The sequence below is a fragment of the Emys orbicularis genome, chromosome 1, assembly GCF_028017835.1.
Source record: "Emys orbicularis isolate rEmyOrb1 chromosome 1, rEmyOrb1.hap1, whole genome shotgun sequence".
NCBI lineage: Eukaryota > Metazoa > Chordata > Testudines > Emydidae > Emys > Emys orbicularis.
In genome coordinates this window covers 242,820,119-242,892,207 of record NC_088683.1, presented here as the reverse complement: position 1 = coordinate 242,892,207, position 72,089 = coordinate 242,820,119, and the positions used below count along the sequence as shown (strand labels likewise).

At 42.7% G+C, this 72,089-nt stretch overlaps 1 protein-coding gene across 1 annotated transcript; it reads right to left on the bottom strand.

Annotated features, from left to right (window-relative positions):
- Nucleotides 1-36,935: 36,935 nt before the first annotated feature.
- On the bottom strand, nucleotides 36,936-63,959 carry LOC135874211 (interleukin-5 receptor subunit alpha-like). Its single transcript, XM_065398973.1, has 11 exons — nucleotides 63,887-63,959; nucleotides 54,119-54,267; nucleotides 53,813-53,960; nucleotides 52,816-52,924; nucleotides 52,541-52,734; nucleotides 51,069-51,205; nucleotides 45,742-45,886; nucleotides 39,776-39,875; nucleotides 38,912-39,002; nucleotides 37,645-37,714; nucleotides 36,936-37,024 (listed from the first exon to the last, which is right to left on the bottom strand). The coding sequence occupies exons 1-11, from the start codon at nucleotides 63,957-63,959 to the stop codon at nucleotides 36,936-36,938; spliced, it is 1,305 nt and encodes a 434-aa protein (XP_065255045.1).
- Between the last annotated feature and the right edge of the window lie 8,130 nt (nucleotides 63,960-72,089).

The window sequence follows — 72,089 nt, the reverse complement described above, 5'->3', positions numbered from 1 at the left end:
CTCTCTTCAGTGAACAGGAGTTGCACAGATTTAGTGGAACTCTCACGGTGCCCCTCTATATTTGGAGATAAAATATTTCTAAATGCTTCTGTCATTTCTAATATGGCTCATTATTGTTAGTGCTGACTGAAAAATGAAAATATGATTTGATTTAAAAATTCAAAAAAAGTAAGATGTTTTCACTTTGAAACTGCTTTTTTGTTGTTGTGTTGTTCTATCAAACATTTTCGTAATTGTTATCGTGATTTTTTAGAATTTTTTTTACCAAAAACATCAAAAATGTTACCAAAATGGGTATTGAAAGATTTCATTTACCAGCTACTCAGTTTTTGTCAAATGAAAAATTTTCATTTCCCTGAAACCCATTTTTCAGTGAATGAAAAATTCAATAGCCATTTCAGTAACATTTCTAGTAAGGTTTTTAATAAAATTTTAATTAAAACTGTCAATTTTTAAAAGGAAAACTTCAGTAAGATTGACAGTGTTAGTGAAAAAAAACAAAGGCATTTTTGTGATCAAAACATTTTGGTCATCTCTCGTTATTTTGGGGCCTGTTCCCACACCCATAAAAGTAAATGGAAAGATTCTAGCTGGCTTCAGTAAACATTGAATCAGGCCTTTAGAGAGAACCATTTGGGCCATGGCCACCTGCAGCCTAAAGTCCTGATTATGGTACAGTGGTTAGACATCTCCCCAAGGGTCCCCCCCCCCCAAAAAAATTAAGTACATCAAAATGATACACTTGTATCTTAAAATGAAGATAAGAAAAATAAGCAAAAGAAGTAATGGATAAAATATTATTCACAAGCATATATGATAAAATGTTGCATCTGTTTTTCAAAATTATTTTAAAAATGTGCCATGCTTGTACGCATAATTTGCAGCATGCAGTTACAGTGTTTGTGCATGCAAATCAGGTAATCCGTAGCTGAATAAACAATTACCTGATTTGTATAATCATGTTAACTTCTGAATGCACATTAGGCACATAAATACTTTCATTTAATTCAGAAAACCAGGCTCCATAGAACTTGGCACATATCTTGGTTTTACCATACATTTTTATCAACTTTCACCCCAAAGTCATTTAGAAAATGATTTAAGCCTTGATAAAGTTAAACGCCTTCTTAACTGTAAGCAGATGAGAAGTCCCCTTGACTTCAGTGGGACTACTCCCACACTTAAAGTTAGGCATGTGCTTAAGTATCTAGTGGAATTAGGCCCATGGAGACTACCCTTGGGGATCATTTAAATCCTCACTGAAATGCAGTTATTACTAAGGTAAGTTAACCAGCACCACTTTCTGTACAATTTAGGACAGGAAGTGAAGAACCATAGAATCAGAGGAACATAGGGCTACAAGGAACCTCGCACGGTCATAAAGTTTAGCCTCCTGCATTGAGGTAGGACCAAATAAACCTTGACCATTTCCCACAGGTGTTTGTCCAACCTGTTCTTAAAAACCTCCAGTGATGGGGATTCCACAATCTCCCTTGGAAGCCTATTCCAGAGCTTAACTACCCTTATAATTAGAAAGTTTTTCCTAATATCTAACCTAAATCTCCCTTGCTGCAGATTAAGTCCATTACTTCTTATCCTGTCTTTAGTCGAAGTGGAAAACAATTGATCACTGTCCTCTTTGTAACAGCCATCAACATATATGAAGATTGTTATGAGGTTCCCGCTCAGTGTCCTTTTCTCGAGACTAAACATGCAGTTTTTTTAACCTTTTCTTGTAGCGCAAGCTTTCTAAATCTTTTCTCATTTTTATTGCTCTCCTCTGGACTCTTTCCAATTCATCCACATCTTTCCAAAACTATAACACTCAGAATTGCACACAGTACTCCAATTGAGGCTTTACCAGTGCCGAGTAGAGTGGGACAATTACCTCCCATGTCTTACATATGACACTCATTTTAATACACCCAGAATGATACCAGATTTGTTCACAACTGCATCAGACCTAGCCAGGTATTCCCCATTTTGTAGTTGTGTATTTGCTTTTTCCTTCCTAAGTGAAGTACTTTGCATGTGTATGTATGTATATATATATATATTAAATCCATATAAATAAAAGATCCAAAATAACTTCTAATTTTCTAGGTGTTTAAAACTTGTATAAAGGAGAATTTAGTGTCATTTAAGGATTTATCAGCTGAAGGTCACAGAGCCAACAAAAGGAGTACAAGAAATTACTTGCAAAATGACATATTAATTTTTCCATGATGCTCTTATTTTTAAAGAGCCTGATCCTACAAATCCTTACTCGCACAAGCAAAAAATGTCATTGGTGTCATTGGGTGAGGATTACTAATGTCAGTAAGTATTAGCAGGATCAGGCACATAGGAAAATGTCTGGAGGGGTTAATCAGAACCGAAGCATTGAGCCTTTTGAAAAAGTTATATTTTTCATATTTGTGAAACCAAGACTATAAAGTGGTAAGAAATAATTCTATGGAATTTCTTAACTGTAAGGAATGAAACCTGAGGATGAAAGGATGGAGGGATTTTTGAATAGTTTTTGGCTTGATTCTTCAGCTCCCATGCAATGCTGAGTTTAGGAGAGCTAAAGTATGTTATTTAAGCTGTCTTCAATTTTTCCCCAGGTGTTGGTAGCATATGTTCTGAACTGTTTCAATATTTAACTGATGAAAGCTGAAGCATTGTTTTCAAACTGTATAATTGTATTTGGAACACTGGTGGAGTCCCAAAGATGTGGAAGCAATCTAATTCTCTCTCTTTTAAAAAAAAAATCCCACCTTGGTTCTAATTATCCTAAAGCCTAACTTCAGCTGTAAGTAAAGCTGAAGGAAACAATGAGTCATCCTTGTTACCGTCTTTTCAGACAAAGACAACACAGCTCACTCTGAGTGCTTTTAGTGGCCAACTTATTTTATAAGTCGAACTAAGAAATTCACACTGTCATTACATATTACAGTGTAGAGCTGGTTGAAATTTTTCAACAGAAAAATATTCCTGATGAAAAAAAGTTTTTTTTTGAAAATGTAATTTTCCACAGGAAAATGTCATTTTCAATTAAATTTTTCTAGAGAGGATTATTAAATGAAATTAAACTAATATCCATTTCATTTAAATGTTAAATATTTGGTTTGGTTTACAAAAACATTACGATTTTGGAAATTTAAAATATCTGATTTGTCCCTGTTTCTCCCATCTTTTCCCACTGAATTCAATAGGGTGAATAATTTCTACAGTCTCAATCCTGCAAAAACATACACAGGTTCTTACCTTTACTACTGCGATTTTTAGTTTTATTGGTTTCAATGGGACTATTTGTAGTAATAAAATTACTCCTGTATGTATTGTCAAGATCAGAGCCCAATTTTTGAAGAAGCTATGAAGCAATGAAAGGAAAAATGAAACATTAATGTTGCCATTCTGTACATTTTCAGAAGCTGAGGAAGTTTTGAAAAGTTACAGAATAGCAGAGTTACAGATTCCTTTTTTCTTTTTGCTACTCTGTAAATTTTCCAAAGTTGGGGAAGGTTTGGAAAGTTAGATTGGAAAAAGAAAAAACAAAACCAAAAAAACCCTACATTGGACATTAGTCATTTTTTTTTCCATTCAGTGGCAAAAATAATAATAATAAAAAAGGAGGAGGCAGGGAAAGAGTAAAAAAGGGAAATTTCAAAATTCATTTTTCTAAAATTATTGGGGGGAGATTAAATAAATTAAATACTATTCCATTTTGAACCCTACAAAATGGAAACAAATTCAAAAATTTGAAATTTTATGTGGAAATTGTTTTCTCATTTTTCAACAAGCTCTATTACATTGTCTTTTCATGATTTTTAGGATGATTCAGCGGTTGTCTGTTAATTTTGTATTGTCTTGCTACTGGAGTGATAAAGTATCAAACAGCATAAAGGGGAAATAAATTCTGACTTAAAAAAAATGTCTGCATGAAAGCTAAACATATAAGTAGGTTTGACAGAATTTGATTTTTGTGTATTTATAATTTCAATAGATAATATCAATTTTTATTTTTAAGCTTTTTTATTTTTATTGATTTAAATTCTAACAGTTGTGGGAAATTATAAGGGGGCTAGCCTAATTATTTAATGACAGTAGATGTTGAGATTCAAAAAGTTTAAGCTTTATAACTATTACAACTCAAATTGTCAAACACACATGACAAATATACAAAGTAGATATCCTTAAATCAAACTCTCAGGTAGGTTCTCAAGCAGCATTCTTTTTTTTTTTCTTTGCCTGTCTGTTTTGATTATCGAGGGAAATATTTTTTTATCATTTTGTGTCTGAACCGTGAAATCAACATTTACTGATACAAATCAAATCCTTTCAATCCTACATATAAAATGCTGCCTGCAGCTTCACCATACTGGACTGTGATAATACTGGATCTCATGAAGTGTGCAGGGTTTGGGGCTTGCCCAGTACTCACTTGGAGGGGAAATCTACCTGCTGCAGGATTAATGGTGCCTGTGAGTCAGTAGGCAGCATTCTTCGCACTGAACCACTGACTTCAGTAGGCTTTGGATCAAGTCCTAAGTAGTAATTACCCTAGCAGAGTAAATATTCTGCTGTCAGAGTTTCTAGGCCTGCTGCTCTCTTGCCCTGAGTAGTCATTTATACCAGTGCACAGTGAGTTGAAAGTGGGTGTACACTGCTAGCAAACCTGAAAGGTAGTGATTTACACTTTGCTTTGCATGGGTGTAAATGATAACGCATGGTGCCGGGCAAGAGACAATCAAGCCTGCTGTCTTTTGGATGAGACTGGTGGGAGGGGAGGCTGGTTCATTGACCGCTTAGAGCGCCGTGTAATCTACACTGTATACTGAACGTATTCTCTGAAGCAGAGTACATTGAATAAATATCCTAATGAGAGGTGGAGAAAGAAAACACTACTAACTGGTGGCATTAGTTCCATGCCAGTAAGCAGATGAACCATAAGGTCAACATCACCTTGGCCAAAACACATGCTCACCATATGCAAGGCAAACCCTGCCTGGGGGGAAAGGGGTTACTTATCTTTCACTGGAATATCTAATGAGGATACATAACTGTGACCCAAAGAGCTCCTTTATGCCAACTGGCACACTCAACACACTCTTGTCAGTATATTTAGCCAAGCAATGTCTTAAGGTATCATACAAAAACTGGTGACACACTGGTCATGAATGTCACTCCGTGATGTATGTATGGGTTGTGTATGAAGAGTTATATGTGTGCTGAAAATATACTGTATTTTGGAGGCAATGAATAAACAAGCATGCTTTAGTCAAAGGAATGTGGATTTACCCGTCTGCCTGTCCGGGCAATGGACAATGAAACAATATATACATATACTGTAAACAAAGCCATCAAGCTAACAAGCTTTGGAGGAAACACCTGGTGAGCACATCAGGGGACCTCACCTCCAGGAGGTCTTCCTGGCTCTTGATACAAAGAGAATGGACTTTGGGAAATACAAGACATTCTTTTTATCCACCACTTAGGGGATAGTACCCTCTGCTTCTGTGAATGTTGGATCCTCCTACTGGAAGGGATGGAGATGCTGGTAGCTTGATGCAAATAAGAAAGCTGTTTAGCCAAAGATTGTAACTTGCTAAAGCTATGTCTTAGACATTAGGAAGCATGTTTTATTTTGTATTATTTGTAATCTTTTTCTGTTTCTGTTATCTCTGCTTAGTAAGACTTAAATCTCTGTTTTTTATTAATAAACTTATTCTTAGTTTTACTATAAGCCATCTCAGTGTTGTGTTTAAGGTACAGAGTGTCCTCAGAGAGCCAGCAGGATAATGTCTCTTTGGATATTATCTCTTTGGAGGCAACAAACTTAATAATGTCTATGAGTGTCCAGTGAGAGGGACTGGACACTGCAGAGAGACATCTCTGGGGAACTCAGGAATTGGGGTTCACTGAATGTTACCTGCAAGGCAAGGTTAAGACTGGCAGAGCTGCATGGAATTTGCTGGTGAGGTGCACAGACTGGTGTGTCAGGGAGCTGACACACAGTTTAAGCTCCAGCAGAGCTCTCCCATGCTGATGCAGAGAGATAACACAGTGGTTTACCATTCTGGGTGCTCTGAGCAGAGTATACAATAACACAGCTTAAAATGACAACAGATTAGGATGTGCAGCAAGAGTGATGGTAAACACCCTGCATGACATTGTAAAAAATCATGTGACATGAAATCATTATCTTGCACTGTATTTAATAAAGCTACTTTCAACCAATCTTATCTTTGCTGCCTGGAACCTTGGCTGAAGACTTTTTGCATTTTAATCATTTCTACCTGGTAAAACAATGAAATAAACTGAACTTATATAACCAAAAGAGATAAGGAGATAAAATGAGATGAGATTGGGAGTTATTTTCTTAGTAAATATCTTCAGGGCCTTTACATTCTACGGCAGTGGCTTCCATGAAAATAGTAGATAGCAGACTTTGGTCCAACAGAATGTTTTTGAACATTACAAGAGGATGGTGTTCCATAGGTCTATTAGATTTGGACAGACATTTTTTTCAGTTGTTCACAGGCTACAAATTTAAGTGCTTACTTTTTGAGAAGTTTACACTGTGCTTCTCTCAATATAATCAGCAGAAAAGGTTGAACTATTCCTCATGAGCAAATCATCTCTTGAATTTAGCCTTTATTTTTTCTGTTAGCAAATCATTTGAAAACCAACCCTGATTTCTGTGACTATATTAGCAATACATAAGTATTAGCTAGATAGTTTGGACAAGACGCTGAGCCTATGGGATGATCACAAACTGTTTACTTTGAGTATTCACTCTTTGCCATTCATTTTGCATATTTGGTCACCTAATTCTCATGGTATTGTTTCTGCTCCCTAAATGGTTGACTTTTTAAAGAGGTATTTGGATTAAGAAAAGCTATTCATTCCCCATTCATTTAAACAAAAACCTGTTTTGCAAACAGAAAATAAAAAGGACATGAATGGGTTCAAGCTGAACAGCCATTCAGGATTTGAACAAATGTTTGAACACTGTTCTTTGGCAGGATTTGACCAACAGTAGTAACAAATGTGATGGGGGTTCCAATTATTATTATGGTAGTGCCCCAAGGTCTCACTCAGATAGGATCAAGGCCCATTGTGCTTTGTCTTGTACAAACACAGAGAAAGAGACACTCCCTTTCCCAAAAATCTTACAGTCTGAAGCCCTAATCCTTCAAGGATTTATTCATATGCTTATCTTTAAGCACATGAATAGTCCTATTGAGTACAATGTACTACACACATGTTCACATATTCCTGCATAGGCTTTGCAAGATCAGGGCCTGGTTTTATGACGAGAGACTGCTGCTAAGAAGAAGTAGATCATAGATTCTAGGTTTAGAAAGAACTCAAAATTTGAGGCTTGAGCTGTATCTTGTCTCTGGTAAAATGTGAATTTGAGCATTTTGGTTTGGTTTGGTTTGGTTTTTACTTTGTTCCCTGGTAGCCCTAGAAGGAGGGTAAGAATTACTTTGGGGTAAGAATTATTCTCAATAAGAATCTTACAATTTTTTTGCATAGTATTTGTTCCTATTTGAACAGATACATATTTTATTATTTAAATGTTATTAAAATATAATGGTCTAAATAATGGAAACAAATATTTTATGAAACTCAAAAAGCTTAGGAAACTTCTCTTTTTTTTTTCAAGTTCTAGAGGTTTTGCAAAACTCCAAACTCCCTCTTCCGTGCTTCTGGTTAAAGCAGAAATATTATAAGAGCAAAGTCCATCTTGTGATATTTTATCACTTCCTTTTGTGAAAGTAAAAACTGCAGGGGAAAAAAAATCTAAATGTGTTCAGTCGTTCAAATTGATTCAGTTCAGATCTAGTTTGAGACTTGGGCTGAGAAGTTTGAATTTGATCTGACCCCATTTATCCATTTTGCTTCAATCCATGGTTGTAAAATGTCACTTCTATACCAAGAAAGAAAATGTTGTATCAGAAAATTCAGCTCTAATATTTAGCCACTAATTATACACATCCTGACTGAGGATGAAATCCTGGCTCCATTGAGGTCACTGGGAGTTTTGTCACCAAATTCAGTGGGGCCAGGATTTAACTCTGAGAATTCTGAAAGTCACAAAAAATTGCAGTATACTTTATTCAAGAAAGGTCATAGTCTGAAGAACTTATTCAATTTTGACTCAGATTGAACTCCATCTGATTTCAATGAGAGTTTTGCCCATGGAGATGTTTGAAATTTCCCATCAGAAAATGTTCATTTCATCAAAATCAAAACTTTCCAAGGGAATGTGTCACCTTCAGTGAAATTTCATTTTGAAAGAACTTAAAAAAATAATTTGGATAAGCTTGAAATGGAACATTTTGATTTTTCACTTCAAAATGAATTTTTATTTTGAAATTTATTATATTCATAGATTCATAGATTCATAGATTCTAGGACTGGAAGGGACCTCAAGAGGTCATCGAGTCCAGTCCCCTGCCCTCATGGCAGGACCAAATACTGTCTAGATCATCCCGGATAGACATTTATCTATATGATAAATATGATAAATTATAATTTTAAAAGTCAAAATCTGGAATGAAATGCTTCAGTTTTATCAAAATGGAACATCTGAACTGACCTGAAACAACAAACTGTCATGGGAAACTTTGAATGGTTTTGGTTTTGTTCCAATTTGGAATTTAAATATCAGAATTTCCCATCGAACAGATTCCAAATTTCGACCAGCTCTTTTTGCCTGAATAAGAACTTCTAAACTTGACATAAATTTGTAATGACATAATGCTAAATTCTCACTGTTTTTAAACTTAAGCTCCAACCCTGCAAACACATGTGAATAATTTTATATACTCTGGGACCCCTGCTGTCCCTCCTTTTGGGCCTTCAGTGGCTGGAGAAGGACCAGGACATTTTAGCTATTTGCCATTATGTCATGATGATGCTGACCAATGACTGCCCTCACTGCAACTAACTCAACACATTTCTGCTCCCGCAGCCCCCCCCCCCCCCCCACACACACACTCATGCTGACAATATTTCAGGAAAATAATTTTACATACATTGAAGTTGACAATATAGTTATTTTGTTGCTTCTGAGATGAGTGGAGACCAAGAACAATGGAAAATAAAACTAATCCAGGCTTCCTTCATTAACAATCTGTGATGACACTTTAGCAGTGCAGATAGGGATTGAGATTTCTGGAGACTGAGGATGTCTGCTCTGCCTTTTATTGGGTCTGAGTAGAGGTAGCCTAAGAAAGAATGCTCGATCTGTGTTCTGCCCTTTGTGTCCTAATAGAGGTGAGGCTATAAAAAGAGGCTGTACCAGGCTGAAAGTTTGGTTAAATATAAACTTGGTGAGGAGGAGAATTGGATTAGGGGGAAGGCTTTTTTGTCTATTTCTATATAGACAGGCACTGGCAAAAAGAGATTATTCCTATAATCATGACCAGACATCTGTGGTGGTAACTTGAGTCCTGAGGATTTAGAATTACCCACAAATAACCAGTATAAATAGTTCAGCTTCGATTATCTGAACCTTTACTAACCAAATTGCCTTATGTCCTGTGATGGCTATTAATTAAACTGAAAATTCCCTTGATTATCTAAAACCACAATTACGTGAAATTATTCTACGTCTCCCAAGAAGTTTCAGTAACTGAGACTGCACAGTATATTGTACCAGTGTGAGTTTAAGTGTTGTTCATTTGTCTTTTACTTCTACACTTCTTTCAGATTTTTCACACAAAAGTCACCGTGACCTGAGCTCTGTGTTTGACAACTTCATTTCATATCCTCTGCTCCTCGATTCCCTCTTCCTCACCACCACACAGTCTACCTGCAACTGTCTAAAGGAATGAAATTCCACACTTCAGATCATAAAATGGAGCTCATGTATTAAGGTAAGAAGAGGAATACATAGCTGGCAAGAAATTATGGCCAAGAGGAATTGTTGGAAGGCATTGGAGGGCTAGTAGCATTGGAGACACGTAGGTTGGCCTCCAGTCTTCATAGTACCTGTGTTAGAAGCTGGAGTATTAGTAGCAGGTGGGCATTGCCTATACCCACTGACAGGCCAGCCAGCTCAGCTGTAAAACCCCGTCACCACCATTCAGAGGTTTTTGTGTGTGGAGGGGACTTGGGTTGATTCTGCAGTGAAGAGAATCCCACAGAGACTGTGGGGCAGATTCATCCCTGCACTAGCTCAAGTTCTGGCACAGCCATTGGAGTGGAGATAGCTTAGACCTCCCTTATTCAGGTCACAGCAAGAGGCCAGTGCAACCCTTGGTAGGTGTTGGAGCAGCTCTGAGAGCTGCCCTATATTGTACTCCTGTTTCAGTGACCTCTGTGGGGCTGATCTCTGAGGAAAGTCCTCCCTTGGCCATGCCTCTTCCTACCTACCCTTGATCCACCCTCTCCTTCCTCTTGCCTGCCCAGGCCCTTCCTCCATTCTGCCCCCTACCTGGCCTTTAACACCCCCTGAACCTGGAGCTGCTGTAAGGGGTGGTTCAGCATTGGCAGTCTCCTGCACAGTGGATATTTCCTGAGTGAGGTAGCCCAAAATGACTCCAGAACAAAGATGAATTGGGCCCAACATTTGTGGTTCATTGCCAGGTTGTACATTATAAGGACACATCTTCTGAAAAGGGTGGCAAGGCTTGCACCCATGCAAGACTGACTGAAGGCGAGGTAATGTGCAAGATTAGATAATACAGTACTTAAAGGGAAACTCTACTGAATGGAGGGAAAAAATACCTACAGACCTCAGCTTGTGCCAGCACCAGCCTGTTCATTTGCTTGACAATCCTCGTTATGTTACAGCTTTGGTATCTATGGCATGTCATCTTTTGCAAGTTGATTGAAAAAGGAAACAGGGCCCACCTCAAAACTACACTACAGTTAATTGAATTTCAAATTTTGTTTTTCAACAAACCATAGAAATGTTGAACATGGGGAAATATATGCAATATTCGCTAATATACAACAGTACATTCAGACACATGTTTTGAATTAAACTTAGTCCATTTCTGGTAACAGTATTAAATTTGTGACAGCCATGACCAGGAGGCATATGGGGAACAGAAGATGGTGGCTTTTATCAAATTAGAGCTAAAGGGGAAGAAAGGATTTGGGGGGGGAGGGCTCCTGCTGTTTTTGCAGCAAATAACCTAGAAAGGAGAGTAGAGACTGGGAGGGATCGGGGGTGGGGGTGGATGGAAAGATCACATTACTTGGAGGCAGGAGGGGGCTGTTTGTTCTTTGCTTTTTGTTAAAAGAACATCTTTTCAAGATGTATTCATTTCTCTCCACCTCACCTTACAGCTCACTGTAGTTCTGATCTGAAAAGTGAGCCTGAAAAATGGCACCTGCTCTCTCAGCAGATATGCTCCCTGGGCTAGATATTTTGGTCTGGCTGTGCTCCAGCACCCATGGATATAGGCTGAAGGTTTTTGATACTGCCTTTACACCTTCCCTATTCTGTGACTGCCTAAGACTCAGGGCTGCTCTAACTTGAACCTAGATACCATGGTATCAAAGAGAACTCCAGAAAACCTGGATCACCAAAGTGAAGCAGAACTCTGGCCATGCTGCCCCACCCCTTGCACTCCCTCATACTGGGAGATTCCTTAGCCAGGATAACTAGCCCCATGTGAATCAAAGAGTGAGAGTCAAAGCCTCTTGCTCTGGTGACAAAAATAGATTTGGCACGTCAGCTCCTAGGTAGTGTTTGCAGGGCTGATCGTTAGAAAAATCATTTTTTACGTGTAAAGTGAGCACATTTGAACTTAAAATAATGGAGAGACAACGAGCATGGAAGCCCCCATGATGTCCTAGTTACAGAGTTGTTTTCAGCATAGAACCTCACTTGGCTCACTGGTTTGGGGATAGAATCTACATGAGCCAGCAGATGCTGCATTAGCAAATACGGAAATAATGGGTCTGATTCTCCACTGCCTTGCACCTCATACAGTCAATTACGTCTGTGCCAGGTGGGTGTAAAATGCTACCAGATTGGAATGTCCTTACTTTACATCCATTTTGCATGGGTGTAAATGATGGCATAAGGGTCAAGGCAGAGGAAAATCAAGCTCTGTTTGTCTCTTCTCCATTACCTGCTGCCTACCCACAAGTGTGGGGCCCTATAACCACGATGGGCAAGTTCTCCCTCTCTTCTCATTCTCCCCTCAAAGGAAAGAGTTACCCTTACACTGGAGAAAGGGGTGTAGCATGGACATCCTGCCAGTGATGGACTACTCGCCCAAAGAGCAGACCCTTCTCCATCCTTGCCTTGCATCCCTCTCTTCTCTAGCAGCACAGCTAGGGCTGCCATGCCATTGGCTATTACTCCTGTACCCTATCACCGCTCCTAGATGGGGTAAAAGAAGCAGTAGGGAAGTTAATTCTGCATGCACTCAGTTTGGTGGTGTCAGTCCATCTGGAAGCCAAGTGCCCAGCAGCAACTGACAAATGGTGCTAGTTGCTTCTGATGGAGTTAATTTAGCAGGGTGCCATGAAAATACACAGTTCAGTGTATTCAGTATTCTTTTTATAGAAAGAAAAATAACAGAACAAGATGTATTTTTCTCTATTCTCTTATCGCTTGGCCCATAATCTCTTCCATCAAGTGGGTATGGTGCAGATAACACTAAGAACATGAAGTCACACTCAGATGTATTATCTAGGCTTACTGATTAAATAGATTATTTCAACCTCACTGCATATTCAGAGAGGACCTTTTAGGCAAATATTTTACCTGCTTTGCCCTGAATCATGGATGTTTGTGGAATGAGACACCATTACTGTGCCAGTATAGATGTCATCAGTGATTCCTCGAGGTTGAGGATAATCTCTTTAACTGATTTTATTTTTCATGGGTCCTCTCATGACTGAGGAGTCTGATCCTTGAGCCACAAAAAGTGGATGTTCCCTCTCTTACAAGTCTTCACCAGTTATCCCTATCCTGGGCTGCTGTCTCCCACTGTGTGGTCTCAATGCCACATCTCTTGATGTTTATCTTGAGGGTGTGTACAAAGTGTTTCTTTTGGCCTCCCCATTTCCTTTCTCCTTTGGTGAATTGGGCATACAGCAGTTGTTTTGATAAGCATATATCAGGCATGTGCACACAGTGCCTCAGCTGGTGCTGGATAATCAGGGCCTCAACACTGAAGATGTTGGCCTCTCTGAGGACACTGACATTAGTGCGATGGTCCTCCCACTTTATGTTGAGGATCTTCCGAAGAAAGTGCTGGGGCTGGCGTTCCAGGTTTTTCAAGTGTTTTTTTTAGGTCACCCAAGTCTCAGAGCTGTAGAGGAGAGTTGGGATTACCACCGCTTTATAAACTAAAAGTCTAGTATGTATTCTGGTGTTGTGATTGTTGAACACCTGGCAAGACAGTCTGCCAAAGGCAAGGCTGGCGCAGCAGATTCTGTTCTGAATCTCAACATCTATGTCTGCCTCTGAGAGAGATGGCTGTCAAGACAGGCAAAGTATTCTACATTTTCCAGTTCTTCTTTGTCAATATAGATCTTCCTTGCTGGGTCTGATGATTGACAGGGGACTGGCTAGTGGAGAACTTTTGTTTTGCCAATGTTCAGAATTAGCCCTAGGCTTTTGTAAGCTTCAGAGAAGCAATTAAGGGCTGTTTGTGGACCCTTCTTTGAATGTGCAACTACAGCACAATCATCTGCATACTGGAGTTCGGTTATTGTTGTTGATATTACTTTAGTTCTGGCACGGAGACGAGAAAGGTTGAAGAGGTTGTCGTCAGTCCGATATTGGATGCCAATGCCTGCAGTAGATGGTCTTGGATTAATGCTTTCATAGCTGCTAAGAATATGGAGAAAAGGGTGAGTACCAGTACACATCCAGTTCAGATGACAAAGGGTTCAGAGGTAGAACCACTGCACAGGATGAAGGCAGTCATTTGGTCGTTGAGGAGTCTTACAGTGGTGATAAATTTGCCAGTATATGTATATCTGATTTGGTTCACAGTCTAAGAGACTCTACATAGATTTGTTGTAAACAGGCACTAGATCCCCTTCATGGACAGTGGAATAAATAGTCATGAGCTAGTTGTATTCATTTCACAGCCTTCACTTTCACTGCTTTTGTCAAACATGCAAGAGCAGGAACTGATATTCTATATGAGTTAGCTCATACTTCTCCACAAATGGAGTAAAGAAGGAAGAAAATGCCAATGTTCAACTTGTAGAATTGTTTTATATTCTTCCAGTTAGATTTGCCCTCCTAACACCCATCTCCTCACATGCAAAGAAAGCAGGGAGTCTAACCCCAAGCCCCACAGATCCCAGCCTTCCTCTAAATTATTTAGTCAACAGTATTCTAAGCGACTGAGAAGCTAGATGGACCATTAGTCTGTTCTGACATGATGATTCCTAACAGAATCCAACCGATTATTTGAGCTATTTACACCAAGCACCATCTATCTCTGGTGAAAAATAAATCTTTATTTTTTAAATATTGTTTCGAGTGATGTTTACAAGACAGAATCAACATTAAAAAAAAAGCTTCAACTATAGCAAGGATCGGCAACCTTTGGTACGCGGCCCGCCAGGGTAAGCACCCTGGTGGGCCGGGCTGGTTTGTTTACCTGCCGCGTCTGCGGGTTCAGCCGATCGCAGCTCCCACTGGCCGCAGTTCGCCGTCCCAAGCCAATGGGGGCTGCGGGAAGTTAATGGAAGTTAATAGGTGCTCATAAGAGCTTGTACCCTGCCTGGGCTTTACAGGCATAGAGGATACTCTGGATCCTGAGGTGGCCCGGTATAGGTAATGTGGTTGCCAAACTACTCCTCCCACCCATGGCTGGAGCCTGACTCTGCCCAGCTATGTATAGCAGCCAGACTTTGGGTAATGTTGCCAGGAGATCATTAATTTCCCATGTCTCAGTGAGGAGAAAGATTAAGGGTAGTTAGTCAGAGCTTTGGCATTGATTTCAATGGGAGCAAGACTGCATGGGCCCTTACATTGTAATGTTAACACTGTCTTTTGTATTGAATGTATTAGGCCCAGGGCCAGTGCAACCACTAGGCAAAGGGCACCAAGATTTGGGGGCACCAAAAAGCGGTGCCCCAAAATAGGACCAGATAGCAATCAAGACACTGGCCGCAGATCGCAGACTGTAGGGAGGACGTATATGATAAGAACCACCCACGCTTCCAATGAATTGCTGTCCTGCCATTTAGAAAGCCAGCAAAGTCCTTTGATTAGATCGCAGACTGTAAGGAGGACGTGATAAGAACCACCCACGCTCCCAATGAATTGCTCTCCTGCCATTTAGAAAGCCAGCAAAGTCCTTTGATTAGATCGCAGACTGTTAGGAGGACGTGATAAGAACCACCCACGCTCCCAATGAATTGCTCTCCTGCCATTTAGAAAGCCAGCGAAGTCCTTTGATTAGATCGCAGACTGTAGGGAGGACGTGATAAGAACCACGCTCCCAATGAATTGCTCTCCTGCCATTTAGAAAGCCAGTGAAGTCTTTTGATTAGATCGCAGACTGTAGGGAGGACGTGATAAGAACCACGCTCCCAATGAATTGCTCTCCTGCCATTTAGAAAGCCAGCGAAGTCCTTTGATTATGAATCGATAATTGTACAGATATTGCTGTGTTGGTAGGTACATTACAGTAATAGCTCCTCTGTCTTGTAGATTGCACAGCAGCCAGAAGGAAAGTGGAGCAGCTTGCGGCGGGAAGTGTAAGACCCCCGCTGGGGCTGAGCTGTGCTGTCAGTGCGGTGCAGGCCAGGGCCGGCTTGCACATGGCATGCTCGGAGAGCAGGCTGCAGGTTTTCCAGGCAGAGGCTCTGCTTCCTGGGGAGAGAAGGGAGGGAGGCCGCGGCTGGCAGCTCTGCGGACTCTCTCGCATGGAGGGGCTAAGCCACTTTAACCCACCTCCCTGCACCCCAGCTTTCTACCCTCCCGACCCTGCTTTGGTGTGAGGGCCGCGCACTCTCTGCCTCACAGTCCTGCCTGCCCCACGCCCCCTACCAGAGCAAGAGCCCAGCATTCAACTCCCCAGCCCGGGCGCAGGACAGACTCATGAAGGCAAAGCAGGCGACATGCTCCCATTGCCCTGTTGCAATTGCACTTGGCCCACTGCTGCATGCCAGGGACTGGAGAGGAGAGCGCCCATTTCACCCTGCGGCTCTTTGAATCCTATCCCACACCCCGGCGAAACCCAGATTGCGCCCTCCCCCCCCTCCACACCCAAACCTGGTCTGCTTCCCTTCCACTCCCCATCAAACCCAATTCCCCCACTGACCGAACCCAGTCTGCTTCCCTTCCCTATCAAACCCGATTCCCTCTCTGATCGAACACAATCCGCTTCCCATCCCCACCTAACCCGATACCCACTGACCAAATCTGGTCTGCTTCCCTTCCCCTCCCCAGCCAAACCCGATTCTCCCAGTGACCGAACCCGGTCTGCTCCCCTTGCACTCCCCAGCCAAACCCGAACCCCCACTGACCGAACCCAGTCTGCTTCCCTTCCCCACCAAACCCGATCCCCCAGTATGACAGAGTATCTGCCATTCTAATTTTATACATTTTATTAATAACAATAATTCGATATTACAAATAAAATATAGTAGATTTTGATATGAAAGAAGGAAGGTAGTATACATGACTAAAAAGGGTGTAAAAAGAACAGGAGTACTTGTGGCACCTTAGAGACTAACAAATTTATTAGAGCATAAGCTCTAATGCATCGGATGCTTCGGATGCATCCGAAGAAGTGGGCTGTAGCCCATGAAAGCTTATGCTCTAATAAATTTGTTAGTCTCTAAGGTGCCACAAGTACTCCTGTTCTTTTTGCGGATACAGACTAACACGGCTGCTACTCTAAAAAGGGTGTATTTCCGATTACAATCAACATTGCTTAATTTTAAGGAAAAGTCATCTTGATCTCTTAATCAATGTTTACGTCAGACAGTTGATGAAATTCAAAGCGTGACTCATAGTTAGTAAGTGACATGTATTCTCTATCCTTTACTTTTAATAGTGAACAAGAAAAAGAACTGATAGGAATAAAATTTCATTTTTTTCGTTTTCAGTTGATGCAGCCTCATGGCAGATAGAGAAAAATTGTCTGGGGCACAATTTCGGGGAGGGAGGGCGCAAGGTGGAAGTTTCGCCTAGAGTGCAAAATATCCTTGCACCGGCCCTGATTAGGACAAGTTCCAATGTTATTTTTCAGTGACGGGGAGAACTGCACACATCCTTTAGCATCTGTGTAACCACAAGAATGAGCTGCATGCTAACAGAACTCTTTTGAAATCATGTGCAATAATCACATATTGGTTACAAACTGTTTGTGTTTTTCTCACTTGGGTTTCTTCTTAGATAAGTCATTTCACATCTTTACTTTCCCTGTAAAATATTCTCTCATTTATGCTATTTATATAGCCCTTAACACCACATGAAAAAAAGTATAATTTCTTTTTTCATGGGGGTTTAAGAGCTGGTTTGTGAGTCACTGAGGTCTTTTAGTCATCGTGTTAGTGACTCAAATATCAGCATCACTTTCCACAGTGCTTCTAAGTAGGAACCCTACTAATCAGTTCAGTCACCGAAATGTTCTCCCTGTAAAATGTGCACAAATATCATAAGGAAAGAAAATTTCCACTGATTGTTATAACTGGCCTATCCCCAGCAGTGCACATATTTATATAGTCAGAGCTAGGCTCAGAAACCGCAGCTTGAATTCAACCCACATACTGCATCTTCTGGAGATTTTTTTTTTTCTTTGCTGGTCAGATGCCAAATTCAGCTTTAAATCCTCAGTTTCATACAACAGGTCCTCCAAGCTCATTTGGAAGGATAAATCTTTTGCCTTTAGTTGTATCTGCCGGATGATTCTGAGAACTGAATCATAGAAATGTAGGGTTGAAAGGGCCTTCAAGGTCATTTAGTCCATCTCCCTGTGCTGAGGCCATCCCTGAGAGGTGTTTGTCTAACCTGTTCTGAAAAACCTCCAAACAGAGATTCTACAACTTCCCTTGGTAACCTGTTCTAGTACTTAACTGTCCTTAGAGTCAGAAAGTTTTTCCTAATATCTAACCTCAAACTCTCTTGCTGCAGATTAAGCCCATTACTTCTTGTCCTAACTTCACTGGACACAGAGAACGACTGATCACCATCCTCTTTATAGTAGTCTTTAACATATTTGAAGACTATCAGTCTTCTTTTCTCAAGGCTAAACATACCCAGTTTTTTTTTAACTTCACATTTTCTAAACCTTTTATTATTTTTGTTGATCACCTCTGGATTCCCCAGTTTGTCCCTATTTTTTTTATAGTGTGATGCCCCAAACTGGACACAATACTCCAGCTGAGGCCCTTCCACTGCCAAAGAAAGCAGAACTATTACCTCCCATATCTTCCATATAACACTTTTGTTAATATATCCCAGAATGATATTAGCCTTTTTTGCAACTACACCACATTTTTAGCTCATATTCAATTTGTGATCTACTATAATCCCCAGATCCTTTTCAGCAGTACTATCACTTAGCCAGTTATTCCCCATTTTATATGTGTGCATTTGAGAGCTGTCTGGTTAGTTCTAAAGTTTGATTTCCACCATTAGAACAAGGCTGGCCTGGGCTAGAGTGCTTCACATTCAAAATTCCATGCCTGAATGAGTTAGGTACTGTATGTCACAATTCAAGGCAACTTCACCTGTATTTATCCTCCATGGTCCAGCAAGGGCATCTACTCTTGGCTTCTGCCTCCTTAGTCATCTTCTCTTGGGCAGAGACCTGTATCTCTCTCCCTCCTGATCACTGTATTTCCAGGCTGCAGTTCCCTTCAAGACCCTCCCCCCCCCCCCCCCAGAGGTTTTCCTGGGGTTACATGTTTATAACCTTCTTAGCTCAGAACAAATACCCTCGTGATTCTCTGAGTTACTTGTTAGGATGTCTGGAGTGGCTCACATCTATGAGTGACTACCTCAGGTCAGGCTGTCAGAAACAGGGCAGACATCCCAAACTGCTGGTATGTCCTATAATTAGATTTCACCAACACAGTAACAAATGGGAACTCCAGGATCACTGTACCAATCTTACCATGGAGTCACAGACAGTCCCCTTAGATTCTCCAGTCTATCTTGCCACACCGACAACTGGACTTCATGATAAAAGGTCCCTCAAACCAAAAATCACAGTACATCAGGTTTCTCCCAGGCCCAAGAGACCAGTCACTTAACCCAGATCAATTGGTACTCTGCATCTTACACCAAAGACAACGCTGGGAGCCAATTCTATAGTAAACTAATTAAAGGTTTATTAGCTAAGAAAAGGAAGTGAGAGCTATTGAGAGGTTAAAGCAGGTAAACTGTATGTACAGCTGAGTCACAGTTTGTAATTCCAAATGGTAGCAGAGATGTAATAAACTGCCAGTTTCCAAAAAGTGTCTCTTGGGGCTATCCAGAATAACCCTGGGGATCTCTGTCTTCTCGTTCAGTTGTTCTGCTCTGTTAGAATCCAAACAGTCCAGAGATGAAGGATCTTTCCTGAATCCATTCTTATAGCTTCGTCTCACAGAAAACAAGCTGACAGTATCACTACCCATGTGGGTTTTTCCTTTGATGGCCGGGAGTGAGGAATGCATTTAGAGTCTTTGACCTCCGATCATCAAACATAATGACTACTTGCTTTGAAATTACCACTTTTCTGGTAAAGATCTTCATTTGCATTCCATATGGCTTCTTTCTTCTTGATGGATTCTTTAGTTACAGGGGTATTTACACGTAAATGTTTGTTATTACATTATAATGGGATACATATAAGTGAAAGTGAAGTTTAAACACCAAATATTCTCTTATACATTTAACAATCACTTTGATCTATACTAATACACAAGTGAATTGATCTGGGGCTTTGGCATGAACTGGCACTTGGTCTGCCAGCATCACATTACTCCTTTATGCCACTTGGGCCTTTTGATACTAGGAACAGATCATTCATAGACAAAGGTTCCTGCTCCATGGAAAAGCTTTAAAAGATCAGGTCAAGAGGAGTGCCTTTGCATTCCCCTCCTCCTAAATATTTCCTAGGAAACTTATTCAACAAACAGTGCATTCTTGTCTTAGTCCGATGTTTAAAAGAGTCCTTTGAAGCTAATAATATTACTCAAGCTTTATATTAGTCATGTCTCCTAGAAAAGTTACATACAATCCCACATAAACATTTGCATTTTCAAAACAGTGAGCTCCTAAGATACTTAATTCAATAAGGGTTACCTTAATTCAGTAAGGCTTGTCCAGAAGATTGCCACATCTGTCACACTGTACAGAGAATGTTGTTTCAGTTTAGATTTAAATTGAAGATGCTTTCATTTGTAAAAAGCAGATTTTCAGTGATTGTGAATTCTTTTGTTGCAAAATGCCTTCTTCTTTTCTGTATTCAGCTTAGCTGAAGTCATAAATGGCATTTGTTTTAAGCCAGTAATGGAGAGTTTTCAATAGCAGCTAGCAGCATCTTGCTAATGTTTGTTCAAGGCCCCTTTCAATCAAATGAGAGTGAGATATACTTGTAAAATAGAAAGATACTACAGAAGGCCAAGAGGCAGTAGGGTCCAGTCAGAGCTGCCTCGTCTGTCTCTCCTGCTCTGTGACACTGGGCAAGTCATTTCACCTCTCTGTGTGTCTGTTTTACTTCATGCCTTTTGTTTGTCTTTTCTGTTAGATTGTAAGATTTTGGAGTAGGACGTGTCTCTCACCATGTGTTTGTACAGTCCCTAGCACAAGGGAGCCTTGATCTTGGGTTAGGGCCTGTAGATACTGCCACAATATATACAATAATAAGGCAGAGTTTTGATTAATCTAAAGGGGTTTCAATGCAAATACAGTGGTACATAACCAGAGGAGTAAGAATTCTGAATAATAAGGAGGAGGAAGGGAAGGATTGCTTTAGAGAGACATGGGCAGGGACAGGAAACTGATTCAATCCTATTTCCTCCCATCAGAAGGGTAAAAAAGTATTAAAACTCAGCAATGAGAGGAAGCAAAATAATACAAAAAATGTGTTCATGTAGCAATACAGTTGAGAGTGTAATTTCACAAATGTCAGGGGGCCAAATTGTAGCCCAACTAGAAGACTCATTCCCATTACTCTGCTCTTTGTGTAGTCATATACACCTGGACAATGCGCATGGAAGTTAGTGGGTGAAAAGTGCACTCCAGTCCTAGATTGCTTTGTGCAGCTCTGATGCCACAGAACAGACTTAGGGTATGTCTACACTGCAATTAGACACCCACGGCTGACCTGTACCAGCTGTTTCGGGCTGGCGAGATCATTTAATTGCAGTGTATACTTCTGGGATGGACTGGGCTGGAGCCCAAGCTCTACGACCCTGCGAGGTGGGAGGGTCTCAGAGCTCAGACTGCAGCCCAAGCCCAGAAGTCTACACTGCAATCCTCAAGTAATGTAGGGCTGATACAGCCAGGCCTATGCTACCTTCACTGTCAGCCCCTCGTGCAAAGGCCATTTGGGCAGTGTCAGCTGGAAGGTTGTGGTTGCAGCACTCTGTATTTTGGAAATCCCCAATTACTGCAGTGACATCTCAGGCTGCTCTAATTTACACCAGGAACCAGTCCATCTCATGGCACCCTCGAGAATCAGGGAATCACCAGGTGATAAGCACAGCTTTTCCAGACCTAAAGAGTGGGCCCAGAAAACGTAGTGTGATTGTTCCTACAGATGTGATGGATTGTAATAGGGTGTTTCATTGCATAATCACAGATCATGGATAGTGATATGAAATGCACATATGTGAGAAATGAGTGCACAATTTAATTATAAATTGTGTTCACACATTTGAGTCACCTAAAGTAACCTTGGATATAAATGGTCACATCATGTTAGTAGCATATGCAGTGAAATTGAAATGTACATGTATGCATCTAGGAAAATGTGTAGTCCAAACATATGCCAGGAGTATATAACTGAGATTCTTGAAGGTTTATTGGGATTTCTGAATCAAAATGTAGCTGAGGAGAATGAGAAAAAATGTATATATAAGATGCTGGGAAAAGGTTCAGTTTAAACATTATTTGTAGTCATTTACATCTGTGCATAATGGGTGTAAAACCTCACCAAACCAGGAGTCTTCACTCACGTACACCTGACTAGCATTACTGAGATTGTCCCTCTCTAGTCACCCTCATGGGGAAGTATACAGAGAAGGAGTTCCAATAGCCCTCATAATGTTTCTAGAGAAGGATGGATGTGTTTGGGTTCCTATCCTTTTGAGGCTGCTGTACATACATAACATTCACACACTTTATGGGGCTAATTGCAGGTGTCCCACCATCTCTGTTCCATGCATGAGTCATCCATGAGGGATGCCTTTAGAATGTACCATCCCTTAAAGTGTCTTGTCTGCATGACTGAGAGTCATCCAAGGAAGAATTTACTCCCTTGCTGGGGCGCTGGGGTGCACGGCTCATAGCCAATGCACCCTGATGTCTTTACCCTGAGCCTGACTGCTGTATCTGGCTAATTGAGTCAGACTCGGTCCCTGAAAAGGAGTTGGGAAGCTAAATAGCCTATACAAGTTTCCCTTAGGAAGAGGTTCCCCCATGCCCCTTCCTTCAGAACCTAGTGTGTCCCCTATAACTGCAGAACACAGGTAGCCTGCAACCTCCCAAGGAGTCTGCACTGCGGAAGCTGCTGGGCCCAGGTTTGGGATTACTGCATTTACTAATGACATAACTTAGCTTGACTAGTTGGCATTAATTTGTATGTCGTTGACTGTGTCTTCGGTGCCTCATAAAACAGTGTTAACTAATACGGAGAAATAGGCAGAGCTGTGAGAATCAGTGGCATTTGTGAGGTGACTGACTGACACCTAGTGTTTGAAATCAATTCACATGGATAAAAATGCTTTCTAAAAACAGCCAGAAAGGTCTTCTTGAACCATGGAGTAGAAGAAGAAAGTCTCGTTGCCCCAGTAAAGCACATCACTGCCCTAAGGGAAGTGCGGAGATGCCGCAGGGAAACCTTAGAAAAGATTGTGCCTCAGGAGTGCACCAGGCTTCCCTCTGTAGGTTGGTTAACACTGCTGGACAGTGCTGAGGTGGACAGTGCCATACAGAGGATTTGTCCCTGCCACCATCCCATTCCTCCCTGCCCCTTTTAGGCTGGTTAGTAACCCCAGAGGCACTAGGACCAAGTATCTCCTAAGTAATGGTGCAGTGGGTGCTCTCGCTGTGCACTGGGGAGCTCCTAAAAGCATTTTATGTGTCCCGATGAGGCACAGTAATGCCTTGTGCTCTTGCTGGAGCAGCGTGGTTCCACCTCACCCTTACCACAGGTCTGTGCACAAGGAATGTGGTAGGGCAGAAACTGCCCAATACAAACTCACTGAAGGAGTAACTAGACAGAGGAGAATCTCTACACTCCAAGGAACCAAAGGCTAATAAACTGTAACTGAAAAAACAAACCAATGAAAATGCTTTATTTAAACACTTACAGTTGCATTGCTATTTACAGTATTGTAGCCATGTTGGTCCCAGGATATGAGACAAGGGGAATGTGAGAGTTAACACTATTTCACTTGTGCGCACAATAGTTTTAATCATATGCTCTTTCTTGAATAATACTATATAATAGCATATATTTTTCTTCAGCCTCGGACACGTGTTTAGCATCTTGTAATATTTTTTCATTCTTTTATGCTAACACTAATTCCATTGGCAGGATGGTCCAGTCTCACCTGGATTCTCCATCACTTGCAGTCTTTAAATCAATGCTGAATGACTCTCTAAAAGATAAGTGTTAGCTCAGATGGAAGTTATGGGCTTGATGCAGAAATTATTGGAAAACGTGTTGGGTGAAATTTTGGGTGAAGTTCTTTGCTTTGGACTAGATGATCAGAATAGTCCCTGCTGGATTTAAAATCTATGAATCTTGATAGACTCAAGTTTTTCATAGCACACGTTTTTCTCTAAGGTAGTCATTTTACAAATTATTTTTGTTAAGATTGTGTATTTTGGATGTGCTGTATCTAGGTAAAAATGGTAGACAGAATGGGACATGGAAGCTATTTTAAGAGTATATGGTGGACATAACTGTAGAGCTTTGTAAACTTGGTTAGCTTTGATTTACTGGTATTTACCATTGTTCTGGTTTTATTTAATTTTGCTCTAAGTGAACCCCCTAATTAAAAGTAAAACTTAACTGAAATCACAGGCTCTCATACTTGTGACCCAAGGGCATAATTAGGTTTGCACAACACTGGGACCTAGTGATCAGCAAACTGTCAGGTGTTGTAAGAACTGAAACTAAGTCTGCAGGCTTTAGAAAAGTTTTGCCTTGAAATTCCTGGCCTTGGCTTTTCTGCTAAGATTGCCAAAAAGGGTATCTGTCATAGTGCAGGCTAGTGCTCTACAAATTTTCCTCACAACACTTTTTTGTAACTTCATATTTACCTGCAATATTATGCATTTTTATGACAAGCAACCTGTTCCTTTTTGTCTTTCAGTGGAAAGCAGAGCTAGTTTTACTAAACACAAGATTTCAGCTTAGCACTGGGTAATTAAAGGTATGAGTGGAATCACACATGATAATAATGGAGAAAAAAAGGACTGTGTGTATGCATTTAAACCTGGTCTTATGGGGTTTTGCCTTTGACTTCAATGGTGTTTTCCCCACCACCATGCCATGCACACACATCTCTTTTTTATTTAGATATCACTAAATATGTATTTTCGTGCATTTGAAATTATGAAGTCACATTACATCTGCTGTACTTCAGTTTGCTGAAAATCTCTGCTTGTTGGAGTGACTAACTTAGCACAGGAAATGAAGTCAAGATGGGCCTGAACCAGAACCTTGAATCTAAATACCAGTATACTTTGCTGGTGGAAGAGTCAAACTTTGGACCCAAATATTGTGATTCAAGCCCATCTCTGCTCAAGGAGAGTATCTTGACAACGGTGACTACAATATTGTTAGCTGCAACTAGATATGCTAGCCTACAATTTCTGAACAGCCAGCCTATCAAGCATTACAGATGTAAAAATTCACAGAAATTGATTAAGTACTCTGAAAATGAATTTAGTTTTATAAGTACATTTAGTCCTGGCTTACACACTGTTTTTATATTGGGATAACTATGTTATTCTGTACTGATATAGTCGTACTTGTACTACCCCTAGGGTATGTCTACACTACGAAATTAGGTCGAATTTATAGAAGCCGGTTTTATAGATATCGGTTTTATACTGTCGATTGTGTGTGTCCCCACATAAAATGCTCTACGTGCATGAAGCCGGCTGATCGCGTCCACAGTACCGAGGCTAGCATCGACTTCCGGAGCATTGCACTGTGGGTAGCTATCCCACAGTTCCCACAGTCTCCGCCGCCCATTGGAATTCTGGGTTGAGATCCCAATGCCCGAATGATGCAAAACAGTGTCGCGGGGGGTTCTGGGTACACGCCGTCAGGCCCCTCCCCCTCTGTCAGAGCAACGGCAGACAATCGATTCGCGCCTTTTTACCTGGTTACCTGTGCAGACAACATACCACGGCAAGCATGGAGCCCGCTCAGCTCAGCTCACCATCACCATATGTCATCTGGGTGCCGGCAGACGTGGTACTGCATTGCTACACAGCAGCAGCTAATTGCCTTTTGGCAGTAGACGGTGCAGTATGACTGGTAGCCTTCATCGGCTATCTGGGTGCTGGCAGACGTGGGGCTGCATTGCTACACAGCAGCAGCCCCTTGCCTTTTGGCAGTAGATGGTGTATTAAGATTGATATACGTCATCATCGTATTCCAGTTCAATCAGAGGCACCTGGGCAGACATGCTTTGTCTCCTGGAGACTCAGTCCTGCCGGCAGTCCTATTGAACCATCTTGACGATGATGGCTAGCAATCGTAGTACAGTATCTTCTGCCAAGCACCCAGAAGATGCCGAGGGCTATCAGTCATGCTGCACCGTCTGCTGCCAGCTTAAGAAGTTAAAAATAGATGTATTCATTTGCTTCCCCCTCCCTCCGTGAAATCAACGGCCTGCTAAACCCAGGGTTTTGAGTTCAATCTTTGGGGGGGCCATTCTGTGTGACAGTTGTTTGTGTTTCTCCCTGATGCACAGACACCTTTGTTGATTTTAATTCCCTGTACCTGTACGCCATGTCGTCAGTCGCCCCTCCCTCCCTCCATCAGTTTCGTGCCTTTTTTCAGACCAGACGCCATAGCACTGGGATCATGGAGCCCGCTCAGATCACCGCGGCAATTATGAGCACTATGAACACCACGCGCATTGTCCTGGAGTATATGCAGAGCCAGGACATGCCAAAGCAAAACCAGGACCAGCCGAGGAGGCGACTGCAGCGTGGCGACGAGAGTGATGAGGAAATTGACATGAACACAGCCCTCACACAAGGTACGGGCCCCAGCAATGTGCAAATCATGGTGTTACTGGGGCAGGTTCATGCCGTGGAATGCCGATTCTGGGCCCGGGAAACAAGCACAGACTGGTGGGACCGCATCGTGTTGCAGGTCTGGGATGATTCCCAGTGGCTGCGAAACTTTTGCATGTGTAAGGGCACTTTCATGGAACTTTGTGACTTGCTTTCCCCTGCCCTGAAGCGCCAGAATACCAGGATGAGAGCAGCCCTCACAGTTGAGAAGCGAGTGGCAATAGCCCTGTGGAAGCTTGCAACGCCAGACAGCTACCGGTCAGTCGGGAATCAATTTGGAGTGGGCAAATCTACTGTGGGGGCTGCTGTGATCCAAGTTGCCAGGGCAATCAAAGACCCGGTGATATCAAGGGTAGTGACTCTGGGAAACGTGCAGTCCATAGTGGATGGCTTTGCTGCAATGGGATTCCCAAACTGTGGTGGGGCGATAGACGGAACCCATATCCCTATCTTGGCACCAAAGCACCAAGCCACTGAGTACATAAACCGCAAGGGGTACTTTTCAATGCTGCTGCAAGCCCTGGTGGATCACAAGGGACGTTTCACCAACATCAACGTGGGATGGCCGGGAAAGGTACATGATGCTCGCATCTTCAGGCACTCTGGTCTGTTTCGAAAGCTGGAGGAAGGGACTTTCTTCCCGGACCAGAAAATAACCGTTGGGGATGTTGAAATGCCTATCGTGATCCTTGGGGACCCAGCCTACCCCTTAATGTCTTGGCTCATGAAGCCGTACACAGGCAGCCTGGACAGTAGTCAGGACCTGTTCAACTACAGGCTGAGCAAGTGCCGAATGGTGGTGGAGTGTGCATCTGGACGTTTAAAAGCGCGCTGGCGCAGCTTACTGACTCGCTCAGACCTCAGCGAAAAGAATATCCCCATTGTTATTGCTGCTTGCTGTGTGCTCCACAATATCTGTGAGAGTAAGGGGGAGACATTTATGGCGGGGTGGGAGGTTGAGGCAAATCGCCTGTCCGCTGATTACGCGCAGCCAGACACCAGGGCGGTTAGAAGAGTACAGCAGGGTGCGGTGCGCATCAGAGAAGCTTTGAAAATGAGTTTTGTGACTGGCCAGGCTACGGTGTGAAAGTTCTGTTTGTTTCTCCTTGATGACCCCTCCGCCCCCCCCCCACCCGGTTCACTCTACTTCCCTGTAAACCAACCACCCCACCCTCACCTCCCCCCTTCGAGCACCGCTTTCAGAGGCAATAAAGTCATTGTTACTTCACATTCATGCATTCTTTATTAATTCATCACACAACTAGGGGGATAATTGCCAAGGTAGCCCGAGAGGGGTGGGGGAGGAAGGAAGGAAGGAAAAGGACACACTGCAGTTTAAAACTTTAAAACTTTAACACTTATTGAAGGCCAGCCTTCCGATGCTCAGGCAATCATCTGGGGGTGGAGTGACTGGGTGGCCGGAGGCCCCCCCACCGTGTTCTTGGGCGTCTGGGTGAGGAGGCAATGGGACTTGGGGAGGAGGGCTGTTGGTTACACAGGGGCTGTAGCGGCGGTCTCTGCTCCTGCTGCCTTTCCTGCAGCTCAACCATACGCTGGAGCATATCAGTTTGATGCTCCAGCAGCCGGAGCATCGACTCTTGCCTTCTGTCTGCAAGCTGACTCCACCTATCATCTTCAGCCCGCCACTTGCTCTGTTCATCCCGCGATTCAGCCCGCCACCTCTCCTCTCGTTCATATTGTGCTTTTCTGTAGTCTGACATTGACTGCCTCCACGCATTCTGCTGTGCTCTTTCAGCGTGGGAGGACATCTGGAGCTCCGTGAACATATCATCCCGAGTCCGCCATTTTCTCCTTCTAATCTTTGCTAGCCTCTGCGAAGGAGAAACATTTGCAGCTGGTGGAGGAGAAAAGAGGTGGTTAAAAAAGACACATTTTAGAGAACAATGGGTACACTCTCTCACGTTAAATTTTGCTGTTCACATTACACAGCACATGTGCTTTCGTTACATGGTCGCATTTTTCCTCTTATATTGAGGGCCTGCCGGTTTGGTGTGAGAGATCACTCACGCGGTGCCAGGCAACAGAATTCGGCTTGCAGGCAGCCATGGTAAATCACAGTCTTTTGGCTTTTTTAACCCTCATAACATGTGGGAATGGTTTCAAACAGTAGCGCCCTCATTTCCCATACCAAGGACCCATTGGGTTGGCCATTTAAAATGGGTTTGCAATGTAAAAGGAGGGGCTGGGGTTTCCGGATTAACATGCAGCACAAACCCAACTACCCCCCCCCACACACACACACACCCAATTCTCTGGGATGATCCCTTCACCCCCTCCCCCCCCCCACTGCGTGGCTAACAGTGGGGAACATTTATGTTCAGCTGAGCAAGAACGGGCACCTCTGAATGCCCCCTTAATAAAATCACCCCATTTCAACCAGGTGACTGTGAATGATATCACTCTCCTGAGGATAACAAAGAGAGATAAGGAATGGATGTTGTCTGCATGCCAGCAAACACCGGGACCATACGCTGCCATGCTTTGTTATGCAATGATTCCAGACTACGTGCTACTGGCCTGGCGTGGTAAAGTGTCCTACCATGGCGGACGGGATAAGGCAGCCCTCCCCAGAAACCTTTTGCAAAGGCTTTGGGAGTACATGAAGGAGAGCTTTCTGGAGATGTCCCTGGAGGATTTCCGCTCCATCCCCATACACGTTAACAGACTTTTCCAGTAGCTGTACTGGCCGCGATTGCCAGGGCAAATTAATCATTAATCATTAAACACGCTTGCTTTTAAACCATGTGTGATATTTACAAAGGTACACTCACCAGAGGTCCCTTGTGTGCCCTCAGGGTCTGGGAGCACGCCTTGGGTGAGTTCGGGGGTTACTGGTTCCAGGTCCAGGGTGATAAACATATCCTGGCTGTTGGGGAAATCGGTTTCTCCGCTTCCTTGCTGTGAGCTATCTTCATTGTCTTCATCATCATCATCATCTTCCGTATACCCCGAACCCGCTTCCCTGTTGTGTGTTTCTCCATTGACGGAGTCAAAGCACACGGTTGGGGGAGTGGTGGCTGCACCCCCTAGAATGGCATGCAGCTCCGCGTAGAAGTGGCATGTTTGCGGCTCTGCCCCAGACCTTCCGTTTGCCTCTCTGGCTTTGTGGTAGGCTTGCCTTAGCTCCTTAATTTTCACGCGGCACTGCTGTGCGTCCCTGTTATGGCCTCTGTCCTTCATGGCCTTTGAGACCTTTTCTAATATTTTGCCATTTCGTTTACTGCTACGGAGTTCAGCTAGCACTGATTCGTCTCCCCATATGGCGAGCAGATCCCGTACCTCCCGTTCTGTCCATGCTGGAGCTCTTTTGCGATCCTGGGACTCCATCATGGTTACCTGTGCGGATGAGCTCTGCGTGGTCACCTGTGCTCTCCACACTGGGCAAACAGGAAATGAAATTCAAAAGTTCGCGGGGCTTTTCCTGTCTACCTGGTCAGTGCATCTGAGTTGAGAGTGCTGTCCAGAGCGGTCACAATGAAGCACTGTGGGATAGCTCCCGGAGGCCAATAACGTCGAATTCCGTCCACACTACCCCAAATCCGACCCGCAAAGGCCGATTTTAGCGCTAATCCCCTCGTCGGAGGTGGAGTAAAGAAACCGGTTTAAAGGGCCCTTTAAGTAGAAAGAAAGGGCTTCGTCCTGTGGACGTGTCCAGGCTTAATTCGATTTAACCCTGCTAAAGTCGACCTAAACTCGTAGTGTAGACCAGGGCCTAGTGCGCACAGTTATACTGACATTAAGGTTCCTTATACTGGAATTGTTTATTCCCTTTCAGAAAGGAGAATAAGCTATCCCAGTATAAGATACATTTATACCAGTATATCACGCATCCACATGGGGATGGGGGCTGTAGCACTTTAACTATACTGGTATATTGCAATACTGTATAACTTTTGTGTGTAAGCAGACCCTTGATTAAGCCAACATGAAAGCTTTAAAAATAGCTGAATCAGTTAGAGCACGGCATGTGTCCAGTAGGTGGCAGCAGTGAATCACTAGTGTAGTCTGCAAGCACTCTAGTTCAGATCTGTACATGCTCAGGTTTGGGGATTGCTTTACTGGTAGTGCCTAAGACGGTCTTTTCAGGCAATTGTGTAGTCATCAGAGCACAAGGATGTAACTGTTGTGCCTCGTGAAGCTTCACTGTGCTACATGGTACCCCCAAGCACCATGCTTTTCTGGGTGGGTGTATATCAGTACTGCCCCCATTCAGCACAGCACATAAGCTATGTATTAACTCTAAGTTAAGACACATACTTAAGTGTCTTCCTGAATCAGGGCCCAGGAGATGAAAGACTGAATATGACAATTCCTAATATTTCATAGGACTTTATAATGTTAAAGATAATTTTTGCATCCAATGCCCAGTATCATTAATGGGATTGATGTCTCTGGATAAATGGAGGGAAACATAAATCCTCATATGCTGTGTGCTCTTAAGAAGCTTTTAAGAAGTCCCTGCCACTTGAGGGCTAGATTTTGGAATCCTTACTCATGCTGGTGAGCACTTTACTCACAGGAACATCCTCACTGACTTGACCGAGACTAAACAAGTACCTAAGTGCTCGTCACGTGAGTAAAGGTTGTACAGGCTGTAAGTAAATTATGTGTTATAATAATGTGGACAACTAATACATCCCTGCAACATAGCAATAGCTCTGAAGAAACTTTTCTAGGCTCAGAGAGTATTAATACTAGAACTGGATGCAATTATTTGGTCGATACATTTTTTGGCAAAATATTGAGTTTTGGTGACACCAAAACAGTTTGCAAACTCCTGCACATTTTGTAGAATTGTTCATTTAAAAAAATAATAATAAAACAAAATAAAATAATAGATTAATTACTTATTATTTACTATAAATAAATACATAAATAAATTAAAATTATATGTTTTGATGTCTTTGATCTAAACCAAAATGATTTTGTTTACTTTTTGAAATGGGCAACAATCTGAAAAAAAAATATTATTCACTTATCTCTAATTAACACCTATTTAATGTACAGCAGAACCACTACTTTCAGATACAAAAAAAATTATCGAGTATATAATGGACATTTTAAAACTATACACGTATACATTGGCCTTCTAGTTTTCAAAATAAATTATACTGTTTTATAACCCTCTAAGAAAAAGCTATTTAAAGATGTGTTAAATGTGCTAGCTAGAAATTGAAATTCTCGGTCTTAATTAAGGTACAATGAGCAGAGAAACAGCAGCAGGAAAATAGCCCTCACACAGTCCTGCCAATGTCCCTCAGCCCTGGCCTGGGCTTTTGGCTGAGAATGCCATAGAGAGTGCTGATGTGACTATGTTTTTATTAAGTAAATGTCTCGCAGGGTGCAGGCTGGTGCTCTATAAGTTTCCCTCACAAAGCTTTTTGCACCTTCATCTTTATTGGCAGTATACCTGATAGTACAGTCCCAGGCTTCTTTAGAATGGAAACTGCCACTGGGGCTGAACTGTGTGTGACTGTGTGAGGTGAACAAAATAGGCCTAAAATGAGACCATGAAAGACAGAGTAACTTTGATTTTACAAACTGGTCATTCAGTTTATTGTCTGGTAATGACGACACATTATTGTCACTTGTGTAGGCATCAGGTGTCACTTTAAATCCCGGCACCAGTTGTGAGCTAAGAGTCCTTCTGGCCAAAAAATATTATTCCATGTTCACTGTTGCCTGATTCACCATTTGAAGTCTGGACTCCAGAAGTCCTTCACTATTGTTTCGTAGTTGTTTACTTCAGCTGCACTCCTGCTATTTTAATACTTCCACCTTATGAACTCTATATCTTCAATTGCAGAGAAAGGCTGTGAATTAAGGTCTCTTGTTTCTAAAATGCCTCCTGTGGTGGTTTGAGTTGAAGAAGTGATACCTTCACCTCGTGCCATGTAGCACTGTGAGTGTAGAATGGCTGCCATGTCCATCCACAGAGTTAGCCACATTCCCAAGCTATCGCTAGAACGACAGCCAGTAGAGTACTTTGGGTGTCTGACCTTCTGAGTGAAAGATAAATGTGTTGGTAATGGTACCTTTCATTTACAATTAAGAAACAAAAGGAGTTGCAATGACGGTCTGAAACAGGATCTGATGTGTAGTAACTAATGAGCATTTCCCCCCTTGAGAGTGTGATAGGGTGCAGGATCGTAGTTTCAGGTGGGGGAGCACTGGCATGCTTACCTGACATAAAAACTCCATGCCACAAAGACAAGTAACAATAGCCAGGATGCTGTAGATCATTTGGCTCTCCCAGCGGTCACTATGGGCCTGATCCTTACTGAGGTCAATGGGAGCCTTTTATTGACTTCATTGGGCACTGGATCAAGCTTTATGGTTGTCAGCGCCCATTCTTAGTATTCTTTGTGGAGAAAGACTGCAGGCTTCTCGAAGACTGTTCACACAAGCTATTACCTGACTTTGCAAGTCCAGGGTACTTTGTTCCCTCTCAAGGATCAGCCAGTGACTGCCCCAGCTAGTAGTTCAGAGAGCCAACTCACTATGTCTTCCTCAGAATAAACTCTTAGTGCTGCCAAGTGTATGGAAATGGAGAGAAAAATCTCTTAAAAAGATAGGAAAAAATAGTACAGCACTGCCACTCAGTTATAAAAATATTGAAAAATAACCTACAGGATAGCAGAAAATATCCTCCTTTCTCCTCTTACTCCCTAAAGCCATCTCCCTTTGCTAGTGCTTTGTTCTGGCAGTGCCCTCAGAAAATTGTATAACTAGAAACTCTTTGCTCCAAAATTTGCTCAGCTTTGATGTATAACATTCTGCCGGGTGGAGCCGGCAGCAACCAGGGCTGGGTTCAATATCTAGGGGTTCCTTTTCAACGATACAACACAGAACCGATCGAGTAACTTGGGACAATTACACACCACCCCGGGCACCTCTGAGAGGCAATACTTCCCCACTCCCAAGCACAGAGTCTGAGTATAGAAAACAAACTTTTAATGAAAGGACAGAAGTCACCCAATATTAATTAGGGAAAATGCCACAAGCAGGATTCATAATCATAAAACTATGAGCTGGACACCCACCCCAGCGTGTGTGGGGCAGAGTCATCTGCTTCATGTTCTTGAGTTCTAAACCCAGCAGTTCCTTTTCTGTGCCCCTCTGCTCCCTCACCATGCCCCACTTACTCCGTAAGGACCCAGGGTTCAGAGGTGCATCTGTGTGAGTTCACCTCCCACCCGGGGAAGAAGGCACCTTGCTTACTCCACCATCTGAGCACTTGCTCTGGTTGGCTGCCCTGCCAGCCATTGTTCCTCACCGCTGGCGGCCTAGCCAGCCGCTTCTTCAGCTTGCCACCTTGCCAGCTGACTGTCAGTCACCTTCTGCTGCCACCTGCCTCTCTGTTGTGACCTCTGAACATCAATTTCTTAGTGATTTTCAGCTCTTTGCAGGCTGTGAAGAAACACTGCCCCACCATAAGTTGTTTCAGCTCTCATCTGAACTTGTTAATATAACAAAAGGATCCTAATGAAGCCTATTTAGCTCTGTCTTTGAACAGTAAGAAAGAACAGATTAAACCAGACTGGGGACTCTCCACTCCTTCTAGTTGGGATACCTGTTCCTGCCCCTTTTACTTTTCCAGAGGTCTGGCATTCAAGCCCCTGGCTTAGCGAGGTCCTTTCAGCTGAGGGTGACCACTCAGTTGGGACAAATTCAGCACAGTTCTGCTCCCCTTAAGTCATACAATGAAGATAACAACATTTCACTACCCCTGCATTCAGTGCTAAAGTGATTTGTAACCCAACACCAGCCAAAGGTGATCATTCGGAGCTACGCAACTCCTGTCTCCTAGATACCTACCCAGAGTAGGTGTGTTCATGTAAATACAGTTTGTTCCTGAAGTCTCTCCCCCTCCTGAACTAGCTGTCAGGTCATAGTTCATTCAGACTTTGCTTACAGATGTCTGTAAATCTTACAGATGTCTACAGATGTCTGTAAATCTATGGGTTCCTTTTCAACAGTACAACACAGAAATGGCTCGAGCCCCCACCCAGTAACCTGGTACAAGTACACACCAACCCTCGGTGCCTCTAAGAGGCAATACTTCCCCACACGCAAGCACAGAGCATGAGTATAGAAGATAAACTTTTAATGAAAGGAGGGAAGACACCCGACAATAATTAGGGAACATGCCGCAAGGAGGATTAATAAACATAAATCTGTGAGCAAAACATCCACCCCAGAGTGCGTGGGGCAGTGTCTTTTGTCTCAGGTTCTTAAGTTCTACAACCAAAAGTTCCCTTTCCATGCCCCTCTCTGCTCCCTCATGACACCCCACTCACAGTGGTTGTCCTTGATCAGTTTGGACCCAGAGTACAGAGGTGCATCTGTGTGAGGTCACCTCTCACCGGGGGTGAGGGGTGAATGGCACCTTGCTTGCTCCACCGTCTGAGCATTTGCTCTGGTTTCACTGCCCTGCCGGCCAACCACTGCTCCACTGGCCGCTCCGCCAGCCGCTCTCAGTAATGCTGGCTGCTCCACCAGCCGCCACTTCACTGTCCGGCTGTCGCTCCGCCAGCCGCCCCACCAGCTGCCATTCCACTCCACCAGTCACTGCTCTGCCGGCCACCTTCCTGCAAGCCGCCGTTCTACTCCACTGAACACCTTGCCAGCTGCTGCACTACACACAGTCACCTTCTGCTGCCACCTACTTCTCTGTTGTGATCTCTGTTGTGATCTCTCTTGAGGTTCGCCTCAGTGAGTGTCATCTCTTAATGGGGGAGCTTGGCTGCTGAAGCAAGCTGGCAGAAATGCTGTCCCACAACAAGTGATTTAAGCTCTAGTGATCATTTAACAAAACAAAAGACTCCTAATAGAGCCTTATTTAGCTCTATTGTTGAACAGTGGGGAGGGGCAGATTAAACTGTGCCTGGGGCTTTGAAATAGAGTCCACACCTTCTGGCAGGGACACCTATCCCCACCCCCTCCCACTTTCACACTGGTCTGGCATTCAAGCCCCTGACTTAGTGAGTTTGTTTCAGTTGAGGGTGACCCCTCAATCAGGACAGGCTTAGCACAGTTCTGCTGCCCTTTACTCATACAATAAAGATAACAACATTTCACTACCCCTGAATTAAGTACTAAAGTGATTTGTAACCCAACACCAGACAAAATTGATCACTTGAAGCTACATAACTCCTGTCCGCTGGATACTTAGGCGGAGTGGATATGTTCATGTAAATACAGTCTGCTCCTGAAGTCCTTTCCCCTCCCCAGCTAGCTGTCAGTGGAAAGCTCATTCAGACCCTGCTTTCATAAGTCTCTGCTGCAGCTTGCCTCGGTTTGCCCTTTTGATGAGGTAACAATGAGGTCACTTTAACAGCCCCATCAAAAAGAAGCCAAACTCTCTAATTAATGTCAGCGTACCTCCATTTAATAAAGTAATCTGAAAGGAACAGTTGAAATGAGTTAAAGGCTCTACCCTCTGAGTCCAGACAAAACATAAGAGTCCCCACACAAAAGTTTCCGGATTCCAGCAACAGATTCTTCTGCTGTAAGGCCTCAGGCTTCTCCCCTGCCTGGAGAGCCCTTCATTCCTTCTCCTGCTTGCTCAGGGTCTCTTCCTGCCTGGAGAGTTTTGAAGTCCCAACTTTTTGTTTGTTCCAAGTCTCTCTGACCTCATGGCTTCCTGCTGCTCTTTTATAGATAGGCTTGGTAGAACTCCATTTTTTCCCCTCTCTCATGTGTGGCCCATAAACTAACTAGCTGGGACTGGCCAGCTCCAGGTCTTTGGCTCCTAAAGGGGCAGGCCACCCCATTACAATGTCCAAAACCCATATCTTCATTAGCATTAAAGATCTTACATCTTTATACAAGACTATTATTTCTTTGCTGATGTGTGCTTATCAACAATATGATACAATGTTTTCAGATTATACATGTCTCAAAGTTCTATACAGCCTTTAGGGGCCGTTACCTCTAGGAATGTTATAAAAAACAGTCATCGCCCACAATTCAGCTTGGCCATAAATCAGTCAGGTATTTAACAACAATCCATTGATCTTGTAAAAACAGCTGATCTTGTTCTTCTGACCACAATCTCATGTGATAACAGTGCTATGAAATGAAAACCCAAACACTATCCTTGATTTGACCTTCAACTCTAATCCCAAATCCCAGCTTAATTTGCATCCAAAAACCATCTCATGAATAGGCTTTAGCTATAATAGTGCTGTGGTTAAGAGTAGTAGTAGTAGTAAAAGACAAACTGCAAGCTGTCTCTGGTGTCTGCTCTTGTGACCCAAATACACATTTCAGGAATCTCATAATGTCCCTAGTAGAACCTTTTTGAGATCTGTCAAATTGCTGGGCTCAGACTGGTTCTTGGCTCAGACCTATTTGGATTCAGCTGGAGTATCTCCACAAGATAATTCAGCACAGAAAAGATAACCCACTCACACAGCAATGAGGATTGTCATCCCTCAGGATACATATGCTAGTACATGTAGGCTGTTTTCCAGATGCTTAAGAATCTTCATTAGTTAATCCCCTTGTGTTGGTTCTTTTCCAGAGGGACCAACATGATCTCGGAGTGCATGTTCACTTCACTTGTGTTGAAACTTAGTTCTGTTGAGTAAAATTGTATTACACACAAATGCATTCACTCAGTGGTGTAGCAAACAAGATCAGATTCTGAGTTCTGTTACATATGTGCAAACCATGTGTCATGTACAGGGTTGGGATAGATTACTGGAGCAAAGTGGGAAACAGAGACTACATTTTCAGAGTGGTAGCCGTGTTAGTCTGTATCAGCAAAAACAACAAGGAGTTCTTGTGGCACCTTAGAGACTAACAAATTTACTCCTGGACCCAGCCAACTTACTCTCTGAATCCCAATATGGTCTGTGGTCTGCTCCTGGGGCAGTGTAACTATGCAACATGGGCTTGTGGCACAGTCACACTCTAGCCCCCAGATAATAAATATTATCTTATTTCAGGGGTTAGGCTCATTTGTGGATAAGACAGATTGGGTCTGGGCAAGTCTCTCCAGGCATCTTGACACTAATAGCCATTTTTCTGTATCCCACTCCCATCTCTATGCAGAACCATTATTTCATATACAGGATCTGCCAAATACTCCTTATTCCATATACCAATCTCCCTCTTCTGTCAGCACCATCAACATTCACTTGTGCCATTTGTTGTCACCAGCAAGTCAGTAGACGCATGTGTTTCCTTGGACCTACCTGTGACAGGTGTGCTCAGATCGCTGATAACCAGCATGTCGGGAATTTGGGGAACCAGGCCATACTCCTGCTGTGTTAATAATATACAACATTAGTAACTGCTTGTTCTGATCTTCCATTCACATAATGAATAAACAAGGTTGCCGAAGTAAAAAGAGGCTCTGTGCCTTCTGAAAAAAACCACTTGCAGATGCTAGAGGACACGCGTAACATAGACACAACCACCATGGCTTGGTCCTTACAGTTTGACAAGCCACAGCAAATTGCTGTATAGAAATATCAGTTTAATTTGCACTGCTTTATTGAGGAAAGCAATAAGGCAATGCCCTTTTAGCTGAGAAAAGGTGGCAAACGAGTTTGGCCAATCACAGAAGGAAGTAGAGACAGATATTGTATCTTGAGGAGAGAAGGCTCATCTTCCCCTGAGTTCTGGCTGGGTTTTTGTCTCCTGAAAGAGATGGTGGTGTGACCTTTTCCCCAGTTACTCCTCAGAAGCAAGAAATGGACAGAGCTTTCTGAGAGGCTGCCCGAGACTATGGAACAAAATCCCACAGAAACTAAGGACCATCACAAATCTCACCACCTTATGCTCTAAGCGCAAGGTGCATTTCTTTGACCTTATAAAAAAATCCCAAAGGAAGCGCTCCACTCCACACACTGCTCCCTCTGGGGAGAGGATGAGAAAACAAACATGTGACAGATGTTAGTCATCTTGCTCAATGCACTACTGAAAGGGGCTCAGACACTACAGTGATGAGCGTGGCATAAGAATCTATCTGGAATGGAATGGAATCCAATAGGAGAATGAGGATCCTGTGGAGTTTTCAAGGACAGGAGTTATTAGTGGATAGGGAGGAGGAGATCTACATATTAACAGCTTCTTTCAACAGTGTCTCAAAAGGGGAACGGCAGGGGCACACACACTCCCATACACCACATACACCTGGCCACCCAGCTAGATGGCCATGATTGTCCCGGAGGCACAATCACTCTCCGAGCTCCTCTGGAGCACTGGGGTTCTGAACTGGCACCAATGCAAATGACTGCCCCAAATTTTTCTCCAACTCAAGCATTCACAAACACTGAATCAAAGGTGTGGAAAATTCCATCCCAGCGGCTCCATGGGCTAGAGACAGAAGAATACTCTGGAATATTTCTTTGTTATTATTTGCCCAGCTGACTAAATTTCTTCAGCCATACCATCCTAACCCTGTATGTACAACATACATAGCACTGTACGGGAGGAAAAGATCAGCATGTACTGTACCTGACACGGAGCAGCATCAGAAGCTAACCAGATTCTGATTCTGTCTGAAGGGTGTGGGATAGGTGTGAGTATAGGACCAATGCATTTATACCTATAAGAGAGAGATGAAAACACAAGGTTGTTATTGTTGTTAAATTTCTGCAGGAGCAGATTGTTCATGCCAGGGTATTTTTATCTTGTTTGTGAGCACATGTAAAATAACATGTTAAGTAAACCAGCAGTATACACAGAGAGGAAGCATCAGTCTAAAGGCAACAAGGTCTATCGGTCTGAGGCTAGGACAATGTATCAGGAATGTATAAGTTCTAACCCTGGCTCTGTCCCTGGCTTGCCCTGCTGTGTGGCCTTGGGCAAGTCACTGGAGGCTTGATCCTACCAGCTGTGCCTGCTGAAAGATGCTGAGTGTTGTCTGTTATCCGACAAGAGTATAAAGGATCACAGAAAAAGGTCAGCTTCTTCTAGCACTGATCAAGTGACTGTTAGCAAAGGAAAAACAACATTGTCCCAAAAGCTTGTCTACCTGCCTCTCTCTACTTCACTGTAGAACTTCTACCTAGCACTTTCCCAGGTTCCCCTCCAACCAGGCTTCCTGCTACAGCTTTTAAGGAACAGTACACATATGCTCCCAGTATCCCTAGTGAAGTCAGCAGCTGTTATGGGCACTCAGCCTCTCATCAGATTAGTCTTCAGAATTATAGCCCCCTAATTCACAATGACCTGATTATTCTAAATATAATGAACCCCCTATGAAAAGGAAGATCTGTTTTTGATTGAACATTGATTCATCAAAGTGTTTGTTTATCCTCAGAAAGACAACTTCCCCCTTTCCCTCCCCATCTGCCCCTCCCCAAAAATGTATATTACCTTCTATAAAGAAATATCAGCAATCCTCCAGTGAAGATCATGGAGGAAAACAAAATTGGTATGAGCAGCTTCCAGGTGTTCATTTTATTATCCTTATATTCTTAAAAAGAAGAGGGAAAGTTAGTTTTAGTAAAGTGAAGAGAATATAGAATCCTCAAAAGGTTCAACCATAAATGGTTGCATTATATACTCTAAGGCAGGGGTGGGCAAACTGTTTGGCCCGAGGGCCACATCTGGAATGGAAATTGTATGGCAGACCATGAATGCTCACAAAATTGGGGTTAGGGGTCAGCAGAGGGTGAGGGCTCCGGCTGGGGTGCGGGCTCTGGGGTGAGGCTGGGGATGAGGGGTTTGGGGTGCAGGAGGGTGCTCCGGGCTGGGACTCAGGGGTTCGGAAGGTGAGAGGGGGATCAGGGCTGGGGTGAGGGCTCCAGCTGGGGGTGCAGGCTCTGGGGTGGGGCTGGGGATGAGGGGTTTGGGGTGCAGGAGGGTGCTCCAGGCTGGGACTGAGGGGTTCGGAGGGTGAGAGGGAGATCAGGGCTGGGGCAGAGGGTTGGGGCACAGGGGGATGGCTCAGGGGTGCAGGCTCTGGGCGGCGCTTACCTCAAACAGCTCGGGGAAGCAGCGGCATGTCCCCCTCTGGCTCTTACACGGAGGTGCGGCCAGGCGGCTCTGCTGCACACTGCTCCATCCGCAGGTGACTCACCTGCATCTCCCATTGGTCGCGGCTCCTGGCCAATGGGAGCTGTGGGGGCAGTGCTTTGGGCGGGGGCAGCATGCGGAGCCCCCTGACTGCCCATACGCATAGGAGCTGGAGCGGGGACATGCTGCTGCTTCCGCGAGCCACCCAGAGCAGCCCCAGCCCTGCTCCCTGGCTGGTGCACTGGAGCGGAGCAAGCCCCAGACCCTGCTCCCCAGCAGAAGCTCAAGGGCTGGATTTAAATGGCTGGCAGGCCGGATAGTTTGCCTAGGGCCTCTTTTCTATGAATTATTGAATCAAATGATATAATGCTCCTTTTTGCAATGCTATAAATCCAAAGATAACACTTCTTTGAGATTTTATGAGAGGTAGTGGATAGAGCATTGGAGTGGAATGAGGGAAGCCTTGGGTGTATTCCTAGCTCTGCCACTCACTGGCTGGGTGACCTTGCGTAAGTCACTTTGCCACACTGTGCCTTAGTTTTTTCCATCTGCAAAATGGGGATAATGATACCGAACTCTTTTGTAAAGCATTTTGAGATCTGCTGATGAAATGTGCTATATATGAGGTAGATGTTCATTTATTATTTATTATTATTATTATTATTACTATTTATTATAGCTTCCAGAAGTATTACTGTTATGCTGCTATTCTATGCACAATAGAATTATTGTAGGGACATCTGCTTTTGATGTAAATGTTCTATAGGTTCAGGTTTTATAGCTCAGTACTTGCTCATACATTACATAGTTCATTCAATGTGGTTTATATTGGGTACATTTTAACCTTGTGACTAAAGTTGTTCCAATTCTTTGCACTCAAAGCTGAAACCATGCAAAATGTGCCTGAATCAAGGTTCCTTGTGTCTTCAAAACTGAGTCCCAGATTCAGAAAAAAAATGTCATTACATTTCTGATTAGATTGTAAAATCTTTAGGGCAGGAATTGTCTTCATGTGTGTTTATACAAGACCTATTGCGCTAAGCCAGGGGCGGGAAGCCGCGGCCAGCACATCCCTCGGCCCACGCCGCTTCCTGCAGCACCCATTGGCCTGGAGCGGCAAACCGCGGCCAGTGGGGGCCGCGATCGGCCAAACCTGCTGACGCGGCAGGTAAACAAACTGGCCCGGCACGCCAGGGTGCTTACCCTGGCGAGCCGCATGCCAGAGGTTGCCAACCCCTGCGCTAAGCACTACTACAATACAAATAATAATAACCATCTTTGAGTGAAGCCTAGCTGATTTCATGATTTCAGCTCAGACTGGATGTGGGCTGAGGACAGGGCCGGCTCCAGGTTTTTTACCGCCCCAAGCAAAAAAATTTTTGGCTGTCCCCTACCCCAGCCCTGGGCTTCCCCCCCCCCCTCCATAGTGCCCTCCCCCACCCGCACCCCCTGCCGCCCCAACCCTGGGGTCTCTCTTCCCCCCAGATCCGCACCCCCGGCCACCCCAGCCCAGGACTTCCCCCTCCAAACGTGACCTCCTCATTCACCACAGCAATCCCCGTTTACACTTGCAGTGGGGATCAAACCGTTTCTCCTATTTTTATTTCACTTTAGTATAAATCTCGCCCCCACCCTCCATCCCCTGCAACTCCATCTTTAGTGCTGCAAATGCACATGGAAGGCATAGGGACTAACCCTCAAACTTTGTACCTGGAAAGGGATGGGGATCTAGTAAAGAGGGTTCAGGCAGAGGAGTGGGTGTGGGGGTGCTTGGGGGCTCTACACTGGCAGAGAAGTGGGGTGTGATGTACTCACGGAGGAGGGTGGAGGAGGAGAGGGGGTATCAGGAGGGTTGCGGGACAAGAGGTGCAGGGGAAGGGGGAGGTGCGGGAGGAGAGGGCTGGGGGAGGGTACAAGGGGAGAGGTGCGGGTGAAGGGAGAGTACAAGGGGAAGGGGTGCGGAGAAAGAGCGATGGGGGGAGGTAAAAGAGGAGGGGCTGCGAGCGGGATGGGGGGATGGAAGGGCTGAGAGGGGCAGGCGCTGACAGCTGCTTCCCCAGCCCCGTGCAGGCAGAGCCGAGAGGACAGACACTGACCCCAGGTGCCTGAGCCAAGGGGGTCCTCTGGCGGGGCAGTATCTGCTGCCCCGCTCAGAGCCGGGCTCTGCCTCTCCCCGCCCAGGGCAGGCAGCACGGGGTTGAGGCGGGGGAGGTGTGTGACGGGCTGGGTCCGGGGGCAGGAGGGGGTGGCGGCAGTTCCCTGGCAGCTCGGGCTGCCCAGCCACTCGCCCTGTCAGTGCGCGAGCCGGGATCCATACCCCCTGCCCAGCCCAGTGGCACCCTGCACAGCCCACTTGAGCGGGGAAATGCCGCGCCGCCCTGGGGAGACTCAGAGCAGCAGCAGCAGCGGTGGGAGCAGCGGTGGCGGCAGCAGGACCCCTCCTCCCTCCCTGCATCCCGGGCCCCACTTCCCTCCCTCCCCGGCTCCTCACACACTCCAGGAGCCCCTCTTGCCGCCGCAGCCCAGGCTCGGCTCCAGGGGACGATGATCTGGCTCTCCAGCGGCAGGGCTCTGGCCAGGGCCGGCTCCCGGCTTTTTGCCGCCCCAAGCAAAAAAAAAGGGGGGGGGGCCAGAGTGCTGCCCCTTGGAAAGTGCCGCCCCAAGCACATGCTTAGAGCGCTGGTGCCTAGAGCTGGCCCTGGCTGAGGAGGCCATATTTGAATGTGGATTTGTTTTACATTAGGGTTGGGGCTCAAAACTGAACCAAAGCTTAGGTTCAGATTCCTTTGAACAACACACTTCACAGAATGTAACTCAAAATGGCAGAAACCAGGTAAGGTTAGCACTCAGGTTTTTCATCATTTTGTGCTATAGTCAGGCTAGATGTGTAACTGGTTTTAGATCCAACCCAGAGCAATTTCAGAGCGTGAAGGGCTTGAATATGGGCTTTCAGTTTGAGCGTAACTACATATATTTCACATGGTTCTATTGTGAAATCAGGAGAAACTAAGCAATTTACAAACTGGTAGGCAGAGTTGTATGTAAGAAGGGCCTTTAACAAATCTTTATACACCTTAAGATGAACTAGATATTTTTCTCAAATGTGTGTTCCAGAGATAAATTCAGAGCAGGGTCTGCTGTTTTCCATTTTAGCAGCTGGTTTTATGCTGAGTGAACGACTCAACTAACTCTAGGTCTCCTTAGACAGACCAGAGAGAAAGAGGAACTCGGAGCACTCCTTACCCCAGCCAAAACACCAGGTCTACTCTCCTTCTGACCACACTCTTTGGGGACCGAGGAAGAAAAAACAGTACACATTGCCCTGTCCTCTGGGGCCCTGGTTCAGGAAGGTATCAGACTGGCTGAAGTCAGGGACTGCTCGCATGCTTCAGGTTAGGCATGTGTTTAAGTACGTTGTTCAATAGGGATCTAGGGATGGGTAAAGGAAGGTGTTGCTTCTGGCTGGCAATCTCCCCACCCTAGCACACAAACCAGACAAATTCCTGATGGAAGGAAGGGAAAAAGAGGACCAGGAGTACTTGTACGGTGGAATGCAGGAAGGAGGACCTGGCAACCTGGCTTTTGAGGGGGAGGAAGCAGTGGAACATATTCCCCAAATATCCAAGGATGCTGTTATTGGATATGGTTAATTCTCAGATCCTGTGCTCACCCCCGGGGTTTAGCATGAGTTTACAGTAAGCCATGTCTGTTTTTAACATGATCACCTTTGCAATTTCTTTTAGATTTGCTCAAATCTGAAGATCAGGAAACCAATTGCTACTCATATGAGGGAACTCTGCTATTCAATTTTGTTTCTTTTTTTCTTAGCAGCTATGGGTGGAGGGTAAATAAACCCATTTTCTCTTCTCAAAGGATCAAGTCTTGTTTACATATTTTACATCCCCTGAGCCATCCCTGATTCATGTCCAAGCTGAAGATGATGCCTGGGTTACAGGGCTGAGTGACTGGCAGGATGGTGGTATTGTTCATAGTGATAAAGGAAGGAGGCAGCAGGAGGGTTTGGGAGGAAAGATTAAAAGCTCTCTTTTAGCCACGGTAAGCTTTAGGTGATGGCTAGGTGTTCACAAGAAGATGTCAGAAAGACAGCAAAGATTTTCATTTGGACAAGAGTCAGGTCTGGAGCAGACAGGTAGATCTGCAAGTCACCAGCATAGAGATGGTAGTTGAATTTGTGTTTGTGGATGAGATTGGGCAGAGATAAGGTGGAAAGATGGAGAAGAAAAGGGGACCAAGGACAGAGCCCTGTAGAAGACCCACAGAAAGCTGGATGGCAGATGAGGAGGATCCTCTAAAGGACACACTGAAGGAATGATTAGATATGTGTAGGATTTTGTGCGCAGGCGCATGCACACACATACACACACAAATATATATTTCCATATATATGCATATAGGGCTGAGTGCTCTGTTGCTCTGTGGCCCCTTTACACCAGTCTGACACCATCAAGATGCCAGAAAGGCAGCAGGTTCTCTCATCAGGAATACCCCAACATAGGGGTTTCCCTGGATAGCAAAGAGGTGGCATAACCCTTGCATAGTGGGTGTAGCCAAGTGTCCATGTGCTCCAGTTCTGCTTGGTTGTTGCAATGTCCCCTTGGGGCCATGGGCAAAGAGGTATAAATTGGACAGCTCCAGAATGTGGAGAGATGAAAAGGTGGTATAAACCTAACTTCCTACTCCCTCCAATTCCTAGCTCTGCCGGAATGAAAAATTGTTCCCATGATCTATTAACAGGGCTGAATATATTAGGCCAACTCCTTTGAGGGCAACATAGCTGCTTTGCATTTGTGCCATTGATGGATTTTGTTCATAGGGCCAGTGTTTCTGCTCTCAGAAGGATCACTCCAGTTCAGGGGGATGTTCTCCAGTAATGCAGAGGCCACTAAGCTAGCTCTGTGCTTTAGGGTAAGGGAAGTGGTTGGAGGAAAGGAGTCAGGTCTGGGATGGTCCTACACTGTGCTAACCCCCAGTCGAAGTTTTCCCTCTTGGAACAATTAGCAGCCAGCCAAGGGAACAGCCCTGCACACAGTGGCCCCAGGATCAGGGGAGTGTGACCTTTGGGGTCAAGGACTGTCTTTCTGTCCTGTGTTTGTACAGCGCCTAGCACAAAGTGGTCCTGGTCCATGACTAGGGCTCCTCAGCACTTCACTCCATCTTTGCACCCCTTCTCCCAACCTGCACTGCATGTAGTCTGGCAGGCCTCCAAGACTTGGCCTGCTATTCCTATTTATTCTGGCATTGCCTTTTGGCAGCTAAAGTTCTTCCCTTTATATATTACGAGTCATAGAAGTCTGGTAACTTACCATTATTAATAAAAACTGGTTCACTCCATTCACTCCAAATCTTGTTACGTATACATGTTGTTTTCTTTGCTCTGACTTGAATAACATATTGTTTTGCGGGATCATGAATTGGATGCACATATTCCTCTTCAGAAACATCTACGAGCTAACAGTTTTTGTTTTAGTGATTTAGCAATACAACTCAGAAACATATAATACTAGAGACCTCAAATATCATTGTCTCTCTTTCAAACCTAATATAGACGTATTTTTAGTTACAGTGTTTATGGTAAATCACAGTCTGATTACTAGCTGGGGTATATGAAAAATCAGATTCCAAAACAAAAGGGCAAAGCCTGGGAGCTGATAAGATGGGAAGCTACAGAATAGGAGAATTTTGATATACAAAGAGCAATGATTCCTTTTTAATTTTCTATTAGCGTGAGCCTGAAAAACATATTAAGGCCAAGCTCTTTTGTTTTTGTTAGTGTTTGGTTTTGGTTTTGTTTGTTTAGGGTTCTGTTTGTTTTGGCTTGGTTTTGTCACAGATTCGTATTTGTTTCGCTAAAGAAATAGCCTACATTTTCAAAAATAACTAGCAATTCTGGGTGCCACAATTTTGGGGTAACTAACCTTAAAAGGGACCTCAGAGTGACTGTTGTGAAAGTCAGACACTGAAAGTTGGACACTGAAAAATTGAGGCATCTAAAATAATTAGTTATTTATGACAATTCAGGCCAACTATCATACATGCGCAATAATACATGCCTTACAAGAGGCAGGAAAAAGAGGAGGGGAGGGGACTGTTACTGACAAGGAGAAGCAATAGTGGAAGAAAGATACAAAGGAAAAAACTAAGAGGCAGAGAGCTGAGCAGGGAGGTTGAGATAACCTAAGCAATGAGATCTGGAATCATTATAATTTTGCAAGGCAGAATGACTCCAGTGGCGTTGGGGAAGCATGTAAGGTTCTGGCTACACTACACCTTTAAAAAGATTTAGCATGCTGTCTTCTCAGCATGGGCTGGTGCACAGCATAGTTGTGACCCTATATACCATGTGACTTTACTCTCCTCCTGCAAATCCTTCCTGACCCTCATCTCAGCCTTCGTTCCAGAAATGCCACAAACGTTAATATGCTACTTTCTATAAAAGCAACTAAAACATCTCGGGGGGAGGAGGGATGTTCCAAGGCACGCATGGCAGTTAGGTGACCAACTCCCACTGACTTCAAATGGAAGTTAAGCACCTAACTGTCCTTTGGGCTTTGACAAATCTTCCTCTAAAATATCAAACTTAGCCTGGGTAACAACCTTTCACTGATATAACCTTCATCCTTCTCTGCCCCCACCTCCAGGCTTTATTCACTGTTGTCCGTTGTTGTATGATACTTAGATTAGATCCTGACAATGTGCTTCATGTGAGCCCTCCTTATGCACAGAGCTAGTCACATGTTGACTTCAGCGAAGGCTACAGGTGCTCAGTACCTCACACACTCAGCGTACTTGTGTTTAAGTGTCTAAATACAGACTTGGCTAAAACCTAACTTTTTGCACCGAATTTGAAAATGCTGAGCAATGCACGTGTCTATTTTGAAGAAGAAAAGTACAGTTCTAATAGTGCATGTGGGTTACAAAGGCAACAATATGCAACTAGCACACTTCCACTTTATATTGTGATTTTCAAAGAATGGGCATATATCAATTTAGTAGGGCTGTCAAGCGATTAAAAAAATTAATCGCGATTAATCGCAGTTAAACAATAATAGAATACTATTTAAATATTTTTTGATGTTTTCTACATTTTCAAATCTATTGGTTTCAATTACAACACAGATTACAAAGTGTACAGTGCTTACTTTATATTTATTTTTGATTACAAATATTTGCACTGTAAAAAACAAAAACAAAAAATTCAATTCACCTCACACAAGTACTGTAGTGCAATCTCTTTAACATGAAATTTGAACTTACAAATGTAGAATTATGTACAAAAATAACTGCATTCAAAAACAAAACAATGTAAAACTTTAGAGCCTACAAGTCCACTCAGTCCTACTTCTTGGTCAGTCAATCACTCAGACAAACAATATTGGTTACAATTTGCAGGAGATAATGCTGCCTGCTTCTTGTCACCTGAAAGTGAGAGGGGTGTTTGCATGGCACTGTTGTAGCTGGCATTGCAAGATATTTATGTGCCAGATATGCTAAAGATTCATATGTCCCTTCATGCTTCAACCACTATTCCAGAAGACATGCTTCCATGCTGATGGGTTCTGCTTGATAACGATCCAAAGCAGTGTGGACCGACGCATGTTCATTTTCATCATCTGAGTCAGATGCCACCAGCAGAAGGTTGATTTTCTTTTTTGGTGGTTTGGGTTCTGTAGTTTCCGCATCAGAATGTTGCTCTTTTAAGATTTCTAAAAGCATGCTCCTCACCTCGTCCCTCTCAGATTTTGGAAGGCACCTGAGATTCTTAAACCTTGGGTCGGGTGCTGTAGTTATTTTTTGAAATCTCACATTGGTACCTTCTTTGCGTTTTGTCAAATCTACTGTGAAAGTGTTCTTAAAACGAACATGTGCTGGGTCATCATCTGAGACTGCTATAACATGAAATATATGGCAGAATGCAGGTAAAATAGAGCAGGAGACATACAATTCTCCCCCCCCCCTCCCCAAGGAGTACAGTCACAAATTTAATTGATGCATTATTTTTTTAACAAGCATCATAAGCATGGAAGCATGTCCTCTGGAATGGTGGCTGAAGCATGAAGGGCCATACAAATGTTTAGCATATCTGACATGTAAATATCTTGCAACACCACTTACAAAAGTGCCATGCGAATACCTGTTCTCATTTTCAGGTGACATTGTAAATAAGAAGCAGGCAACAGTATCTCCTGTCAATGTAAACAAACTTGTTTGTCTTAGTGATTGGCAGAATAAGACGTAGAACTGAGTGGACTTGTAGGCTCTAAAGTTTTACGCTGTTTTGTTTTTGAGTGCAGTTATGTAACCAACAAAAATCTGCATTTGTAAGTTACACTTTCACGATAAAGAGATTGCACTTCAGTACTTGTATGAGGTGAATTGAAAACTACTATTTCTTTGTTTATCATTTTTACAGTGCATATATTTATAATCAAAAATAACAATATAAAGTGAGCACCGTGCACTTTGTATTCTGTGTTGTGATTGAAATCAATATTGAAAATGTAGAAAAACATCCAAAAATATTTAATAAATTTCAATTGGTATTCTATTGTTATAAGTGCGATTAATAATCGTGATTAATTTTTTTGAGTTAAATGAGATTAATTGACAGCCCTACAATTTAGCTGTCCAGATAAATTGAACATAGCTTTTCAGCTCAGCTGCTTACATTTTATAGTGTCAGGTGCTTTAAAAAAAAACTAAGGCAGATGAGATCCCTCTCTAAAGTAAATACACCTCTACCCTGATATAACACGACCCGATATAACACGAATTTGGATATAACGCGGTAAAGCAGTGCTCCGGGGGGGGGCGGGGCTGCGTGCTCCGGCAGATCAAAGCAAGTTCGATATAACGCGGTTTCACCTATAATGCGGTAAGATTTTTAGGCTCCCGAGGACAGTGTTATATCGGGGTAGAGGTGTATTATAAAATATTAATATTACACTGTATTCATTAGTAAAACTAATTTAGATGCTTGAGCTATATAGGGAAGCTTTTTCAGATCTTCACAGCACTCATAAAAAACCAAGACTGGATGTTTTATTGTAGGATTTTTGCTATCACGTACAAATTATGGCATTTGAAATACACAGGTTACAATCTCAGTCCTGCAAAGACCTACATATGTATTTTATGCAGGTGAATACTGCCATTGAGTTCAATGTGTGTAACATTAAGTGCACAGGTAAATCTTTGCAGGACTGGGGCCTAAATCTATATTTTGAGAGTGAACTACATATCTAGTTTTATTTTTCCAATACATTTTTATTTTGAGGGGAGAAAAATATCTGATGGAAAGTTGGAAAGTCTTAATTAAATTCATGATGAAATTTTTATGTTCAATTAATTTCCTGTTAAAATGCAACATTGTGCTTTAAGGCCCCGATTCAAGAAAGCACCTAAACACATCTTTAAGTGCTTTTCTGAGTAGGGATGTTTCCTTCTTGGTGTTCAAAAATACTCCAGTCCATTGTCCAGAGTTTTCCAATGTTATTGTAGGCCTAGGTTTTAGCTTAGATTGGACCCAGCTCATCAGTAGCTCAGTGCAGGGTGCTCTCTCTATTCTGAGCACAGACAAAATTCAGAATTCCCACAACTTGCTTCCTGTGCACCTGGAGTTCCGTCTACACTTAGCTTTGCAAGCATGAATTGTGGAGGCCTTTCTCTGTTTTTAGCTTCCAGTGTCTTTTGTTTCAAAGCATATCTATATGTATATGAATTTAAAACTGTAGCAAGAACTACAAAAACACATTTAGCAGACATTCTTAAGGGAAGATATGCATAAGGCCTAGAGCTTAGGATATGTATTCTTTCACAATTTCAACTAAATAATGCAATTATGACAACATTTGCATGCATATAACACCCCTCATACACTCAAGCACTCAAAATGCCCATGCCAATGCCTATGGAGATCAGTTACTTCAGAGATACTGAAACTGTAGAAGAAATTTAGGAAAGGAGTATAGTAAAATAGCAAATCTTTAATTTGACCAGGACATACCATTCCTCTTGCAAAACATATCACAAGCTCTTAAATGACAAGTGAGTCTTCATTTTAATATCTCATCTCAAAGACAGCCTCTCTAGCACCCCAGTATTTGCTAAGGAAGTTTTGATCAGCAATGACTCAGAAGTAGAACTGCTCAACATTTTTCAACACAAAGATTCAGAGTCAAACTGGTCTTTTCAATCAACATTTCTCATGGAAATTTGTCAGTATTGTTGATTTTTTTTTTTTCATTTTTCACAAAATAATGAATGCCTATATTTTTAAAATTGCAAATATTGAGATGGTTATCAACATTTTTCTTTTACCAAAAAATCTGCTGTTTAGTAAATGAAAAATGTCAGTAATCATTGTATAGTGTTTTCAGTAAAAAAGAAAACAAAACAAATGAAAACCTGGTTCCTTTCAAAATGAAGAAAACTTTCTACATCTTCATGAAAATAGGTTTTCACTTTTTGACCAGCTCCACTGAGAAGAAAGAAGGTAAATGCTAGGTCATTTGCTGCAGGGCTTGGGATTTCTCAGAAGTTCAACCAAGACTTGATTCTGTTTAACCTGAGCGGGGAATTAGTTGGTATAGAGCTGAGGTTATATTGGTTAAGAAATATTACCATATATTACCTCTAGATCTGTAATTTTCACTTGGTATGTAAAGCAATTTTTTTTTGCTGAACCAATAGTAGGTGGTGGTTTCCAGTTAATTTTAATGCTTCTCTTCTCAAGTGATATAGACACATTGATTGGAGAGTTCAGTTTCTCTGGCAATAAACAAAAACAGAATATTTCATGTTCTTTCGGCAAGCAGGCATGTGAATGGAATGCAGCATACCGGCAGACTGCAGCTTCTGTTTGGCAGTTTCAGTCAAAGTAAAGTATGCTGTTCACATTTTGGTTAAGTAATCACAATAGTCTAGTGTAGCTTAAAGCTAAACCAAAATGTATTGCTGCACAAGTTTTCCTAGGGTCTGAACAAAGAATTCACACCAGAAATAAGTTCAAAGGTCCACATAATGATCTCAGTTACAGTGTAAATCTGAGGTGATGCCAGTAAATCCCAGTGATGTAAATCAGTGTAAATGAATTCAGAATCTGGGTCAGAGTGTAGATGAGAGTAAACGTGGTGGGCCATCTTCTGAAATAAGTTACAGTGGTGTAAATCTGGAGTGTCTGTACCAATAATTCTGTTGCTTGGTTATCAATTGAGTTAATAAATTCATAGAGTTTAAGGCCTCTAGAGGGACCATCAGATCATCTAGAGTTATTCCAGATTTATGGCAGTGTAACTGAGGTTTGAATACAACCCGTTAGGTTCATAATGTAAAAGGTGGCTACGTATTTATTGTAACTGAGATGTGAACGAGAACAAACCAGGAAACTACCCAGACCTTTTATGAGAAGCTTTCCCCCTCTTCCCTGGGTTTAATCCATAGAAGTAAATGAATAAGAAACTTATTGGATCAGCCATAATTATCAACAGAGTTACAAATAGCACTCACTGAAACTCTTCAACTAAAATATTTTGCATCAAAAGGTTTCAATGAAAATTCATTTTTAAAAATGAATATTGCCAATAAGTATAATTTAAAATCTTCCTTTTTAAATTAAACCCCAACATGAAAATGTTGTGGATTTGGTTTTAAGTTTTTGTTTTTATTTCCCCCTTTGTGGTGGCAAAAAGGGGGGAAAAGAAATAAAGAGAATTAAAATGGGGAGAAAGTGGGGATAGGGGAAGAAATTAGGAGAAATGAAAGCTTCAAAAACAAAAATGTTATATAAAAATGTTCATGAAATGTTCTAAATCAACTAAAAATCATTACTTTTCAAATTGTGCAGGACAGAAATGATTTTGAAACATTTGAATTTTTTTCACAAAACAATCATTACCATTTTTGAACAGCCCTAATTACAAAGTGATTTATATAAGAGATTCTTTGATTTTTGATCTTTATGTCAAACTCCTACAAATGTCAATGCATTATAAAAGCAGAATATACCCCTTTGAATGTAGTGAGTCATGCTTTTCCCCCCTCCCCTGCAGGAAATCACAAGCAATTGAACATTTCACAATGCTAGGCAATAATGAAAACACCTACCTAGTCTTTGAGGTGTAAATTTTTTGTAATAGGAATGGTTTTCTGAACTGTTGCTTAGTTCCTTTACAGTTATATTAAATCTGATTTTATTAGTATTAGCGTGATTAAAATATACTTCTTTCATGTGACATCCAATGTTTTTGTTCTTTGCATTTGTTAAATATAGTTGGCATTGGAACTCTTCTCTACTGTGCCTGTAGGAAGCAAATAGAAGTAATGTAAAACTCAGATGATTTTTTAATATTATTTTGTGCTTGTTTTAACAGGATCCTTACCTGTAGGAAAGAAAATACTGAGCATCCTCAGGAGCTTCTGTTTTAATGTCCCAGGTACAATTTAAATTGGAAATGTTATATATGATGCATGAGAAATTTTGGATATATACTGCAACCAAAAAATAAAGAAAGGAAGAAAGAAAGAAAAGAGAAGGATATTAGCATGTTGCTTGTTTTACATTGATTCTTGAAGTGATTGGTGCCAGTACAAATCCAGGAGAGACACAGGAGAGGGAGAGAGGGATCCAAGTCTCTAGAATTGGGTTAAAGGATGTGTCTGCCTTTGCCTTATAGGGCATTGGGAACATTTCTATTCCTATTGCCAGAGGTCCCTTTTGAGACATTTGCAGAAACACTCAATAATTCCTATTCCAGTACGTATCTTAAGGAGCCCTCCTGGGATTCCCCAGCAAGCATGTGCTATGGGACTTCCATAATCCATTCACTTGCTAGGGAAGTCCAAGAGGATCATGGGGTGCTTCTGTGTCTGAGTCAATAGAGTAGAGGTGGTAATTTTGTAACTGTAGCATGCTTCCACCCATCTCTCCCATTATGCCTATAGCATGGGGTTGTGTCCCTGACTATCTTGGCTATTAGCCATTGATGAACCTATCCTCTATGAACTTATCTAATTTTTTTATTAACCCAGTTATATTTTTGGCCTTCACAACATCCCCTGGCAATGAATTCCACAGGTTGACTGTGTCGTATGAAGAAGTAATTCCTTTTGTTTGTTTTAAACCTGCTGCCTATTCATTTCATTGGGTGACTGCTGGTTCTTATGATATGTGAAGGGGTGAATAACATTTCCTTATTTACACCAGTCATGATTTTATAGACCTCTATCATTATCCTCCCTTAGTGTTTTACAGAAATGCATACCAAAAAATAGCCAGCACAATAAAGAGCTATTAGTCAGGACTTCAGAACTGGTGCATCTCTAACTTTTTTATCAGACATTTTTAATATCCTATCACTATGCAGAAAACTAGCTGACCTGGAGGTGCCTTGTAAGTAAATTCAGTCCAGTTACTCTCCTTTATAAGGTCTTCTGTTTCTTTTGAAAGAAGCTGTGTTTTAACTTTAGCATGGAAACCAGAGTGTAACCCAAGTCTTATCATCTTTTCCTTTTCTTGAAGTCTTTCCTGGAAGAAGAAAACATAGAACTGCATTATAATGAAGAGTTCTATGCAATAGCCAATTAATATTATTATTATTAAAGGAAAGCTCTGCAAACTACAGACATTAAATAAGGCATTATCTTATTTTACTAAAACTATGTGTAAAGTGTGTTGTGACTTACTATTTTTTCCTGAGCTGTATCGAACTTATAAATCAAAACATACTTCACATAATATGTCTTCATTTCTTCTGTAATGTTACTGTTCCAGGATAGAATAACTCCAAAGTCATGCTTAGCAATGTGCAGATCACTGGGTGCCATAATAGAAGCTGTAAATACAGTAAGATGAATGATAATTATTATTATATTATAGGTGGGGCTGATGGTACAGCCCATTCTTGAGGTTGCCCAACACTTTTTATTCTAAGACTCTGTTTTCAGTTGCTTCTAACTTTACCAGACTTTAACTGTTTATGTTGAAATTTTTCATGTCCAATGTTTACCTAAAGCTGAAGTGTTGTGCCATTTCTGAGAACAAGGCTAGCAAAGAATTCATTGTTTGAGCTGCTTAAAAAAGTATTGAGACCTTTTATTTGAAATACTATAGAGCGCCGATGCTTTAGTGCAGGGACCTGACATTTGGCAGGTGGGGTGGCCTTTGTGTCAGATTTGCCTTTTGCTGTCCTCATGAAAATCCACTCAAATTTGGCCAATTTATAAGCCTTTTGAAAAACTGCAGTTTGCACAGGTTCAGTTGAGAGTTCTTAGATTTTAGCAGCTAAAGTCCCCAAAGATTCTTTCCACACTGAGCAAGCTCCAGCCCTGTGCAATTGCAGCTCTAGACTACTGCAGGCTGTGCAAGGTCTGGACACTAAAACTGAGAGCAGAGAGCTTGTCTCTCCTGTGCTCTCAATGCCCCATCTGCTGGGCCCAAGCAGCCTGGAGGAGGAAGCTGCCTGATTCAAATTCAGATGGGATGAGAGCAGTGGTGTAGCTAGGACAGGAAAACTGGGTGGGCCCCAGCTTTCGGGTGGGCGGGCAATGACGAGGGATGAGGGGAGGGGGACAGGACGGATGGAGGCCCTGGTGAGGGGTGAGTCAGGAAGGATCAGGGGTGCAGGTGCCCTGGGGAATGGGGTGAGGGAGGAAGGAGGGATGGAGGCCCACTTCCCCCCACCCTGACTTACTGCTCAGCAGGCTCCCGGGGCAGACAGGTTGTGGGGAGTGTCCATGGGGTAGACAGGGGTACCAATGGGGCTTGAGCTCTGGCCACCCCTCCCAAACCCGTCTCAGTGTCTGTCAGCCCGGCCTTGTGCCCCTCCTGCCTGTGCCGTGCGCTGCTGCCCTGGTCTCTGGTCCCAGCGCTCAATGATAGCCCCACCCAGACCTGCCCCCTTGAGGCGCAACCCCCGCGGGGCTAGTGCTGGGGCCAGAAACCAGGGCAGCAGCGTGCAGTGCCGGCAGGATGGAGACGCGGCCAGGCTGAAAGACACTGAGCCAGGGTCGGGAGTCCCAGCCTGTAGATTCGGGGGGCTCCGGCCCCAATTTGGGAGGGCCTGGATTGTAAGTGTGTGGGCTGCAGCCACTCAGGCCCACCCAGGACTATGCCCCTGGATGAGAGCCAAACCTGTGGGTGGGAGGTGGCAGGGCAGAATAGATGTGGACAAGGATCTTGTAAGGGGGCAGCAGACTCAGACTAAAGGCTCATGGCGGGGGAGAGGAAAACTGGGACTGGAAGTTAGGGTTCAGGGGTGACTGGGATTCCTGAGCAAGAAGACTAGCTCTTGGAGCTGTTGGGAGAGGAAATTAGAACTGGATGTGCGGGGGGCAATCTTAATAATAGGCAATGTTATAAGCCCCACCAATATTAATGACAGACAAAAACCTACATTAAAAGAACATTATTAAGGATGCAAGGAAAAGCACTCCAAAATTCATCATCATCATCATCATCACTCCCATAACCACATTAGTCATTGGGGCACCATCACTGATGAGCAATCAACCAATTGTCTCCACCCCTGATGATTGTTTGTCAGTGCTTGAGTCTCCGCGAAGTCCATTCCTGTCCATTCTTTTATGTTGTCAATCCATCTCTTCTTCTGTCTACCTCTTCTTCTCTTCTCCTGTACTGTCCTTTGGAGGATGATCTTGGATAGGCCAGATGATCTTGTTACATGGCTGAACCACTTCAGTTTGTGCTTTTTCACAGTCGTCAGGAGGACTCCATATGGCCCAGCGCATTGGGTGATGATGTTGCAGACCTCTTCATTAGCGACATGGTCGAAGTAGGATTTTACAAAAGTATCTCATCTCTACTACCTGTATTTTCCATTCAAGTTCTGACGTAAGGGTCCATGTCTCGCACGCATACAGAAAAATGGAGATGACGAATGGTGCAGCAGTTTCAGTTTGGATTCTAGGGAGATGTTCTTATTCCTCCAAATTGGCTTTAGCGTTGCCACTGCTGCTGCTGTTGTTTGCGCAGTTCTTGCCAGAATTTCTGCCTTGGATCCTTCATCAGGGATGATTGCCCCCAAATACTTGAACTGTTTCACTGTCTCCAGCTCTTGTCCACTGACAGTGATAGGTGAGCTGATCCCATCACATTTATTTGTCATCAGCTTGGTTTTATCTGCACTGATTTCCATGCCATATTTTGCAGAGGTTTCATCCAATCATTTCACAAGGTTGGCAAGTTCATCTTTGCTGCCTGCCAGGCCGTCAATGTCACCAGCGAACCAAAGGTTTGAGATTGATCGCCCCCCAATTCTGACTGTGGATATGTGAACTTCTAGGGCATCAGTCATTATGTGCTCCAAGTAGATGTTGAACAGTGTGGGCAAAAGAAGGCAGCCTTACTAGATTCCAACAGTGGTGTGAAATCAGTCTCCTATTATGCCATTGACAAGAACTGCACTGCTGGCCTTGGCCTCCAGTTGTTTAATGGTAAGAATAAGCTTACAACCAATATTGTACTTCATGGTTCCCCAGAGAGCTTTGAGCCATACTCTGTCAAACGCCTTCTTGAAGTCAACAAAGACATGGTAGATGTCCTGCTGGTATTGTAAGTACTTCTCACACAGAACATGAAGGCTGAAAATCTGTTCTTTGGTACTTCTTCCAGCATGAAAGCCAGCCTGTTCTTCAGCGATGATACTCGCTGCTTGTGGCTTCAATCTGTTCAATATGACTTTCAACATCACTTTGCTGGGATGGCTAATTAAGCTTATAGTTCGGTAATTTTGACACAATTGCAGGTTGCCTTTCTTTGGCAGAGTGATGATTAGTGACTGTGTCCATGTGGAGGGCCACTCACTGGTCTGCCAGATCTTGTTGCAGATCTTGGTGAGTACATCTATTACTATTTCTCCTCCGAATTTCATCAGTTTGGCTGGGATGTTGTCAATACCTGTAGCCTTTCTGTTCTTGAGTGATTTCACAGCTGTATCCACTTCTTCACGTAGTATTGGAACGTCGTCCTCCTCTGTTGAATCTGGGCTGTCTAAGACACTAGGATCTCCATTTCTCTGGTGGTTGAATAGATCAGAGCAGTAGTTTGTTGACCTATTGATGATGTCCCTTTCTTCTGTAAGACTGTTCCCTTCTTTGTCTTGAATTGCATGAGTTTTGGTCCATCTTTCCTTCATCAGATCTTTTACAACCTGGAAGGCTCGTTTGCTATTTTTATTATTGATACACTCTTCAATTTTAGAGCGTTGTTTTACAATCCATATTTCCTTGGCCACCTTCATTCCTTTCTTGATCTTCCTGCCAATCGCTCTGTATTTATCAACTCCCTCGGTGCTGTTCTTGTCTCTCTTAATTTCTCTTCTAATGTCACACATTTGTAGTATTTCATTTGTAACCCATGGTTTAGTCTTCTTATGATGTTTCCCAAGGATGTCCATTGCTGCCTCATTTGTTACAGCATTGAAATTGTTGGTCATTGTTTCTACATCTTCCTCTAGAGCAAGCAGTGGGGCAAATTTTCCGCCTATCATTGATTGGAATGACTCTGGAATGTTTTGGTCTCTGAGTCTTTCTAAGTCAAACTTCGTTCTGGTGAACTTTGGCCTGATGATTTTCCTTAGCAAGAGCCAAAAATTTAGCAGCACAAAGTCGTGATCACTTCCAATATCAGCACTGGGGAAGCGCCTTGCTTTCCTTCTGTTAATACCAGAATGAAATCGGCTGTGCACCATGATGTAGTCAATCTGGCTGTGATGTAGATCATTAGGTGCATGCCACATTTATCGTCTGGCTGCTTTATGTGCTCCTAATGTGTTTGCAAGAACCAGATTGTTATAGCTGGCAAACTCCAAAAGTCTCAATCCTCTCTCATTGGTTACCACATTACAGAAAGGGCCACAATAATCTCACCAATCTGCCTGTGCGTCAGTACCCACTTTAGCATTCCAATCTCCCTGTACAATTAGGATATCTTTTTTGTCTACTTTATCAATGATGTCTTGGAGCTGATTGTAAAAATCTTCAATTTGCTCATCGTCATAGTCTGTTCTAGGGGCGTAGACATGTACCACTGTGATATTAAATGGTGCTGCCTTTAGACAGATGGAAATAAGCCTGCTGGACATTGGGCAGCATCCTAATACTGAATTCTTGATATCTTTATGCATAAGAAATCCTATGCCGTTGACATGTTTGTCCTCTCCACTGTAATAGAGTACATGGCCTTCTTCCATTAGTACCTCTCCAAAGTTCTTCCATCTGACCTCAGAGATTCCTAGGAGGTGCCAGGTGTATTGTATTAATATGTAAGTTCTTTCAACTTCCCTATTTGTCTCAATGTCCTTACATTCCACACGGCTGTGGTGATGTTATCTCTTCCATGGATCCTCTTTGTTGGATTTACACCAGTAGTTGTCGTGTCTGCCCTAGTGGGAGACGGGTTAACCCGGGCTGCGATCAGTCCGGTATGGACATTGTTGACTTGCTCATCATACGGTGTGTCTTGGGCAAATTTCTAACCTGGCAGAGCCCATCCCTCTCCAGGCAGCCCTCTTTTAGTTGCAGGACATAGAATCATAGAATCATAGACTTTAAGGTCAGAAGGGACTATTATGATCATTTAGTCAGACCTTCTGCACAACGCAGGCCACAGAATCTCACCCACCCACTCCTGTAACAAACCCCTAACCTATGTCTGAGCTATTGAAGTCCTCAAATCATGGTTTAAAGACTTCAAGGTGCAGAGAATCCTCCAGCAAGTGACCCATGCCCCATGCTGCAGAGGAAGGCGAAAAACCCCCAGGGCCTCTGCCAGTCTGCCCTGGAGGAAAATTCCTTCCCGACCCCAAATATGGTGATCAGCTAAACCCTGAGTATGTGGGCAAGACTCACCAGCCAGCACCCAGGAAAGAATTCTCTGTAGTAACTCAGATCGCACCCCATCTAACATCCCATCACAGACCATTGGGCATATTTACCTGCTAATAGTCAAAGATCAATTAATTGCCAAAATTAGGCTATCCCATCATACCATCCCCTCCATAAACTTATCAAGCTTAGTCTTGAAGCCAGATATGTCTTTTGCCCCCACTGCTCCCCTTGGAAGGCTGTTCCAGAACTTCACTCCTCTGATGCTTAGAAACCTTCGTCTAATTTCAAGTCTAAACTTCCTGATGGCCAGTTTATATCCATTTGTTCTTGTGTCCACATTGGTACTGAGCTTAAATAATTCCTCTCCCTCCCTGGTATTTATTCCTCTGATATATTTGTAGAGAGCAATCATATCTCCCCTCAGCCTTCTTTTGGTTAGGCTAAACAAGCCAAGCTCTTTGAGTCTCCTTTCATATGACAGGTTTTCCATTCCTTGGAACATCCTAGTAGTCCTTCTCTGTACCTGTTCCAGTTTGAATTCATCCTTCTTAAACATGGGAGACCAGAACTGCACACAATATTCCAGATGAGGTCTAACCAGTGCCTTGTATAACTAACACCTCCTTATCTCTACTGGAAATACCTCGCCTGATACATCCCAAGACCGCATTAGCTTTTTTCACGGCCATATCACACTGGCGACTCATAGTCATTCTGTGATCAACCAATACTCCGAGGTCCTTCTCCTCCTCTGTTACTTCCAACTGATGCGTCCCCAGCTTATATCATAAATTCTTGTTATTAATTCCTAAATGCAGGACCTTGCACTTTTCAGTATTAAATTTCATCCTATTACTATTACGCCAGTTTACAAGGTCATCCAGATCTTCCTGTATGATAACCCAGTCCTTCTCTGTATTGGCAATACCTCCCAGCTTTGTGTCATCCGCAAACTTTATTAGCACATTCCCACTTTTTGTGCCAAGGTCAGTAATAAAAAGATTAAATAAGATTGGTCCCAAAACTGATCCCTGAGGAACTCCACTAGTAACCTCCCTCCAGCCTGACAGTTCACCTTTCAGTACGACCCGTTGTAGTCTCCCCTTTAACCAGTTCCTTATCCAACTTTCAACTTTCATATTGATTCCCATCTTTTCCAATTTAGCTAATAATTCCCCATGTGGAACTGTATCAAATGCCTTACTGAAATCGAAGTAAATTAGATCAACTGCATTTCCTTTGTCTAAAAAATCTGTTACCTTCTCAAAGAAGGAGATCAGGTTGGTTTGGCACGATCTACCTTTTGTAAAACGATGTTGTATTTTGTCCCAATTACCTCAATGTCCTTAACTACTTTCTTCTTCAAAAATTTGTCCAAGACCTTGCATACTACAGATGTCAAACTAACAGGCCCGTAGTTACCTGGATCACCTTTTTTTCTCTTTCTTAAAAATAGGAACTATGTTAGCAATTCTCCAGTCATGTGGTACAACCCCTGAGTTTACATTATACTTTATTCATTAAAAATTCTTGCTAATGGGCTTGCAATTTCATGTGCCAGTTCCTTTAATATTCTTGGATGAAGTTTATCTGAGCCCCCCGATTTAGTCCCATTAAGCTGTTCGAGTTTGGCTTCTTCCTCGGATGTGATAATATCTACCTCCATATCCTCATTCTCATTTGTCATGCTACCATTATCCCTAAGCTCCTCATTAGCCTCATTAAAGACTGAGGCAAAGTATTTGCCTAGATTATCCTTAACCTTCACTCCAGCCTCAGTGTTTAGCGGCCCCACTTCTTCTTTTTTTGTTTTCTTCTTATTTATATGGCTATAGAACCTTTTACTATTGGTTTTAATTCCCTTTGCAAGGTCCACCTCTACATGGCTTTTGGCCTTTCTCACTTTATCCCTACATGTTCTGACCTCAATAAGATAGCTTTCCTTGCTGATCGCTCCCATCTTCCACTCCTTGTAGGCTTTCTGCTTTTTCTTAATCACCTCTCTGAGATGCTTGCTCATCCAGCTTGGTCTACAATTCCTGCCAATTTTTTCCCCTTTCTTGGGATGCAGGCTTCTGATAGTTTCTGCAACTTTGACTTGAAGTAATTCCAGGTTTCCTCCGCCTTTAGATCCACAAGTTCTTCAGTCCAATCCACTTCCCTAACTAATTTCCTTAATTTTTTTAAGTTAGCCCTTTTGAAATCAAAAACCCGAGTCACAGATCTATTTTTGTTTATCCTTCCACTTAGTTTAAACTGAATTAGCTCATGATCGCTCGAACCAAAGTTGTCCCCTACCACCATTTCTTCTATGAGGTCCTCACTACTCACCAAAACCAAATCTAAAATGGCATCACCTCTTGTTGGTTCAGCAACTACTTGGTGAAGGAATCCATCAGCTATCGCATCCAGGAAAATCTGAGCCCTATTATTATTACTAGCACTTGTCCTCCAGTCTATATCTGGGAAGTTAAACTCTCCCATGATCACACAATTCCCGTTAGTATTTACTTCATTAAAAATATTAAAGATGTCTCTATCCATATCCAGATCAGATCCTGGTGGTCTATAGCACACCCCAAGCACTATCCCAGGGGAGGCTCTAGTAGCTTTCTTCCCCAATGTGATTTTTGCCCAGACAGACTGTGTCTTATCCATTCCATCCCTTCTTATTTCTTTACAGTCTACCTCATCATTGATATACAATGCTACTCCACCACCTTTGCCTTTATTTCTGTCTTTCCTAAACAGCACATACCCTTCAGTACCTGTACTCCAGTCATGACTACTATTCCATCATGTTTCTGTTAATCCCCATAATATCTGGTTTCACTTCCTGCACTAGTAACTCTAGTTCCTCCATTTTGTTACCTAGGCACCTCGCATTGGTGTACAAACATCTTAATTTTTGCTGTTTGGCTTCGCTTACATTCTTTACCCAATTAGGCCCAGACATTCTACTGCCAGTATCACCTATTAGACTGGTATCTACACTACCCTTCCTCCTTATGTCCATTCTCCTACCCACGGCTGTTTCTTACGTCGTTTCCTTCCCTCTCAATGTTAAAATCCAGTGTGGAGATTACCTGGACATCTCCCAACCATCTCCCCCCAATTCCTAGTTTAAAGCTCTCTTAATCAGTTGTGGCAGCCTCCATCCTAGAAGTCTATTTCCCTCCCTACTCAGGTGAAGTCCATCCGGAGAGAACAGTCCTCTGTCCATGAATGCCTCCCAGTGGCCATACATCCCAAAGTCATCTTGTCACATCTTTGTTGCCCTTCTCTAGGGACAGGCAGAATCCCACTGAAGATCACTTGAGCCTCGATTTCCTTAAGCGTCTTCCCCAGCCTGGCATAGTCTCCATTGATACGTTCCAGCGAGAATCTAGCCATATCATTTGTTCCCACATGAAGGACAATTAGTGTATTCTTTCCCGCTCCCGTTAGGATCCTCTTCAGCCTCAGGTCCACATCCCGTATCTTAGTACCCGGCAGACAGCACATCCTTCTGTTCTCTGGATCAGCTCTGGTTACAGGCCTGTCTATTCTTCTCAGTAAGGAGTCCCCAATCATATAGACCTGCCTTTTCCCGGTGATGGTGCGATTCTCCGGTCTATCCCCTGTTCCCTCTGGCTGCAAGTCCTCTCGATTTCTATTCTCCCTTGCAATCCTCCGCAACCCATGCAAGAGGACAGGGGGCCTATTCTGTCCCGGGACCCATAAGGGAAATTAGGAAATGGCACAATTGAGGTTGCCTATATTAAGACAGATTGTGTGTATGCATTGTGATACAGCCTTTAATTATATGATCACAAATTATTTTTCCCATAGGACTCCTGCCACTTTCAGTGCACCTTTCCTATCCAACCACAGCATTTTTAAATGTTTTCTCTGAAAAAGTGAGCATTTCACTACAGAAATAACCTGGACATTTCTAGTGCCAGATTTGGAAACTAAATACAATCCTTAAAGGGTGAAACATGGAGATTTTATTACTTCTTTAAATGCAAATCTCAAAGCAACCTAAATTGTGGAGTCACTACTAACATCTGCATAATTAGAACATGACTAGCACTTGCACTGTATTTAAGGTTGAGGACAAAGGTTTTTCGAACACTATTTGTAGTGATATTATATTATGCTATGTAATGTTCTGAAATATTTAGGAACAATTAAATAATCAACATAGATAACGTTACATTTTTAAGATGTGGGCTCACACGATTTAAAAGAACAACTCTTAGTCACGCGTATTTTCAAAATTATACTTAACATTGTGGCAGGACATTTTCCAGCCTGGGAGCCTGCCTATCACTTGGGATTTGGCCCAAGCACCTCCATAAGATACCCCAATCCTAGAGAGGTCATGTTTTGAGGCTATGTATTGACAGCCTGAGGAATTAATGTATGAGAGTCCCGTCTTCTCAAGACAAAACTGCAGATGGCAGTGATTGCAGCCTCTTACTACTTGCATGGGATCAAATTCAAAACCAGTCCCTAAAGACTTGGGAGTGTGCCTACATACCAGAACTTTATCAGGCTCTTTTGAGTTTCATCTTCTTTGTATCATTTTAAATGTATCATTTTAAATATCACAAAACTTACCAGTTATTGCTGGTTCTCCATTTGCCAGGCTAACAGAAATCATCTCATACCAGGTAAGGCTAAGCAGAAGCATGATCGAAGGAGTAATTGTAGCATGTGCCCTTACAAATACTTTGCACTTCAGTTGAATTTGAAACTAAAATACTTCAGTTCTGTTTGAGGCTGAAAAGAGAGTTAGGACATTACAGTTAGTTTCAAGCTGTGAAAAAAAAAAACTTTTAACATTTTAAGTGGTTTCTTAAAAAGACATAAACCATGAATACAAAATGTCATTCTGGACTTTGTTGTAAAAGAAATATCAGTCCCAATTCTCAGGTCTGATTGAGCTCTATTTAGTGCAAGTGGTGGTGGTAGAGAGGAGGGGCAAGTCATTGTATGCCACCCATGTTCAACACCTGCCGATCCTCAGGGCTGCCATGGGCTGAACCAGTGCCTCAGCTCTGAGGTTTGCAGGGTTTGTGCAGAGCACATCTGGTGAATCAAGGAAGCAGACAGTCTGTGTCGGAATATGAAAGTAACAAACCTCAGGAGTTCTGACAGCTAATCTTTGTATGGTTTAAAGCAGTTATTCAAGAGACCTATATATATAAGATATTCTCTTAAACTATGTGTATGTGAGGGTGAAATAGAGAGACAGTTTATTGTGTGTGGGAACTCTGATTATTTTGCTAGAGGACACACAGACTTTAGGAAAAGAGGATAACATTTTAAAAAGCAGCATTTTTAAATGTTTTCTCTGAAAAAGTGAGCATTTCAGTACAGAAATAACCTGGACATTTCAAGTGTCAGATTTGGAAACTAAATTCAGTCTAAAAAGGTGAAACATGGAGATTTTATTACTTCTTTAAATGCAAATCTCAAAGCAAACTAATTTGTGGAATCACTACAACATCTGCATAATTAGAACATGACTCGCACTTGCACTGTATTTAAGGTTGAGGACAAAGGTTTTTCGAACACTACTTGTAGTGATATTATATTATGCTATGTAATGTTCTGAAATATTTAGGAACAATTAAATAACCAACATAGATAACATTACATTTTTAAGATGTGGGCTCATACGATTTAAAATAGCAACTCTTAGTCACGTGTATTTTCAAAGTTATACTTGACATTGTGGCAGGACATTTTCCATGGGATCAAATTCAAAAGCCAATCCCTAAAGACTTGGGGGTGTGGATACATACCAGAACTTTATCTTAAGTCTTCAGACTGCTTTGAGTTTCATCTTCTTTGAGACACGAACAGTCACAGTTGTTACCATCTCTTCCCTTGACTTCATTGGAAGAGAAAGTTTTCAGACCACTCTGTATCTTGCTATCAGCTCTTGTCTTTAAAGAAATTTCCAGGACTTAAATGAATCAACACCAACTGTAGTTTAAAAAAAACCCCTCTGATTCTAAGAAAGATTGTATAGAACTTACTACAGCCTCATGTGTCTTGCTGTATGCAACAAATAAAAAGGAAACAGATCAGCAAAAGAGCTCCAGCCCTAACTGAAGGGGAAAGAATGACCAGCCTCCTCTTGATAAAAGGAACTTGATTTTTGCTACCAATTTCACTTTTGATATCAGATCTACCTAACTTAGTTCCTGGAATTGTCCAGCTTTCATTTTGTTTATTCTGTTAATTATATTTTTAAAAATATTTTAAAAATTGTAATTAAAGTGTGTGAGAATACTGACCTTTGATTGGTGATTGTTCAGGACTTCCTCTCCGGGGGCCTGGTTATAGGCTGGGTAGATAGTTATTATAACTTTGTCAAATTTTAACTGTTCAAGCTGATATTTTCCATCCCGGGTGTCTGGTATACTGGGGGAAAGGTTCAGCTAAAATGGTTCGGACGTGTCTGAATATCAGATTAAGGAAAAATACATTGTTTTCCCCATGTTTAAAAAGTGCTTACATCTGTTTCATGACAATCTCTAACACCTCCATGTTTTGGAGTAGGGATTTAAAATTTGATTGGTGGGGAGCAACTGTGGTGCCAGGCGCCAGAAGTGAGAGCAGGGAGCCTGCCTGCCCTGTGTTTTCAATGCTCCCCTGCCAGAGCCCAGCATGCAGGCAAAGGAGGAAAGTATCCGACTCAAATGTGGAGGGGTAAGTAATGGGGGTGGGGGGATGGCATGAAGAGATGCAGGGTGGGGAAGGGGAAATAGAAGCATGTGGGGGAGCGAGGGTTAGGAGCAGGAGCTGGGAGTGGGCATAGGTGCAGGAGTAAATGGGTGCTGAAAATACAGGAGTGGGGATATGAAGAAAGGGCAGCTTAAGATGATAGGAGCCAGGAACTGGGGGAAGATAGGAACAAGGAGGGAAAGTGCATTTTCACCTGGTCTCAACATTCCTGTGTTGTCTAGTAAATAGCTGTGAAAACTACTGGCAAAGTATGTGTCTCCAACCCCCTCTAGTGGCAGGGCCACATACACAAATACAACCTTCTCTTGCTGCTAGGTTTCAGAGTAGCAGCCGTGTTAGTCTGTATCCGCAAAAATAACAGGAGTACTTGTGGCACCTTAGAGACTAACAAATTTATTAGAGCATAAGCTTTCGTGGGCTACAACCCACTTCTTCGGATGCATCCGAAGAAGTGGGTTGTAGCCCACGAAAGCTTATGCTCTAATAAATTTGTTAGTCTCTAAGGTGCCACAAGTACTCCTGTTATTCTTGCTGCTAGTTACTTCATTAGCTGCAATGGTAGAGAACTGTGCTATCGAGCTAAAGATCTCAACCCTGCTGAGGAACCATGTCAGAGATCTATACAGTTCCACATAAGGACATTTTTGAGTTTTTTTTTTCTTTTTAGTTTTTGAAAATGTAGGAAATTATATTTAAAATTTACCTTACAGAATGTTAAGGTTGCAAAGTCAAGTACTGAAAAGTTAGGAAATGCCAGAATTAAGGTTGCCTGTGTATTCTTGATTCACCCCCTTCTGCACATTCCTTATGACACAGTCTTTAATTACATGATCACATTGTATTTTTCCACAGGACCCCTGCCTCATTCAGTGCAGATGCTGCATCTCCTCTGAGGATGAATCTGGATTGTGCAGAGAAGGAGGCTGTTGTCTGTAGTACCCCTGCTTCATTTGCTGAAGACATTGGAAGGTGTGCAGTGCATGAGGCAGAGGCGTGAAGGAAGAAAAAGGACGGTCTCATGGTTAAGGCAGTTGAATGCTGCCCTGGAGAGCTGGATTCTAGCCCTGCCTCTGCCACAGAGTCCCTGTGTGATGCTGAGCGAATCACTTAAACCAACTTTTCACAGGTAGACACTAATTGTGTCTTCCTCCTTTTTCTGGGGGCCCAACTTAATAATGTGGGGCTCTAATATGCAGAAGTGCTGAGCACTCGCAGCTGTAACTGAAGTCAATAGGAGCCATGCTTGACTATATAAAGTGCTATGTAATGCGAAGTACTCTGAAAAATCAGGTGCTCTGTGTTTCAAATTGGGCACCCAAAATGAGTGTATACTTTTGATCTTAATCGCTCTGTGTCTGAGTTCCCCATCTCTAAAATGGGGATAGTGTCTCTTCCCCTGACAGGGGTGTTGTGTAGTAAATTCATTAATGTATGTAAAAAAATAAGTTATGACAATAAGAGACCCATGGAAAATTTTGTGAGGAATTTTGTATTCAGTGTAAGGTGTGGGTGGTGTCAAATAAATAGTACATGCGGCTATACATTGAATGATGAGGATAAAAAGTATCCTACCTGCTCAGTGAATGCTGTCCATGTGGTGCACTGAATGAAGCAGGGAGGCCTGTTGAAAACACATGATGTGATCACATAATAAAAGATAGTGACACAATGCATATGCACAGAAGGTCAAAATTAAGCTTAATTCTGGCATTTCCTGTCTTTCGAGTGCTTGACTTTGCAACCTTAACTAGAATGTAGGATCAGAAGCAATTTTGCTCCATGCACCTACTGCTTCTTTGTCTGTATTTCAGATTTACTTTTAAAAGAACAATACTGTATTTAGTTTTTTGTGCTGATGGGTGCTACAATGGCTGAGTAACACCCAGTATTGTAATGTATATGATTAGGACTTAGGCAGGATGTATAGGACTTAGGCAGGATGCATGGATCCAGACACTCAAAAATAATTTCTTTCCAGTATGCATCTTTTAACAGTTATATTCAGTAGAACAGACTCATAAGGGTAAATTCTATTTCACCTGTGCAGCCCCATTTAGATCAATGGAACTGCATGTTTTTAACTGAGAATATGGCCCATAATCATAGATCAAGTACTAATAATGTAAATTTAAGCATAGGTTCAGTGCTTTATCTATTAGACACACAGCAAAATATTCTTATGAGTCTCTTTCATTTATTAGAAAAATGAACCATTTTGTAGGATTATGTTCACAGCACATAGATGGAGTACGTTGATAAAAACATTTAAATACTCTTGCTGGAAGGTTGCAACTTAACACTACTTTATTTCTTAGAATGATAGCACACAAGAATGCAAAAACAGAGAGAGACAAAGCAGACTGATCCTTCAAATAGCAAGGCACAACTTTACTCTAGGCTCTTTGGGTGCAGACTGACTGCTTCTAGGTCCAGATCACATGCATCCCCACAGACCCCCCTAGTCTGGAAGCTGGACCAAGAAAAATGTACATTAATTGTACATTGAATTAAAAGCTGTGTATTAATGTTTGTATTGCTTTCCTTTCTGTCTTCTGCTCTGCAACCACTCAATGTTATCATTGCTGATCATCCAGACAGCTGTTTCAAACAATTTTCTCCCAGGGGGTTTCTTTTTCTTCAAATATTTTCAGATAAGAGAAAAAGGAAATGAAACTTATGTTTACTGGAGATAGTAGATGTATTTGACCAGGAGTTCACAAACTGACAATGTTTCCAGCAACACAAGAGCCCTAGTAATTCGGCATTGTTCTATCTGTCTTCCATCCTTAATATACCATCATTTTGAACAGAAATATGTATCCAGTTCAGCTAGGTACTTCAGTAGAACTACTCGTGTGCTTCAAGTGGACACATAAGTACCTTGCTGATTCAGAACTTGTATAACTAATGATTTAGAACTAAATTTAGGTCGACTGAGCTATGTTGCTCAGGGGTGTGAAAAAGTCACCCCTGAAGAGATGTAATTAAGGCAACCGAAGGTCCAGTATAGATACCTCCTCTCAAGGGGATGAATTGATTACAGCGATGGAAAACCCCTTTCTGTCACTGTAGCAAGTCGTCTACACTACAGTCACGTAGCTGCAGTGCTGCAGCTCTGCCACTGTAGTGCTTGTAGTGTAGACGTACCCTAAGCACTGCAAAGCTCCAGTTCGCATCACTTCTGGTAGGAGAAAGAGAAACTGGGTATGACTTTTCTGACATTCCATTGTCTCCTGGATCTGTTTCTGGTACTAAGGTACATTTGTGGAAGAAGGGGTGTCTTTCTTTGTTTCGCTTATATTTACGTCAGCAGAGTAAGATGGGAAAATCACATCCTTAAAGTTTTATTGGTGTGAAAATGAAATTACAGTGGTCCAAACGGTTGAAAATGAAATGTTTCACTGCTGTGGGACAGCTAGTTGAGCTCTAAAGAGAGCAGTGCGGGAAAGATAGGAGAGGAAGTGGATACTGATTACTCACTGTACTGCTACATGTGTAGAATCTAAATTAAGCCTAACTTAACCTTTCCACTACACCCCAGATTTGAAGTGTTTACAGAAACTGACACAGCATCTGCTTTTAGGAGAAAATGCTCTCTGTGTCTATCTCAACAACATGTTGAATTTGGATCCTCAACTTAATTTTCAAAACTTTTTGGGGAAATATTAATTCTGACTTTTTAAAAAATAAACACATTTACTACTAAGCTGCAATGAATACATTGACAGCCTTCCATAGACAGGGAGTTCCTGCCAGCCATTAGATTGATAGCATTTAGTAAATCCCTAGTGTGAATTCAGCTAGGTCGATACCATACTAGCACTTCTAGGTTGGACTGCTGCAACTTGTTCAGGTTGGGGCTACCCTTAAAAACAACTCAGAAGCTGGCGCTTGTGAGGAATGCAGCAATCCACCTTCCTGGTGAATTGGGTGGGTGAGCTCCTATTACAGTGTGACCTAGTCGATAGGGAATTGGGGTGAGACTCAGAAGAGCTGGATATCGGCCTCCTGGGTGACCTCAGGTAAAACATTTCATCTCTCCGTGCATCAGTTTCTCCATCTATAAAAAGGAAATAATGATTCTGAACTCTTTTATAAAGTGCTTAAAGGTCTATGGATGAAAAATTAAGAGCTAGGTATTATTCACTGGTGCTCTGCACACTTTATGGCTTCTCCATTCCCAGTAGTGATCTAATTGGACTTGATCTACGTTGTCTCAGACCTGACTACCCAAGGGTAGGTCTATACTGCAATCAGAGGGTGTGTCTGCAGCTCATGCAGACGTAGCTAGCTGGAGTACTGAAGGAATGACGCCATGACAGCGTGCAGTACAGTGCAGACTGGCCACCTCAGTTATTACCCAGTAATGGTAAGACCCATGCTGAAGCGCTCGCTGCTGCAGCTTCACTGTTTTGGTACCCAAATGAGTGTTTTCCTGCATGCATCAATGTGATGGCTGAGGCAGCCTCTTACTCCTAGACTTGAACTCTTGGAGACTGAGGGAAGAACCCTTTGGATGGAGCGTCCATGACTGGGGAATTAGCTTCCCCAGGTGACGTCAAAGGTTGGGGGCCAGACAGATCATTTTGGCCAGTCACCTGACTATGGCTCATCACTGGGGACATTTTTCTCCTGACTGGGGCAATAGAAGGAGTGGTGCTGTTTATGCTGTCTTCTCTGTGCCATGTAATTTAATATACACAATGCAATCAAAAGCTGTGATCATGGACAGAAAAATAATAAATTAAAGTAATAAATAATCACATATGAATACATTTCCCACTCCAAAAATAACAACTTGATTTTTCACAAGGTAGCAGTTTAGAAAACTAAATCAGGAACCTTTTTTCTCCTGCGCATCGCTAGTTGTGCAGCAACTCAGATGTGGGCTCTCCCTTGCTCCAACTACTCCTCACTAACCCCAGAGGCCTACAAGAATGAATTTCTTTAAACAGCCACGAAGAGAGTGTGGGGGAGAGGAGTGAGCAAGAATAAGTGGGGTTTTACAGCCCAACCCAATTCCCGGTAAAGCCAATGGAAAGTCTCCCAATGGCTTAAGGCAGAGTTTGATCAGGTCCATAGAGTCCAATTCTTCTCCAAATTGAATCAGTGAGAGTTTTGCCATTGATTTAATGAGAATTGGGTTGGACTGTGAAACCCAGGTTGAGTACAGTCAGATAGAGCTGGGACAGAAGCAGAGGGCACTGACAGGCACCCGTTTCTTCCATTTCTCCATTCCACTCAGCAGAGCTTTCGGGAACCTGGGCATGTTTCCCAAGTTACATACTGGGTCTCTAGAAAGAATCCAATGTGACTTCAAAACATATTTATTTACCCTTTCTGTGGTTTACTGTTGAACTACTTCCTGGAGAGTATATGTGCTAGAAAAGAGCAAGATACTACACAAAGCTATTTCTTGGAAATTATGCAGCACCCTCCTTCCCCAAATTTTCAACCACAGTATCTAGCCTTTTTCTCCAGGCAGGTCAGCTATGCTAGTACAAGTTACATAGTCCAGGTTACAACATAGCAACAATGTCACTAATTCTTGTGGAGTAGAACACAATTCCTGAGAGAGAAGATGACACCTTGGAGTGGCTGTATGTCATTCTGGAGAGAAACCCAACTCTATTAAAGTCCTAAGACTAGAATACCCAGAGTAAAGTGGGCTAGAACCTCTCTTGCCTCAGTGATGAGAGATTGCTGAGAAATATAGTTTCCTAGCAGCCCATGGGAGTCCTGGGTTAAGGTAAGGTACACTTAAAAAGGGGCCATATAAATTCTGCCTTCTTCCACCAGAAAGAGAGGCTTGGAGCAACCTAGACAGGCTGAGGAGAATCTTCCAGAAGAAGGGGTAAGTTTCCCATTGTTTCTTTTATTTCTTGGTTTTTATGAACTGGGTTTTTCCATTTGAAAAAGGATTTCAAAGTAAAACCTTCTGGGAAGAAGTTATGCTAGCTTCAGCACTAGGAATGGAAAGCCCCGGGTAGGGGAAGTTTGGGTATGTGTTTGTTTTGTATAAAGGAACTCCACGGGTGTGGCTATTTGATTTGTTCTGCTGCAG

Bases quoted from the DNA above. Each gene is read 5' to 3' on its own strand.
- LOC135874211 (XM_065398973.1), bottom strand. From the start codon at position 63,959: ATGCTTCTGCTTAGCCTTACCTGGTATGAGATGATTTCTGTTAGCCTG. The intron at 45,887-51,068 runs GTAATATATGGT...AAAAACTGTTAG, and splicing joins TGAAAATTACAGATCTAGAG to CTCGTAGATGTTTCTGAAGA. The intron at 37,025-37,644 runs GTAGGTCCAAGG...TTTACTCAACAG, and splicing joins TCTGAGCACACCTGTCACAG to AACTAAGTTTCAACACAAGT.